Source organism: Oenanthe melanoleuca, chromosome 4 (genome assembly GCF_029582105.1).
Source record: "Oenanthe melanoleuca isolate GR-GAL-2019-014 chromosome 4, OMel1.0, whole genome shotgun sequence".
Lineage (NCBI taxonomy): Eukaryota > Metazoa > Chordata > Aves > Passeriformes > Muscicapidae > Oenanthe > Oenanthe melanoleuca.
The window spans coordinates 64,476,384-64,546,762 of NC_079337.1; the positions used below are offsets into that span (position 1 = coordinate 64,476,384).

Below are 70,379 nucleotides of genomic sequence, written 5' to 3' on the forward strand. Positions count from 1 at the left end.
TTGCAACAGCGTAACAATAAAATACATATCTCGCTCATTCCTTGCCAAAAAGTACTTACAAATAATAAAAGTGAGGCTAGCTGAATGCATAAATCTCCTTTCACAAGCCCCCACCCACTGTGCAATAATTAGTACAAAGTGCAGTGCTAATAGATCATCTTACTTGTGTGGGAAACTTGACATTATGCTTTGTTTATATTATCCCTTTGGCAAGAATCTGCATGGCAAATCCTGGCAGCCAGCAAACAAGAGGCTCTCAAGGAAGGTTTCCAGACTGTCGTGCAGAAAAGCAAGCCCCAGGATTGCGTGCTGGTCAGGATGCTGGAACCAGCTGGGGAGCTGAAGCGTTAGATCCAGCTTTTATGGGGTTGAGCTACCACGTTTCCAGCTGACTAGGAGCAACATCCTGCGACTGATTTGCAAAGGGCTGTTCCCACCCCAGCCACAACAAATCAGTGTGAACCTTGGCTTCAGGATGGTGCCCTTTGCTTAATTATATATTCAGGGCCCAATTTACCGCCTGGGCCTCCTAATGGGAACAGACGGGGTCGCCCAGACTTGAGACAGGCACCGAGCACGGCCCCTGCAGTCTCTGGCTCTGCAAGGAGAGGGTTTTCAGCCAGGGCCCAAACTGCTCCAGCTCCCAAGACCTTTCTCCTCCTCTCAGCCCCCACAGAGACCTTGGCTGAAGTGGGAATTACCTCTGCTGGGACATCTGGCTCTGTCCCATGGACCAGGCTTGCTGCAGTGTGCCTTGCTCAGGGCACGATGGTGTCTCAGGATCCTGTCAGAAGGGCTGTCTTCAGCTCTCTGCTGACTGAAATGAGCTTTGGGTCAATGTGCTGGGTGGAAAGCCAGTCTCCATGCCTGTGACTCTTCACCCCACAGCCCTTTTTTCTCACGTCTCTTCCTTTTGCTTGTTTCTCTATCCCAGTGAGCAATGGAAAAACCAGAGCCCAGTTTTTGGATGTAGAGATGCATTCCTGCCTGGTGAATCACAAACCATTAGCACCACAGGTCTGGGTATATTCACAGGAGGGCAAGTTCTAGAGAGTTTCTTGCCAGATGGGAGAATGGGGGCAGGAAGCTTTCCTTTCTTTCCTTGTGAAATTTGGGAGTCACCTGCAAGCCGGCTATTTCAGCAGTTCAGAGGAGTGCCAGCACACAGGATCATGTCCTAAGGACATATTCCAACACTGGCAATTGTCTTTGCAAAGGCCCTACTGCCCAGTAACCAGCACCTTCCTCTGCTGACAGCCTCCCCAGACTTGTCCCAGCTGAATTTTCCCTGTTTGCTGGGCGCTTGGGCAATGACAAAAAGCCAACAATGCCAAGCTACAGGCTTCCATATGGGATTGTCCTCTGCTGCTTCATGGGCTCTCTGCACAATGTGCTCCACCAGGTCCCTGTGTGTGGCCAGATGTGGTCCTGGGGCATCTCTCCCTGGCTCAAGCTGGGGTGTGCTGACCATGGTGTCCCCAGCACCTTCCCTCCCCTTTCTGCTGAAGGGCTTTGGAAGGACTATCCTGTGAGAAGAGCCCATCTGCTGGACAAGCCCCAGCAGCCTACCCAGCAGCAGGTGTGGCTCAGACTCCACCTCTGAGCAGGCATCAGCCTTGCATGTCCAGATTCACTCCTGCTCCAGGGGAGTTTCTGCATGTGCTTAATTCCCCATTCCCTGCTGGACCCCTTCTCATCATGTCCCACCCACTGCTCCTGCTCCAGGCTGGTCTTTCAAAAGCACTCAGGTTGTCCTGTCTTGTGGCTGGGGAATGGAGACAAGGTGTCTTATCCAGATGGAGAAGTGACTCATCCAGTATGTAGTGGAATTGTCTAGTGAGCTTCCCCTGTGCCCTTCCATCTTTGTGATGAAATCAACAGGAAAGAGAGAAAGTTTTTACTCATGGGCCATATTCACTTGGAAATCTTCACCCTGCTAGTTTTTTCTCTAACTTGGGTGGGCATTCTTCTGATGGAAGAAACCCAATATCAACTCCCTGACTTCATATGGTGTTATTAAAGCTTTAAAAAAAAAAGAGCTGGCAACTGTGGCCCCACATGGGGATGACAAGAAACTTGCTTTGTAAGGTGTTGTTCAGCTAGGAAGAGTATTTCTTCCAGCCAGACCCAGCTGCTGAGAGCACTGCAGAGATATTCCTTCTCTTTGTGCCGTCGGGCTCAGGGAATCCCGGTAACGTGCGAGTAATTCTGAACAAAGTGCTCAGCGCTGGGGCAGCGCTGCCGTGCTGATGAGGCTGGTTCAGGCAGGGGGAACTGGGCAGAGCCCTGACATTTCTGTGACTGGTGAGGTTATCTGAGGGGAAAGCACTGGGAGCCTGGCGCCCAGCAGCCAGCGCCGGCAGCAGCCTCTCCCGCCAACCGCGTTGACTCCGCTGGCTCAGGACAATGGCAAATGGGCTGAAACATTGACAGTTTCCTCACAGACTCTTCCCAGAGTTACTAAAATTAACCTTTTTATTCCCCCCCACTGGAGAAATATAAAGCTCTTACTTTCCTTAACCTCCGTTTCCCACCCAGCGGGCAAAGAGTTTGTCAGTTCTACAGTTAAAATAATATATTAAGGATTTCCAATGGTGCAAGTCAAACTTCACATTTCCTAATGATTCTAGATGTCTTTTTTGTCCTCAGACTTTTCAAGTTAAACCTCTATGAAACTGACCTTTTGGCTTGTCATCCTCTGTAAGGACCCCAGAGATGAAACACTTCTTTCAGTCTGTCACTACTGTCCATAGACCGCCCTCCCCATTTTCCCCCTCCTCTATTTTATCAGCAAGAACCCATAATTGAGCCCCTTGACAATAGCAGGACTGTGCATTTCTTTGTCAACAACAATGGCCCGTCCAAGTTCATTACTGGAGATTGTTTAAAAATTGATTCATGGGCCAGTAGTAGTAGCTTATTATACAGCATAAGTGACAGTGTGATCTGGATGGAGGCCAAGTCATTCTTGACCAGTCATGTCCAATTAGAAAGAACATTGCACACATTCCTGTTGGAGCCACATTAATGAATTAGTCCTACCACAAACTGAGAGAAGCTTGCAGGACCCTAATACCTTTTGTTCCTAAGGATAATTCAGTAATTTATAAAGAGAACAGCGCGAAGCACATTAGCAAAGAACAGTAATCGCGGGACTCAGGCAGTCCTTACACTTGTCCTTCATTTCAGGTTTCTGGGGAGCTCCACTCCCCTGAGCTCTGAGTTTCCCTGGAGAGCACAGACCCATGACAGCCCTCCCAGGGGGTGGTGGCAGTGCTGGTGGTGACCACAGGCCTGTGTGCACCTGAACTTGGGCCAGCACCTGCCATCCAGGCTCTGCTTCCCAGGATAACAGGACAGCCCGGGCACACGGAATGTCATCATCCTGCAAAGGTGACATCCAAGGGCATTATTCTACCCTGGTGCTTCCTATTTTTTCTGCAAATGGCACTGGTGTGACTCCACTGAGCTGTGTCTGCCCCATGCCTTGGGGAATGGGAGAGAAGAGCAGTCAAGGCTCAGTTTTCAAGTTTAGAGGTCTGGAGTTGGTGCTTAAGGTCTTAAATTGCAAAGCCAGTTTTGAGGTGCACTGAAATCAATTCAACTTGCATGAGCAGCTCCCAGGGGCTGGGAGGCTTCAGGGTATTTGGGACCTGAGGCATGCAGTGCTGAGGACAGTCTGTGTGTGAAGTCCTTGCAAGGGCTGTGTTAGGGGGAAAGATAAGGACCAGCTTACCAGGTGCTGACCAAGTCCAAGAGAGGAAGCAAGGGGTGCTGTCAGCTGACATCTGAAGGATGCTGAGGAATTTCTGGTGTAGGTACAAGTGAATGCAATCCATGGATTGAGTTATTTTAGCAGAAAGCACTTGTACTTTGGCATGGCAACTGCAGGAAGAAGGAACTGGAAATAGAATAAATTCCCAAACAAGGTTAGCAATGTTCTCCATTACAAAGCCAACTCCCAAGAGGAATCCCCCTCCCCAGGAATGTTTACAAGTTAACTGTACAAAGCTCAGTGTAGTGTTACCTTCTCAGGGGATATGATCACAAGCAGTTACTGCTGCCACTGTCATCTAATATATAACAATTTTTGACATGGAGCAAATTCTGCCTATTGCTCAGAAAGTGTCCTTCATTAAGGACCACAGAAACCCATTGTTGGTTGGCCCACATGTCCTCAAGTAGCATTAGTGACAATAAATGTAATAGCAGTACACAATGTCAGCTTCCTAATGACATTTTAATACATGGACTTCTAAAATCTACCTGTGCACATGAAAAATAAGTAACTCACAGACAGAAATATCAAGCAACCATTATTTTAATAAAAAATTATCATCAGGTGTGTGTTGTGGCTGTCACTTAGCAGCCTGTGACATTTTAATGTTCACAGCTTCAAAAGAGCTGTGATTTTTTTCCACACTTCCTGTCTATGCAAGATTTTAAAAATATGCAGTTCACCATAAATGCTACATCATACCTGAATAGGTCATGCAGTTTTAACTTTGTATAATCAGAAATGTAGAGACTGTAGACAAGTAAATTGATTGATTACATTTGCCAGTATCTCAAAAATCAGAAGAAATAGCATTTTGTCTCTAATCTTAACATGGTCACAGTTGAAAATGTGTACAGTTAAAAATTCAGGGATGAGCTTTGCTACTAAAATGTGTTTACATATCTGTTCTGAATGGAACCTTCATCAACATAAGGATGGCAAAATAAAAGTTTGCTTTTGAATGAGAACAAATATATTTTGGAAAACAGAGATTCTATTCTGCATTCACTATTACACTATTACCATCAGTAAAATAAGTCTGAAAATTTGAGTGCACAAACATACACATATTCATGTTTGAGTACACACCAAGTGCACACACATGCTGAAGGCTTGCTGAACTGCATAATTACATTCTTGCTTACCAGTCTGATGAGACAAGGACTAAATGGAGGGCTTTGGCTCCTCTTCAGATTCAGTAACTTTTGAGTTCTATCATGATTTATGAATTCTGCCTTTTATATTCTGGTCTGGCAAAGTGTGATGCTCAGGTGGTATCGTTCTTATTTTTTTCCTCATCTGATTACAGTTGTCAATCCAGGGGCATGAATTCTTCCAGCTTCAATTTAAAATTATAGGGGAAAAAGTGCAGAAATATCAGAAATCCACTTATCTAACCAATCAGTTTTTGGCTTCATAACTGGTCTGCAAGTGACTTAAAATATCTCCACACAACAAGTCTGTTCTGTAAACTGGATAGATTTTCTGAGTGTGTCCAGTACTGCAGGCATCCCAATCTGCTTGGCAAAACCACCTCACTGCATCCTGACCTTGCTGCTGGAAATGTTTCCTAACGGTGACAATGAATTCAGACACCATCACTGCTTGTGCTGCTCCATGGACATGGAGAACAGACCATTCCCTTCCTTTCCACTGCAGATTTTTATATATTTAAAGGCCAATATCTCATTTCCACTCTATCCTCTCCTTCTTATGCTAAGCAATCCCAGTTTGTTCTGTCTTTCCTTGTAGGTTGTGACTGATACAGATATTTTTTTAGTATCAGCTACTTATTCCTCTGGGCTTGAACTCAGACTTGTAATCAGAGCAGACAGGAAAGGCATGTGAGTGTCTTCAGATTCCAAATCTTAGAGTTGTGATTTACTACTCTGTTATTTGTAAAAGCTGCAAAAAGCTGCAGGGGACCTGAAGTTGGATCATGTGTTGGGTTGATGTGACCAGAAATGTGAATTCTGTCCCCATCTGCTGCAGCCGGGTGGGGCAGTGACCCTGATCTCCTGGCACACATTATCTGCTCATGGGCATCTTTAAACCAGCTGGGCAATCATCTTTATCTTCCCACAGCCTATCCTACCTCCAGGAGATATCTCCTGTTAATGGCCACTGAGTCCCAGGGCATGACTGATAAAATTCCATCATCCCACTGGGAGATGCTCCAGCCAGGGGAGCAGCCAAGCCTTTCCTACCCAGATAAAAACTGAGATTTTGGACACCAAGGGACCTTCTTTCCACTGGATTGCAGAGGAAAGCCAGACCTTTCCACATCATCCCTGCACCTTCAGAGGAAACTGCACCTTCTCCAGGAGCACTGCTCCAGCTGAACCACATCTGCCCCTGCAGGAGGATGCAGCCACCATTGAATGGGACTGTGCCAACACCCTGACTGACTGACGGGTGTCAGCTTGGATTCTGACTCTGGCAGGGTTTGGGATTGTTCTTTGTAATACTGCATTTCTATTTTAATTTTTCTAGTAAATAACTGGTATTCCTAATTCCCATATCTTTGCCTGAGAGCCCCTTAATTTCAAAATTATAATAATTTGGAGGGAGGGGGTTTACATTCTGCATTTCAAAGAGAAGCTTCTGCCTTTATTGGCAGACACCTGTCCTTCAAACCAGGACTGATCAGCTGAAGAGGGGTAATAATCAGTTATTGAATAGAGTGTGGTGTCTGCAGGTCATTGAACAGTGATCAAACTGGCTCTTCATCCAAGTTAATTGCCACCTGCATTTAGATTCTCCTTTGCCTTCCCTGTTCATTTGCATTGTGCTATGCATGAACATTTTGTACTGAATCATTAACAATATTGTGAGGAACAGGATGGGCAGAGTAACTCAACATATGGCAAGTTGCATGTGAAATAGGGTTTAGAATGTTTAATAAAATTATAGGCTGTCTCAGAGAAGTTTTGAGGAAAAGAAGTTTTTGTGTCTTAAGGTGAGCCATTGACTGCCCTTTGTGTTCATCGAGTATACATGAGTTCCTGCCTTGTACAGAAAAAAACTTCCTCTTTTATGTGTAGGGGCTTTCACACTCTAGATCATCACCATGGCTGACCCTTTATCCATTCCTTGTGCCCAGCACTGAACACATCTTTTCATTTTTAGCAATGCAATATATTTTAATCAACAAATGAAACAGGAGGATATTTCTGGGCTGGTCAGAAGCTCTGTGTTACAGCAGAAGCAGCAACTGTAGGCAGTCACCTCCCAAACCCAAAACCAAAATGCTGACGGGCTTCGGACCTTGTCTTAGGGAATAATTAATTTTTGTCATCAGTTGTACAGGAATTTACCTGCTGGGCTGTGAGGGCTGGTGAAGAGGGAGAGAAGAGGCACAGGGGCTGACCAAATTCAGAGTCCTCCTCTCAATTACTCTACATCCTGACAGAGATCTTCTGGGGTAAGCACAGAAGACAATCAATAGTGTAAGAAGGTATGAATATGTTCATTTTCTAGATGGGGAGCTGGCTCATGGGCATGTAGGTATCTATTCCAAAGCCACAACTTAACTTAATTTTCTGCTTATTAGCCCAGTGCTCTGACCACAAAATTGCTCTGGGTGTGAAAGTTCCCATAATGGTGAACCATCAGAAAAACAGGGTCAAACCCTCATTTGCCTGATAAAAAGAAGTGGCTGCAGGTCAGGAAGGCAGCTGTGGGGCTTGGAGAGCTGCTTTTGCAGTAAAAGGTGTCAATCAGTTGGGTCACTCCCAGTGACACTCGTATCATTCATCACAATTTCATCTTTCTTGTGGCCATCCCTCTCAGTGCCAGCTTCAGTGCCAGCTGTCACTTTGCAGGATCACTCCCACAAGAGGTCCAAGGGATAAAGGGACAGGAATGATGTTCAGTCTGAATGGAGAAGTCCATACTGATGGCATGACAAATATCCTGCACATCTAAAAGTGAAAACATATGTCAGAAATCCTATTCCCCACCATGATGGATTAAATGATTCTGTGGTCCACTTAAAAAAATGTTGGATGCTGCAAGTTGTTAAAATCACAACCATTTGAATTAATTTTGTAGGGCCAGATGTGAAAACTGACCAGGGCTTCCCCCTGGAAGTGAATGATGGAGAGTGCTGGACCTGTATGAAGATCACCACACTACTGCAGAACATTGGCTGTGGGCTCACATTCTCTGAGCAGGTTTCAGAGTCTCTTTTCTAGTTTTTCATGTTCTGCATACTGAATTATCAATTGGAAGATGATGAGTATAAAATACACCAAAGGTATCTAGTCTATTTTTTGCACAATTTAAAATTAAAATTACAGGAAACCATGCTAAGCAATTACCTTTTAATACATGACTCCCATCTTGCTGTCTGATGAAAATTCTGCTAAAGGCACCCTGCTCCATCTGCACAATACAAGGCTTTTTCTGGGTGTGTGCTACATCCCATTGTGGGACGGACAGCCAGATGACAGCATGCTTGGAAAAAGAGGGCAAGAAAACTGAGGTGATCTGGATCTAGGCAGTTCTGAACACCCTAATTTCTGCATGAGTAGATTCCCATATTTAATGTACAGAAGATTTTCCCTCCAGCAACAGCCAAACCCACAGAGGGGGACAGACACCTGCATGAGAAGAAATTTAGATGGGTACACACATTTTGAAACACCTTAGGGTTGCACTGTCTGAAGTGGCAGAGATTGTGGTGATTGCCACAGGTTTGGAATCCAGCTCTGCTACATCTGCACCAGGTGTGAGGCTGCACATGTTGCCTATGTACACCATCTGCAAGCTTTCCCAAATACATTGTATGAGACATTTTAAAGAGGGGATTATAGAGCAATTCCCTGGGAAGGGAGGCAGTGCTCAGAGGCAGGAGGCTCTTTATCCAAACAGGTGAATCCAGGAGAGCTGTTCCCAGCCTCGGAGCAGGGGGTGAATCTCAGGCAAGATCAGGAGCAATGTTATCTAAAGTACCTTGCTGCCAACACCTCCTTTCCCTCTCTGCTCTGAGAATTCCCTCCACACCCTCTGTGCTGGGCACTGGGAGCACTTACTCTCAATGCTGAATTTCCCCTGAGCTGATTGAGGCTTTGCCAAATGGGATTTTGTTCCCTTTTGGCGAGTTTTCTGTTAGCTTTACAGCAAGGGTGTCACATCTTTTCTTTAGCTGGGTGTGTTACACCTCATTGCATTAAAGTGTATCTGATGGCACTGACTTAGAGCAGGATTCAAAGCCTTGCAACGTGTTCCAGCACAGACAGCATTATGAATTTACACACAGAGCTGTTCAGATCTCATATCGAATATCCTCTGGCATCAGATCTGAAATTAATTCTGTATGGCAACCAAAGAAACGCTCTATCTGTCTGAATAGCAAAAAATGAAGAGAGAAAGGGCTTTGCTGTATCACCAGCTCCAATCTGGACAAATGGCAAACGTCCCAGCAGACAGGCAGCCCCACTGCTGCAAGCCCTGTGCTGTTCCCACAGCCCCTCCCTCCCCACAGCTTCTTTTCCTCTCTCCTTCCTGGGCTCCCTTTTTTTTTCCATGAAGGGCTTTCCAGTCATCCTAACACTGGAGTGTCTCTCCACCTTCTTGCTAATGGACAATGGTCTTGTCCATCTCCTTCCACTTGTTTGGATGGTGATGGGATGTCTCAGTGAGAGCATTAGCTTAGGCACAGGCAGCAAATTTGGTAAATCCAAAATCCTCTGTGTGCCCACAGTGTGTGAAATTATTAACTTCCCCCATTAAAAATGTTCCAGCTTTGGAAGGAGAGCAGGATTGTACTTCACCGAGCTGCTGTGTGCCTGTATGGACATTTTACATAATGCCATTAGCCCCCAGAGCTCCCTGAACTCTCTCCAGACCTTCCCAATGGGATTCTCTGGTGTGGAAGGTGACGTGTAGATGTAAAACATCATTGTTGGCCTGTCTGTAAGGATACAATGGAGCATTAAAATGTAGTGCTCTAGTTTCTGCACACGATTTCAGACAGCGTGTTAAAGGAGCTGGGTCATTGCTTTGATAGCTCTGACTGTGAATTGCTCAGCTCTGCTCAAGCATGCGACCCCTCCGTGAGCCACTCTGTGCCTGACAGTGCCAGGGGTCCAGCACAGCTCCTCCACCCAGCTACACCTCTCACCATGCAGCTCCACGTGGCCTTTCCCATGGAGCAGACCCAGCTGCCTGCTGCTTGCTGAGACCTTGTGTCCCCCAGCTCTCCTGTGAGGGTCCCAGCTCTCTGCTGGTCTCCCCTCCATCCCAGCAAACCCTGCAACTTCGGGACCAGCCGAAGGCAGCTGAGCACTGAGGGTTTATTGGCATCCAGCTCCAGCTGAGTGGGGATCATTTCTCCCTCCACCCTCACCAAGGGCTGTGCAGAGGCCAAAAGGGGAGAGGAATGCACAGCCAGAGCTTTCTGGCTGCCACTTTTAGTGCAGATTAACTCAGTGCTTACCCCTTTGCTAACTCCAAGCACCTCCATGCTGCCCAAAAAGGCTTTCTCTTGTCCTGGGGCTATTTGGAGATGCTCTCCACATCTTCATGGCCCCACTGAGGGAGGAATTACAGCCGTGGGTCAGGCTGTGCCAGCACCTCCACCCAGCCTGTCCAGGCATCGCTGAGGGCAGTGCTGTGTATCAGAGCTGGATAGACCAGAAAGTTTGGAGAACCCCAAGAGGAGGTAAAAGAAAGCCCTGTTAAATCATTGCTTTTCAAAGAACCTACCCTGGAGCTAGCTAACTGATCCTGTCAGATCTTTCCTAAGTCAGATAAGAAAAATAATCTGGCAGTAGTCATCAAAGGCAGAATGATGCATTAAAAAGTCCATTGTGAGGAGACCTTGGAATCAAAGGTAGAGAGGGCTTGCAGGCAAGACTGGTGGGACCCACAAGCACCAGCCCCATGGAAATTTCCAGTCCCTTCCTGATTGCAGGAAGCAGGTTTGCCCTGCTGCCTTTGACTGAGAGCTGCTTTTCCAATTGACAGCAGACACCTCCTGACTTCCCTGTCTCACATGGTGACTCATTTCCAGGGAAAGAGGGATAAGGAAAGGAAAGGCAATTAAAGCAATAGCCAGTCCTTTGCTATTATTTCTTCTTAGAGTGAAACAAGTGAAGGCTACATAAAGGTGAAGAGAAGGGTCTTGATTTATCCTGATAACCCTTTCCCAAACTCCTGCTCTTGAATCTGTTGGAGACATGACTGAGCCAGCAGAGCTGTGGTCTGAGCCAGACTGCCTGCTCTTATATTCTGGCTTTTCATGGCAATAGAAAAAATAACCAACAACTACATTGTGTTTTAAACACTAACTTGCCCTCATACTCTCTTCTGAGATAGATAAATGGGCTATCAACACCTGCATTTGTAGTCTGTGAAAATGGGATAAAAATGTTCCCTGAGATGCTTTATCCCTTGAAGCTGTGTGGTTCTCACCCATGAACGTGTCTAAGCAGTGCCTGAGTCAGAACTGGCCAAGGAAGGTTGGGATGCTCTCACTGAAGACTTGAAGATGGAATGGAAAAGAAACCAGGACAGAGGAGCAGAACTGGGAGCTCTGCAAACACAAGGCATTGCCACAGGATGCACCTCGTGTCTTGCCAGAGTCCCATAAGCCAGAGATCTTGTCTCATGTTGCCATATGTCACACACTACACATAAATCAGTTTGGTTTTGGCTGCCTGCTACTCCTCTTATAATCTCTTGTGTATCTTTCCATGTATAATTATGAGTCAAGCCCTTGGAGGAGAGGGAAAGTCATTAAATGTCCTGCTGGCATTTCCTTTGAGAAGAAACTGCATCTGCCACTGGACATGCTGCAGAAAGATGTGGAAAAAGGAGAAATAAGAAGAGGTGGAGAAGATACACCTCCAGGTTAAAATCCAAAAGTAAGCAAACAGCTTTTAATTCCATTCACTACCTGTTTGGAACTCAGTTTCAACAAAGAAAAAACAAACAAAACAAACCACATGTCATGAAAAACCACCACCAGTGAGGAAAGAGGTTACAGATAACCTCCATCCTCTCCTCCCTTCTGATATGTTGGTGTTACCTTGGCTGCTGAACAATCTAAGATGACAATAACACCTCATTCCTGCTTTGCACTTGTGTCAGCATGCCAGTTTCCTATTCCCAGACTAAGGACAGGGTTTGTGGACATCACCTGTGGAGTGATGCTGGACCTTCAGGGCCAGGCTGTGAGGGGTCCCTGCTGTTCCCCAAGGCTGTGATGTGAACCTGGGGGTGAGTAATTCAGGGCACACATGCCAAAGCCATAAAAAGGTCTATGAGGGGCCCCTATAGAATTTAGCTGGAGTTACATACATCCTGCAGCTCCTGTATCTGTGCTGTTACAGGTTTTGAATCCTCACCTCGCTTCCACACTGAAAGACAAAGGTTGAGGAAAATCAGCTCATGGTGCTGATGTCCCAGATGTCACAGTGGGTGAATGTCATGGGCAGTGCCTGAGGAGTTCTGCTCCTAGACTGGTTGTCATGTGTTCCAGTGGTTTTCCAAGGAAAAGGAACAGGAATAGCCAAATCAGCTGTGGATAGATAGCCAGTACTCACCTCACCTTATTGCAGATGTCTGTATGGAAGAGTCTGCTCCTGAGCTGCCAAGTAGGGCTTGTTCCATCACTCAGATGCAGATACTGAATTAAAGAGGCTGTGAGAAATCCAGTTTCTCTCCCCTGATGAGCAGAGGAGCCTGGGGCTGGCTCAGATGGAGCAAGGGGCTGGGCTGACACCAGATCAGTGTCACTATTTGGCCCCTGAGCATGCTGCACCTTGGTTGGTACTCCAGGAGCAGAAATAATCTTGAGGAAAAGATGAGTGGGTGCAGCAGGGACTGCTCAAGAAGCCTTGCTGGCCATGCTGCACTGGTGTCCACACCAGCCCACAGTTTCACAGTGCCTGGAGCTGGCAGAATCCCACCTGCAGGAGAGCCTGCAGGCACAGAAGCTGCAGAGGCTGCCAAGCTCCAGCAGGGCATTAGCAGCTGCTCTCAGCCACAGGAGGGGATTGCTTGTAAATGCCACGTCCTGGAAACAGAAACTTTTCTTTAGACAATGTTTACATTTTTCCACAAATATTTAAGTTCCTTTAAAAGCTGGTTTGGTCTTATCTTCCTGTTTCCTCACCACAAAATTGTGATGAGAAGTTATTAGTTTAAAAAGCATTTAATTTTTTTTTTTCCTAAGGGGAAAAAATCAAAATCGAGCATTTTGGCTTACAATATCATTTAGTGCATTAAAACACTAAGATTTTGGAAAAAAATATATTGAAAATATGTCCACATGCTGACACTTTCAATTTATAACATTTTGCAGGGTATAATTTCCAGGAAAATGATGATATTTTAGCTTTTCATTAAAGCTTTAGGAATAAATAATTGAAACCAGAGAATATCCTGCAAGTGGGAAATTCTGGTTTCTAAAGAGGTGTATTCATGATTGAACCAACTATTGTGCAGAAAGCCATAGTCTGATTTGTGTAATGACCCTCACAAATACTATTGAGAGATCTAGTGTATTGCTACATAATTACAATCAAATAGTGACTATTCTCCATCATTTATAATGTCTTTATTGTGCTCTCATAAGAGCTCATAGCATTTGTTAAACTAAAGTGCTCTCACCCTCTTATCCTTTTAAATATTTGGAGCTATTTAAAACTCCTGAGGGAAGGGATTTAAAATATCAAAAGAAAAAAAGAAGGATTTTTAAATAAAACAATTATTCCAGCAACCGCTGTTCATATTAATCAAGAATAGTTTCTTAGCTGAGTTTTTGTTTACCAAACTCACTTTTCCTTGCTCCATGCTAATTATGAGGATTGCTAGATTATGTATTTGGAGGTTTTGTTTGATTGTTTGTTTCCAAACAAGGTTAAAGTATCTTTGAGAACACTTGATAAGGAAAAAATTACTTCCTCACCTTCTTACCTAAGTCACTGACACCTCTTTTTTGCTTTCTTTCTAATTTCCAGTTACCAGTTATGACCCAGACACAAGGCTAGAGCCCAACCAAATAGCATTTAGCCAATGCTTTTTATAGCATTTCAGCTTTAAAGAAAGACTCCAAAACCCAACATGAAGTTGTGAAAATATGCAAGTTTTAGAGGTTTATTGTGTAATTACTTTTGCTCCATAATCAGGGTAGAGTTATTTCAACATTATTTTACATGAGCATACATGGGAAAATCATTCTGGAAGTGTCTTAATACCCACAAGAGGAATATTTACTTAGCCATCATGCAATGAATCAGGGAAAACTTCAAACTTGATAAGAGTCAGGTGGAGATTTTCCTTAATCTGGTTTTATATTATGTGATGCTTAGCAGGGCATTTCTAGATCTCCCCTCAGGAGCATGAATTAGAACAAATGCAACTAGTCTATGGCATCCTTATTAAGGCAGAATTCTTACATTAATCAGTAGAAGTTTTGCTGAATTAAAGGATTGTCCCAGGTCTTGCCATAAGACAATACTGAGTTGGCACAGGAGCCAGAAAGGATTTAGGGGACAGAGCCAGGAAAATCTGCTGAACCACAGGAGGGATGAACAGAAACTTGAATTTTCAGTACCATTCTTATCCTGGGGTGGATCTTGTGTGCTGTGGTTGACTTCAGATGGCTTCAGATGGCTTCAGAGGAGTTTATCATAGAGATCATCTGCTCATGGAGGGCTCATCTCTGCCAGCCAACAGGAGGAGCTGAAAATTCCCACACAGGTGGGACAGTGACCTTTTGGGAGCTCAAAAAAAAAAAAAAAAAAAAAACAACAGGATTTTTGGCCAGATATCAGGATTCTGAATGTTGAGCTCTTTCCTGCACAATTTCTGGGGTGTTGCAGGAAAATGCCAGGTGAATGCACCCACTTTGCCTTTTGAGCTTGCACTATGACCTGCCAGGGTTCACCAGAGTTGGTCAGGGAGGCCACACTTGCTCTAAATCTGTTTTCTTCAGCATTGCCACCCAAATGAGAAAAGGGAGAGCAGATACAAAGTGGAGAGAGATGCTGGCACTCTGCTCTGTCCCATCTTTCCCCACAGAGCAGCACATGCAAGGCTGCCCCATGAGAATTCATCAGGACACAGCTCTGCCCATCACAGCATCACCTGTGGGTTGGTGGGGACCACAGGACAACTCTGGTCCAACCTCCTGCTCAGCCAGGCTCAGTGCTGAATTCAGACCATCTTATCCAGCAGTAGTATAACCAACAGGGCTGCAAGAAAATGGGGTAACTAAAAAAAAATGGGGTATGATAACTGGCCTGCAGTTGGGATGCAGTTCAGCTTTCCCTGAGAGCACACCTCTCTCTCTTCCTGCCTTCCAGGCAGATTCATTTTTTATTAAGGAGGTGGCCTGACTCCAGCAGTGTGATCCTTGTGATAGGCACTTTCCCTGAGGGTGCCAGGATTGCCCTGAATAGAACTTTTGGGACTGGGGGCTGAGCTTGCACTGCTTTCCTGCTCTTTCAGCACAGACAGCTCTTCTCTGCAGCTTCCCTTGGAGCTCAGCAAAGAGCAGGAGGAAATTCATCAATCTGATGGTTCCATCCAGCTTAGAAAAGCCAATGCGTAGAAAAACTTAGGTGAGAAAGACTGGTTTTGCTCCTGGAGTAATGTTCTTGGGATCCCCTCGAGGGATTAAGCAAAGCAATTTTGTGCATGTGTGTGAATCCTGCAGCAGAGGATCCCTCTCCCAAAAGGGTTAATGCAACCTCTCTTTTCCCCCAGTAGCTTCATGGTCCTAACAACTTTCATTGTGAAATGGGTGCAGGTGTGGGCTATGCTTTGTTGATCACAATCCCTTTTGCAGAGGAAGCTTTGAATATGTTTGACATAATCAGCTCACAGCCTTTGCCCGCACTCTTTCATAAACAGGCCATTTTCACATCCTTTTCATGGGATCCGACAAGCGGAAAAATAATTAATGTTACCTCAGCCTAACAGTGACCCAGCTTTGATTCAAAAAGACGGCATGTTGCATAAACTAACCATTTAATTGAGTGATAGAAAAAGCCCACATGTATCAATTCTGCCTCCACGTATTATGATTACTGGGGCTTTGCAAGGATTGTGCTCCCTCGGTCATAAAGCAGAGCTTAAATTCAAGCCCATGAAGTGGTTTCAGAAGGACTGATTGAGCATGAGCTGGGGATTATCTGTGTTTATGGTGGCAGGACATGGGAGCAGGGGAAGATGTGGGTACCCAGCCACCATGGCGCACGTCCAGGTTACGTCCAGGTTATGTCACATGTCCTTGTGGGAACTGACAGTGGCCAGGTGTCATCCAGCCACAGGACATTTGGGATGCTGATGGCACTGCACTGCCACCTTGCCATGACCCACAGCTGAGATATTCCACAATTAGGACTATGTCTGATATGGATAGGACAGAGTCACTGTCGAGGTAACCCACCAAAAAGAAATGTTCAAGATGGATTTCAGTTAAACTGAGATAGAGTCTAGAGGTAGCAGTGACTCCTCTGGCAGTCTTGTGAAAGGCAGGTCCTGCTTGAATAACCTGATGTCCTTCTCTGACAAGGTGACATGCTAAGCAGAAGAGGAAAAAACTGTGAATGTTGTCTGCCTGGACTTTAGGAAATATTTTGACAGCCCTTCCCAACATGTTCTCCTGGAGAAACTGGCTGCTCATGGCTTGGGTGGGTTCACAGCTTGCTGGGTGGAAACTGGCTGGATGGCCAGGCCAGGGAGCCTGGGGAGTGGGGATGGAGCCACATCCAGCTGGGGAGTGTCACAGCTGGTGTTCTCCAGGGGAAGAGCTCTGGGGCCAGCTCTGCTTGATCTCTATTGATGATCTGGGTGAGGGGAGGGAGGTACCCTCAGTCAGTCTGGAGATGACACCAAGCTGGGTGAGTGTCCATCTGCTGGAGGGGTCTGCAGGGATCTGGACAGGATGGATGGATGGATGGATGGATGGATGGATGGATGGATGGATGGATGATGGATGATGGATGGATGGATGGATGGATGGATGGATGGATGGATGGATGGACCAAGGCCAATGGTCTGAGGTTTAACAAGCCAGGTGCTGGGTCTGCACTTTGGCCACAACAAGCTCCTGCAGAGCTCCAGGCCAAGGGCTGAGAGGCTGGAAAGTGACCCAGTGGAAAAGGACCTGGGCTGGTCAACAGTGGCCAGTCAGGCCAATGGCCCTGGCCTGTGTCAGCAGTAGTGTGGCCAGCAGGACCAGAGCAGTGATAGTCCCCCTGTGCTGGGCACTGGTGAGGCCAAACTCTGAGTGCTGTGTCCGTGTCCAGCTCTGGGCTCCTCAACTCAGGAAGGTGCTGGAGCCACTCCAGTTGGTGAAGACACCACCCCGCATGACCCCTGCCAGTAATTTCAATGCAAGTCCTTCTTGCTTCCACAAGAATTTACCCCTTTAGTGTAGAGGGGAAATATTGTCCTTCCCCATAGTCTGAAGTGACCTGATAAAGCAGCTGGTGAGACAAATGGATCGATGATCATAAAGCACATCACCAGGCTTTACCAGACATCCCAATTTGCTGGAGAAAGGACTCCTGTGCTCAGAATGGGTGCAGCAGAGCAGAGTAAAACAGCCACAGACCTTCAGAAAGCTGGAGATATACAGCAGGCTGTTTTTCACTGAGGTGATTTCAAATGCCAAATGATTCGAAGAGGTAGGAGCAGGTACACAAACCACTCTTCCTTGGAAACCTTCAGTGTTCTCCCAGTGGGCCATTTTGTGTCTCTAGCAAATATTGTCATTAAATTTGCCACAAATAGCAGAAAAGGAGGAGCTAGGGAGCAACCACTCTACTTCAGCTGATTGTATTTAGTTTTGTAGCTACAAACACTATCCTCTGTATCTCATCCCTGTCTTTGTCTCTTCACACCTCTAGGAATTGGTCATGTTTCTGGCTTGTCTGCCATGCTATTACACTGAATCAATCTCTGAATGTCTCACTCACTCCCTGATATTTTTAAAAGGTGTTTGGTGATTTTTTTTTCTCACAACTGTCCATGTCTTTTCCATGTCCAAATACCCCAGTATAACCTGCTGGTGAAAGAGGGACTGAAGAAGCATTGGTCTCTGGGTGTTCACCAGGGGTGATGGTGGTACCTGTGGCCACAGGAGCCAAAATTTGGTTCCTCCACTGGCCAGTGAGCAGCCCATGAAACACCACAGAGGAGGCCTCCACTGGGAACCTTCAGAGGGAAGCTCAAAGGCACTAGAGGGACCAGGCCTAGGACTGGCTGCTCCAGCTACACTCCTGTGGTCAGATGGGGCTGGGTGACCTCTGCATGCCTTGGGAACAGACATGACCTTTCCTGCTTTCCCTGCTATGGATACTGCCCATTAAGTGACTCTCCACAGGCAGAGAATTTTATTTCTCTTCCACTTAAATCTGAAATTCTTTACTGTGAGTGTGGTGAGACACACATGGAATGGGTTGCCCAGGGAAGCTGTGGCTGCCCCATCCCTGGAAGTGTTCCAGGCCAGGCTGGATGGGGCCCTGATCAACCTGGTCTGGGGGAAGGTGTCCCTGTCTATGGCAGGGGCTGGAACTGGGTGATCTTTAAGGTCCCTTTCAACCCAAACCGTTCTGTGATTCCACTATCTGCCCCCAGCACAGACATGCCACGTAAAGAGCATCCCAAGGTTTGCTGCTCCCAGCTTTCTCCTTTGAGCTGCTGGCTCCTCCATCATGGGACAAGTGCCCAGAAGTCCTGTGGGAGAGGAGACCTGACTGAGAGAGGGTTGTGCTTTCCCTGGAGAGGTCTGCAGTGGGCAGCTTGCCTGGCTGGACTGGGTGTCCCTGTGAGCTCCTGGAGATGAGACCTGAGCTAATAAATGACCAGTCACAGAGATGGGCAGCAGAAAAGGGGTCTGAAGTGCTGTTTCCATCTAGTGACATTCAAAACACTTTGTGAGGAAACTCTTCAGTGTTTGTAACACTACAGTGACTCAGAGGAAGGATCTGCTTAGATCCCAGTGAGTGCATCAGTGACAATCCTGCAGCCTGCCTGCCAGCTCAGGGAGTGCAGGCTCCTCACACCTGAGTCATCTTTGTTAGTCCCTAACACACAGCAAGTGCCTCTCTGCTTTATATAAACACTCACTGCATAACTCCCATTAATTTGCATTTGGGAAGACAAAAGGCTGCAGATTAAGGTGCTCTTTGGTGCCTAATTCTGCCCTCCTAGGAACAGAGACAACACAGGCTCCTCAGAGGGAGTATCCTGTGTAGTTTTTCCAGGAAAAATCCTGCCTCTGGTGAGGTTTCATCCCCAGCTGGAACCAGAATATGCTTTGAGGCATGAACTGTCTACAGGCAGTGCCATCACGTTCACCTTTATTTCGGAGGAGGCTGCAGATTTCATGCCCTGTGGGGATGGCAGCCTGCTCCAGGACTGATCCTGCCAGCCCCACTTACAGCATTACCCTCCCCTGCCTCTTGGCTCCTGCAGAGCACTGGCAGAGTGGGATGCTCTTCAAGGTGAAGGAGTGCGTGGGGGGGATCAGCCCTGGATGGGAGAGTTTTAATGTGAAATAAGATCAAACATCACTGCCACACCTCTACCTCCAGCAGTTTCAGCCTACACAAGAAAGGGGAACGTGCAGAGGAGCAGAGTCCAGGTACTGTGTAACTGCTGTAAAGGATCAGAGAGGGAAGGGAAGGAAAGGAATATGAAGAAGAAAAAAGAAAAACTACCAAAAAAACCCAAAGAAGGTAGAAAGGAAAAAAATTAAAATATAAAAATAAAGGAAAGAAAAATAAGGAAAAGAATGTCTGGAGTTGAAAATTAAATTTGGCTCTCTACTAACATGCATGGACCTAATTGGATTTATTGCCTGAGCAGGAAAACTTGAAAAAGATTATGGCAAAAGAAAATAATTTGGAATTAACACATACAGTACATTTCAATGTAAGAATATTGAAGAATACTGTACATTAATACATTAATACAATACATACAATACTAAAGAATACTAAAGAATACAGTACATTTCAATGTAAGAATACTAAGAATAACAAAGATTTTTGAAGTTAACACATTTCAATGCAGGTATTAGGATTAGAAATACAATTAATATTTGGAAAAACTTTTTAAACCCAGAAGTGTTTTAAGTCCAAATGTGATTTGGTGTGCCCAGTCCTGATTTTTCTACCCCAGGTTTTGAAAACATAATGTGAAAGGATAGTCTGGGAGGATCTTCTTGAAGATTGAAAACCTTGAGGAGAGTGGAGGAAGACACAGAGTTCCCCCACTGGCCCTGGCAAGGAAGAGGGAGATTTTCCCTTCACTTCTTTGGGCTGGTGTTGACAGGCTCCAAGCAGCAATGCCAGTGGAAAACCTGCACTGGGCAGATTTGCCTGCATCCTTCCAGTGAGAGACAACTGGAGCAGCTCCCGGGTCAGGAGGGTCCATGTGGGCTGTTCCTCTTCACTGCTTGGGCAGCATTTCACAATCAGAGCCATTGCATCCCATTTCTCGGTGTCACTCAGCCACCCTGGGCACAGCGTGGCTCCCTGTGCTGCTTTCAGAGAAAATGAAGTTGTCCATACTGTGAATGGCAGGGTGCATCCAAAGGAATTTGCATCAGAACAGGGACTTGGCCTCATTCCTTCAGCAATTGGAGAAACACAGTGGCTCCTGTAGGTGTCAGAGCAAAAGAAAAAAGGAACTCATCCATGGGCAGTGCAAGGAATGAATGGCTCCTGATGAGTTTGTCTTACCCTGTTTAATCCCTCCTTCCCTCCACATCCCACCTTGCAGCAGCATGCTCTGAAGGCCAGGCCTGGTGAAGTACAATTATTTCCCTGCTCTTCATACCCTTGATTACTTTAATCATATTTATTTTACAATGGAGAGGGAACTGAGCCACAACTACAGCAAATCTCTCCATTGGCAGTAGGGATCTAGGGACAAGTTAATCCATTCCTAAAGAAAACCTAAAAAGTTAAAAAAGAAAAGTGCACCACCCCAATTTCTCTATCAGTTCAAAGGGTGATTAGCTCAGATGTAGACATCTGACATTCTGTGCCGGAGACACCTGAAGCTGGTGAAACCAATCCCACTGTTAGAAAAGTTGGGGAGTTTTGGTGAGGATGTGAGAGCCAGGCATGTGGGAGGGCAGGGAGGGAGGGCAGGATGCAGCTTGCAGGTAAAACACTGGGTCACAGGTGTCTGCAGGTGGGGTCTGTACGTGAGTGAGGTGGCCAGGTCCTGTCAGCAGCAGGGGAATGGGCTGTGCACAGCCAGGAGAGCCCAGGGAGAGAGCCACACCTGGATGTCTGACATGAAGGGAGCTGGGGCAGCAAATTGAAATCTTTTCCTAGATTTATTGAGCCAACACCTCCTAGCAGCTGAGGATCCAGTCATGGTGACTTGGCCAGGAAAAGAGTTCAGAAGTCATCCTTCCTTCTTCTTCCAGCACCCTCCTCACAGAAACCCTGGGCATCCTTTTACTTCTAGTGAAACAGATTGCTAGTGGCAAGGAGGAATGCAGCATTCCTGCATCCAAAGCATTTCACAAGATTCCAGGAGCTCATCTGTCCACCAAAAACTGGGGGGAAAATATCCCTCCACCCCCAGCACCAGGAAGAATGGATGTTCTTAGAGCGTTGCAGTGCCTTCATGGAGCTGCACAAGTGCAAGCAAGGCTGCTGCTTGGAGAGAGCTCAAACTGGGTGGAATCAGATTGGTATCACTCCTGGATGCAAAGAGGTTTGCACTGGGGGTAGAGAAGGGACCTGAACTGCTGTAATTAGATTATCAGATCTCCAGAGCAGGATTCAGCTCATAAGGCATTTTAACCCTTTCCTCTAACATTGTGGTGTGCAAACTAAATGTTCTCACTGCAAAACCTGGGCAGATTTGTAATGAAAGGGATCACAAGTTTCTGGCTACTGCAGTTCTCAGCTGCTGGTATTATTTATGGCAGGTTTAGCTGCTGTCCTGTGGTAAGACCAGGTCTTACATCCTACAAGGATCCCTTGGGAGAGAACCAGTGTCTGGATGTGCAGGTCAGTGGTGGGGTTTGGAGGGAGGAAGATTAAATGCTGCAGGATTTCCTGGATTTCCCCAGCAGCACCCATGCCTCTGTGTAAAGCCACTACAGATAAGATTTAGGCAAGAAATGTTGGGATTCTTTGCTTTCCTGTAACAGCATGAAGGAAGGATGAGTTTGGAGCCATGCCAGAGTGTTTCAGGCTGACTCAGCAGGGACAGTGCAGTGATGGAGACAGTGCAAAGCGTGGATTTGACACCTAACTCTGCCATAGCACTGTGTGACCTTTAACAAATCACTTTCCCATGATGTTCCTTGACCCCTTGCAGTAAAACAGGGCCTGTAACACTTCCCCAGTCATACTTGTCTCTTCAGATTGTCACCTTTCAGGGTAGGGAATGAGGTTTCACACTGTGACCAGCAGCTGCTGTCTGGAATAAAACAGCATTCAGAGTTATGCTAAGTGACCTTAACATTCATGACATGCTCATTGCTGTGGTTTTCCCACTGCTCACATATTCCCTGCCTGGGATGGTGAAAATAAATACTGCTCCTTGTTCCACTACAATAAACACATTCCCTGATTCCTTCAAGGGTCTCCTTGGTTTCTTGTCAGGTCTGCTTCCCCACCTGCTGCCAAGGATAAGGAGCAAATGTTAGAGAGGAGGAAGACACTAATTTTTCTTTGCCAATGTATGACAGCTTTTATTATCTTTTGACAAACCCTGCCCATGTTTAGTCACAGACTGCCTGAGCTACAGAGTCCAGCTGCTCCCCACCAGCTCTCATGGGTTTACATGCCAGCAGGGACAAATTCCCCCCTACCCTTCTCATGAGCTGACAGCTCTGTCTGAAGAGACTGTGGTTTATTTTCACTTTGCTTCTGAAAGCCACAAATTCACATTTCCTAACCAGGATGTAAATCTGTTTCCCTGAACTTGAAGATGATTTCTGGTCCAAAGGAGGGTCCCAATGAAGCTTCAGCAAGGCCAGGGCATCTCACCACAGCTGTCTCAGGAGTGCTGCTCTCCTGCTGCCCAGCAAAGATTGTTCAATATTCTGCCACTGAGACACCTGATGGTTTGATGCTATTGACCAAATAATGATTTGAGTTCAGTTTCAAAACTGCTGCCCCAGGCACTGGGGACAGTGGAGCTGAAAATTTCAGCTCTCACCTCCTGCCATCTCCAGCAAGGCTGCCCTTCACAAACAACTTGTTCAGGAAGAATAGGAGAGCAGACTGGATAAATAAGAAACAGTATTTCCCTGAAATCAGAATCACAGAAACAGGTTGGAAAATCACAGAATTAGGTTGGAAAAGACCCTGAGGTCATAAAATCCATCCTATAACTGAACACCACCGTGTCAACCAGACCATGGCACTGAGTGCCACATCCAATCTTCCCCTAAACACCTCCAGGGACAGTGACTGTGCCAAGCCCTGGGCTGCCAGGTTTCCCAGGAATGTGCTGTGGAGATTGTGCCAAAGGCTTTTCTCAAGTCCAGGTAGACACATCCACAACCTTCCCCTCATCCACCAGGCAGGACACCTGGTCATAAAAGGAGATCAGGTTGGTCAGGCAGGACCTGTCTTTCCAAACCCTTTGCTGGCTGGGTCTGATCCCTTGCCTGTCCTGTATGTGCTGTGTGATCCCATTCAAGATGATCTGTTCCATCACCTTGCTGAGCATTAAAGTCAGGCTGACAAGCCTGTACTTCCCTGGATCCTCCTTCCAGCCCTTCTGCTGGATTGGTGTCACATTGGCACGTCCAGCTGGGACCTCCCAGGACTGATGGTTAATGATGGAGAGAAGCTTGGTGAGCTCTTCTGCCAGCTCCTTCAGCATCCTTGGATGAATCCCTTCCCATTGATTTGTGAACCTCTAAGTGGCTCAGCAGGTCACTAAATCCAAAAGCTTTACACTTCATGAGCAGTTCTAGCAGCAGGCAAGAGAGAATACCCTGATCATGTTGCATTGTTGGAAGGTGCATGCACAGATGCAGCAGTGTATGAATAGGAATAAAATAAGTAGAGTAAAAAAGCTCATCAAAACTTCCTATTCCACCTCAAAGAAATTCCCTAGCAGGAGCTTTCCTCTCCCATGACAGAAGATGCTCACCTATGGATTAGGGCTGTGTCTTGCTTTGAAACATCCATCTGTACTGTTTGTAACCAGATACACAGCCCCACATGACAGGTGTCCCATACTTGCAGATATCCATGAATTACTGCCCTGGGGGAATCTAAAAGCTTGCCCTAAATCAGCTCTTTAGGCAGCTGCAGAGAGCAACTTATCTGCCCTGCCTTAGCCAAGTTTTTTTTTTAGGTTGATACCCAGTCTCCTGAATCAAGGAGAGGAGATCCCAGGGTATCTCCATCACCTGTAAGGCACCTCCTCCTCCTCCTCTGGTCTGCTGTGAACCTGTTGTCTGACAGCTTCATCAGATGTCCATTGTCTAGACCAGAGGAACACTTACATGAGTGTAAATGTCATTTCCACACACAGGGAATGTAATTTATCCCTGTTTGAGTACCATTCACCCTGCTGAAGGAAGCCCAAACTTGGCTCTGCTCTGTGCTCACTCTGACTCCCTCCACTGTTTTGGAGTTGAGGCACAGCCCCTGTGTCTTCCAGGATCCCTCCTTGTGCAGAACCTGAAGTGCTGGGGCGTGGTGGGGGTTCTGCCACCCTCCAAACTGGCCTGGGAGGGAAATGGCCCAGCTCAGCTCAGCTCTGCTATTTACTTTAATTAGACATAAAACCAGCACCCCTTCAAGGGTCTGAAGGCAGATTCCCCACCAGTCCTGACCTGATTTGTCACTGCTGTGGCACACGTGGATGGGCTGTGTAGTGAGAGCTTTTCTTTGTCAATAAATCTCAGACACAAGAGGTGGCAGGAAAAGGGAAATGATCTGAGGAGCTGGGGTGGACAGGGAGACAATTCCAAGCTTTTACTCTCCTGGGGCTGCCAAGTGCCTACAACTCTCATTTCACAAATGTGCAATCTTTAGCTCCTTTTACGTGTCCCCAGGCAGTCTCACAGACACCACCTGAAGTGTGTGAGAGGCTGGCTGATTATGGGGCTGCTCCAAAGCCCTCTGAAGTCAGTGGGAGTCTTTTCCCTGACTTCACTGTGTTTGAGGCAGGCCCTGGATGACTATCCCTCAGGTTAGACAGTTTAATCATCCATTCAGCAGCACACAAAGCAGATCACATACACTTTTAGCCTGCATTGTATGGTGTTATGAAACGAGAAGATTATTTGATATGATTCAGAGATAGCTCAGGTATAAGGTAAAAAAAAAAAAAAAATCACACCTTTGATGTTTTACATTACACTTCAGTTATTCCTTGAGGGGCAAATTCTCGTCACCTTACCCAGGTGAATATTGCATTCAGTAATTTGGTCAAAAACATTCCATCAACCTTCTTTTTAATAGAAAATGTTGTGGGGGAGGAACAGGGTCTGAAATTCAGCTTGATGGATATTTCTGCCAAACAGGACAAAAAAGAAAAGGCAAATTCATGGTTTCCTTCTTTCAGCAATCAGAAAAAAAAAATAGGAACAAAAATTAATTTTGAAGGGATTGTCTAACAGGGAAATAAAATTAGTCTTTTTACTCTCCAAAAACTGAAGAGAAACAACAATTTCCCAATGATTGCAGTCTCCATCTGGCACAGTTCTTTCTAGCTGAGGTGTCAGCCACCCATGGACTATCAGCCAGGCCTGATTCTCATCTTGACTCTCTTTGGTCAAGCTACAACATGAGTCTTTGTCCCTCTCATTTTGTGTGCTATCAGAACAAGACTGACAGGACCAGCTCCCACTTTTGAGCTGGGCAGAATTTTGGTATATCACAGTCACAGTCAGGTGAGAGCTGCTGGGTTTGTAGGGCTTTATCTCAAGAAGTCTGATGAGGATTTTTTTTTTTTTTAATCTCTAGAAATACAGAGAGGGCAAGGGCAGGGATACTTGTAGTTTCCTAGAACACTGTTGTACCATTTGAATTATTTCTAAAAAATTTTAGGAAAAATCAGCATTTAAAAAAAAAAAAAAAAAAAAGAAAAGTACATTAAAGCCTTCTGCACAGGCACGGCACACAGCAGGTACCGCAGGTGGGGAGGCATATCCCTGGATGCCTAAAAAGAGTGGAGAAAACAAGCAAAGATGAGATTTCGTGTGATGCTTAACTTTAGTGACTAGCAGCTGGGATCCTGGGCTAGCAGCTAATCGGCACGAAATCACTGCTCCCCTAAAGCCAGGGGACATATTGTAATATGTAAAGGACATATTTTACTGGGTGATCCCCACAGCTGCCAGAGCAGACAGGATGAAAGCCTGAGGTTTGAGCCGTTCTCCTAAGGAAGGACAATTGTCGCAGCCTTGCCTGGGAGCGGGCAATGCCCCGGGCTTCTGAGCCATCGCCGGAGCCGGGCTGGGAGAGGCTCATTGTCATGGAGAACTGCCCAATCCAGGCATGGCCTTGGCATTTATAGGGGAGTGCGGACTCTCAGGGTGGGACAGCAGGCTAATTGCCTTTGTCTTCCCCCTCCTTCAATCGGGGTGTCTCAGTAAATCCCTAAACCCATGACAAAAGCCCTGCTGCTTTTAAGTGCCTTTCATTAAACTCAATCCTCTTGCCCTCCCGCTCCCAAGATTTGCTAAAAAAGTCTCTTTCAACGGCAAAAGGAAATCTAAAAGGCTGCCATTAGCTCATTCCCTGTCTCCTCTGCAGACTGGGTGCCTATCTGCTGAAATCTCCTCTCAAATGTCCCTTGAGCACACCGGGGTAGCTTCTCTGTAGAAGGAGCTGGAACATTCCCTGGTTCCAGCTAAGGACATGCTTTCCCTGGAACAATTGGGGTTTGGTGCTTGTAGCTGGATAGGTGCACTGGGGACAGTCAGACCTGCCAAAGCCTCCTTTGAGCCCACCACTGTCCCTCAAGACAGGGCTGGAGAACTTACCTGCTTCTGCTCTGGCAGGTTCTGGCTATGCCCCTGCCAACTGAAGTGGCACAAACCCTGTTGAGCCACGGGATATATTGCTGAGGACGTGCTGCCAGGTGCAGACCACCCTGCTATACAAATTTGTCAGATTTGAGATCATCAGGAGCAAAAGTTTATGGGTGCTGTGCAGAAACATACAGCTGAAGTGGCAACGTGAACTTGCCATTGGTTCTGCATCCTCGAACATTTATGGGTAATGCCTGCAGAGATACTGCTGATGGATGAAGGTAAATTTAAAAAAACACACGAGTGTCCTGCATTGGCTCAAAGCTTCCTAAGGTCTGAGAGCAGGCTGGCAACGTGGAGAAGGGGGGCAGTGGTCACTTAGATACACAAGTATGCAGTTCCTGGCTTACTTAGGGACTGTATCTTTATCTTTCAGAAGTGTTGGGAATCCCTCAACTGCTCTTAGATCAAACTCAGCAAATCAAACTCCAAATAAAGCTATTCCACACCTGGTGGGATTGAAGCAGGACAAGACTGACCACCTCGTCCTTCTCCTATGTTAGTCTGCCCTTTCCCTCCCATTATCGCGGCCACTGCATCACCTGAGACGGAATTAAAAAGGGGAGGAATTACCCCTAAAGCCAGGAAGATGGTATCTGCGCTGGGAAGGGGCGCGGGGGAGGGGGAGAGGCGGGAGTTGCCACCCGCCCACTGGTCCCAGCGATTGCACAAAGGGCGGCCGGCCAGTGCCGGGGCAAGTCCTTGCTCCCTATCCCGAGCACATGGAAGTCATCTGATGTTTCGTCATGCCTTCATTATATTTTGGATCAGGCCAGCGGTTTGTCTTGCATCACTGCCCTGTACGTTCTGCAGGTAGCCAGTGCAGAGGCGCTGCCAACACTTTTGTTTCTGAATAGCCTGCAGGGATGGCCTTAAATCACTGTACGTTAAACAGCTGCAATTTCATGCTTAACTTCGTTGTGGATGCTACATTCCTCATGAAGACACTTACATTTATGCTCTGGCTGCACACAGCCCCCAGCAAACAGCTCGTGAAAACGGCAGGAATGAGGGGTTGATAGTTTAGCATCATGGGTGATGGATTCCCCTTTCCCAGCAGCAGGAAATCAGGAAGGATTCCCAGAAGCGCTGCCTGGCCCTCTGGCCGACTGCTCTCACCTCTTCACTGGCCGGCAGTGTAAGCAGGTGCAATCCCAACACAGAAACTGATTTGCAAAAGGGACCGAGCCTCCTGCTAGCTGGCATCGCGCGGGAACCAGTCCCGCCTCTTTTACTGTTTTTATTTTTTTTACCAAATCGGGCTGAAAAAGGACAGTTCAGACCGTTGAGAAAAACAAACAAACAAAAACGAAAGAGTGCCCACACTGCACAGTGAGACTCCAAGAAACTGCACACCAGCTCAGATGTGTCTCTTATGGGAGCAAAGCGAGTTTTTTTCTGCTCTACTGCGCAGATGAAGCTTTTCATAAATTTTTACACCTTTTATCTCAAACGATATGAAAAAGAACCCTGCCTCCCACAGAGTTTTAAAATACTTCAAACATATTGATGAACAAGCAGGCCAATATCTAACAATTGTTAATATTTTATTCCCAACAGCTGTTCAGCCTGAAAAGTTTCAGTAATACACTAAAAACAAAAACAAAACCAACAAAAAATTCAAAACAAATAAAACAACAAAAAGAGGGGAAACAAAGTAAAATAAACTTTAACAAAGTTTAAAACACATTATAAATAAGTACAGCTCCAGAGCATAATTTACAAATATAAAACCACATAGAAACGTATGTACAGAAGAGTTACATTACGTACAAATATGTATAAAAATACCCCAGTGTTTATTCTTGTGCTAAAGCTGCGTGGCTAGAGTTATCTTTGGTACTAAGCTCAGAAGAAGAAGATTGTTTTACAAGACATTGCCCTGCTGTACAATATGCCAGACACAGGAAGACCCTCCATGTGTTTGAGGAGGTTTTGGGTGGGTGTTTATACAGGATATTCCCCCGTGCATTGCATATTGCAGGATCAGGGCACAAGCAAGGGCTTACAGAGGCAATGGCTGGTAGAAGAGTTTTTTTAACACATTGTACAAGGCACTTCATAAGAAATCTCTTCATTTTCTTTTTCCTGCTCTCTTCTAAGACTCACTGCATGTCTACGCTTGGCTCTTGCCAATACCACTTTATGGCTATGGTTTTTTAACTTCTTGTTCTACATTCAGGATTAGAAACCTCTGAAAACAATTCAGTTCACGCTTGCAGAATTTAGATGGCAAACAATCTACACCACCTAACGTTTTCCCGGATGGGGAAAAAACTTCACATCTGCCTTCTGCTGGTGCTCAAGGGGTGTTCTTATTCAGAAAGGTGAGAAGATCAGTAGTCCTGGAAGAACTCCTGGGAAGTGTCCACGTTGAAATGCTGTTTGCAAAAGCGCACGGTCCAACTGCCATTCCCTTTGCAGCGCTGCCCCAGCACCCTACACCTCTGTCCCATCCCGTGTGTAGATGAGGCTGTTGACTGTGAAGTTGTAGTAGTGGTTGTACTGGGCTCCCTGGCTGCTGCTGCTGGGGTGGAAGGAGCTGTAGTAGGCAGGGGAAGGTCCCGCCACCCGCTGCAGCTGGTCTGGGGAAGGCACCTCCTGAGAAGAGCTGCTGGAAGGGGTGAAAGTGCCACTGCTCAGCTGTCCAGCAGAGAAGTTCCTGTGGTGCAGGTCGCTGCTGAGACCCCCCGTCAGCCGGCTGCCCCCGCCACTCAGGGAGCTCATGCCGCTGAAGAAGGTGCTGAGGCAGCTGGGGGTGGATGAAATGATGCTGGAGGGAGAGGAGCTTTTGGGATGGTCCCTGGCAGAGGGTGAGGGGTCCAGCTCTGGGGGTGGGCTGTTTCCACACGGTTTGCCTGTGGCTGGGATGGGTCGCTCCTCCTCGGCCTTCAGGCCCCCCAGGGAGGAGGCGGCAGAGGCGGCCGCGGGGGCGTTGGGCTCAGAGCGCCGCTTGCGTTTGCGGCGGAAGTTCCCGTTGTCAAACATCTTCTCACAGTTGGGATCCAAGGTCCAGTAGTTTCCTTTCCCTGATGGTAAACAGGAGACACAAGAGAGAAAGTCAACTTCTGTGACAGTGAGCTCTGCTGCTGGCAGATAGCAGCATCCATGTCTTGCCCAACTGGCACAGAACCCACACCTCTCCTGCACCTGTTCCTCCTCCCTCTGCTGTCCAGCACATGGATCCAAAACCTGTCTCCAGGACATTTCCACCTCCATCCCTCCAATGCCCAAGTGAATCTTAAGGCCACACAGAAGAGGAGAACCTCCCCATACCAGAGTATAATCAGATCAGCACCTCTAGCTAAAGAGAATTTGAAGAGGGGCTCCCCTTGCTCTGGCTGCCTCACAGGAGCTGGGGCACTCGCAGCCGTCTCAGCAGTGGGTGGCAAGGCAGTGCCTGGGCCGTGGCTCACAGACACGCTGATGGAGAGCGGGCTGGCACACTCAGGCACTCCACGGCAAGCCAGCAGCACCGAGCTGCGGGGGCTGCAGAGAAGCTGCCCCTCGCACAAGCCTCGGTGCGAGATGCTGAGGTGGCATCAGCTGTCCCCACTCGCCTCCTGCCCGCAGGCGGGACGGGCGCAGTGACCCCGCACGGTCCCGAGCGGCTCCAGCCCGGCGCTCCCAGCCCCGCCGGGCCGGACCGGCGCTGTCCGGGCGCGCCTCCGCCCACTGCCGGCACCGGCTGCGCCCCGGGGCCGGCCCGGACAGCGGCGGGCAGGGAGGGCAGCCGTGAATCACGGGCCCAAGGAGCCGGACCTTGCACAACCGGCGCTCCCGGGCTGCTGGGGACGGGGCGAGGGCTGGGCAGGCCGGCCCCCGCCTACACCTGCCGCGGGGCAGCGCCGGGCCGGGCTGGGCGAGCGGGGACGGGCACATCACAGCGGCCGGGTCAGGGGATGGGGAGCCCCGACGAGGCGGGGAGCGCGGTCTCATCACAGCATCCTACCAGAAGGGATGGAGAAACGCGGTCTCATCCCTGCGCTGGCCCCGAGGGGACGGGAGCGCGATGTCGGGACAGAGCCCGACTAGCAGGGGACAGGGGACGCTGCCGCCCCTCTCTCCCGGCGGTGCCGGTGTCCCCCCGCCGCTCCCCGCCGCCCAGCCATCCCTCCCGCCCGGCGCGGCACCTCACCGGGGTCGTCCTCGTCGCGGGGCACCTTGCGGAAGCAGTCATTGAGGCTGAGGTTGTGGCGGATGCTGTTCTGCCACCCGGCCTTGCTGCGCTTGTAGAAGGGGAAGTTCTCGGCCACGTACTGGTAGATGTGGCTGAGGGTGAGCTTCCTCTCGGGCGCGCTCTGGATGGCCATGGCGATCAGAGCCGAGTACGAGTAGGGCGGCCGCACCAGCTTCAGCAGCTCCTCCTGGCTGGCCAGGCTGAGCCAGCTCAGCTCCGCGCCGCCCGCCGACGGCGAGCCGGGGGCCGGGGGCGAGCCCACGAGCTGCCCGCCCCGCGAGCAGCCGTACGAGGCGGGCGGCAGGAAGGGCGCGGCGGCGGCGGCGGCGCCGGGCGGGCCCTGCAGGTAGGGAGCGGGGCTGTTCATGCCCCACAGGTAGCCGGCGTTGGCGGGAGCCCCGTAGTCCCCCAGCGCGTAGCCGCCCGCCCGCTGCCCCGAGGAGGCGGCGGCGGCGGCAGCGGCGGCGGCGGCCGCGGCGGCGGCGGCGGCGGCGCCGGGCGGGTGCAGGCTGGGCTGGGGGTAGACGCTGAAGTTCTCGCTGCAGTACACGGCCATGTCGGGGGCTTCCTGCGCGCTGCGGGGCTGCGGGGGCGCGGGGGCGGCCGCCGGCGCCGAGGCTCTGGGCTGCGCCTGCTGCAACTCACCGGCGCTCATAATCCCTGGCCATGCAGGGCGGCCGGCGCTCCCCCCCGCTCCAGTTCTCTCCCGGCGACACCCCCCGCCCCGCGGCCCCGGTGGCCCTGGACCAAAATCTCCCGGGGGGCTGCGGCGCGGCGCCCTTATAGGCGCAGCCGTGCGCCCCGACTCCCCGCCCGCGGCCGGGGCCGGGGCTGGGCGGGCGGCTCGGCGCGCTGCGAGCAGCCAGTAGCGCGGCTCGGCGGCGGCCGGGGAGGCGGAGGGGGGCAAGGCCGGGCCCCGGGAGCGGCGATGGGGGAGGGACCGGCGGGGGAGCTGCGGGAGGCGCCAGGGATTTGGCTCCCGGCAGCGCGGGGGCAGCATCCCCCATCGGACCCACCCCCCGAGCTGTGCCAGTCCCCCCTCTCTCCCCCATCTGGGGGTCTCTCCCGGTCGCCCCCCAGCGCTGCCCCCTCCCCGGAGCTGTCCGCGCTGCCCCGGTGATGCCGTGCTGCTTTCCCACGGGTGCCATCGCCCCCGATCCCTTCGGCCCCGGCGCTGAGGTCGGAGGGGGATGAGCATCGCTGCGGCTCCCCCGACGGAGCGCCAAGGGAGGAATTCGCTTAAACTCTGTTCTTGAAGCGTAGTTTTGCCGCCCGTGTCCCAGCAGCCAGAGCTGAGATCGCAGTCCATTAACTTTGGATAAGGAATTGCTTTGGATAAGGAATTACCCGAAATTAAACAAACAAACAAACAAACAGCAACACCTTGTTCGCTCGTACCGCAGCGGAATGGGCTGGAGGGCGCGGGGCGAAATCTGGTGAATAAAAGTTATTTTCGCCATAGTGCTCCGGGGCAGCCTGACAGAAAGCACATCCTTTTGCAGAGAAAAGCTCTCGGTGCTCATAACGATCCCGACACCCGGGATCTGCACAGGGGCCAGCTCCGGCAAATCTTCTGGTCCGGGGCAAAGCACACGTGTAACAACAAAAATACGGTCAGTGGTGCGGGAGGGTTTAGAGACTTTGTCTAAATACCAGGTACATGAGATGTACATTTCATCCCCCGTTCTTAAATGGAGTTTTTATTCAGTGTTCTGCTGGTAAAAATGCCAGAAAATGCCCTTTCCTGGTGTATACACGAAGTGCTCTCTGCAAGCGCCGGGTGTCTTGGTCTGACAGCAGAATTTGGGGCAGAGAGGAAGTCTTTGGGACTTTCGGGAAAAGTCTTCGCATTTTACGTCTTCCGTAAAATAGTTATAACAGCACGCATAAACCAGCGAAGCTTTCCCGAGCTGACTCCAATCCCAAATGGTCATCCCCTGTGTGGTTTGAGAAGGGATATAACAGCCGAAGGATTTTCAACTTTGTATTTCGTTTTAAAACAAATTAGCAAACGTTTCTTGAGACAGAGAATAATTTAAAAGTGATTGGATTAAAGAATTAGGATTTGGGGTTTTCTCCTTTAATCATAAAGAGAGGCGTTTGGGAGGGGGGTTGTTGGAGTTTTTTTGTTTTCTTGGGTTTTTGTGTGTGTGCGTGTGTGCGTGTGTGTTTTTTTCTTTTTCTGTTGTTATTTTGTTGCTGTCACTGTTGCTGTTGCTGATTTTATTTTGCATCCCTTGGGGAAAAAGCTTTCGGTGTGTACTGGATACCCAGAACAGCAGGAGAAAAGTTTTCATTACGTTTCACAAGATGCCTTTTCCCTTCTCAACTTCCTTCTGTTTAAGATTTATAACAGCTCCTCATCTTTTTTAGAGCAGGGTCGCGCTGGAAAATGCAGTTTGAAGACGGGACAACAGGCATCCAAACCAAGCAGTTTATGGGAAAATCACATCTAGAAAGGATATTTAAACAACAAGAAACAGGTAGACTTTTGGAAAGCATTTCCCTCTGAGTCTGAAGAGCTAAACCGAAAATGTTATTCTCTAAAATTACAAAAAATCTCTGTTTATCCGTTTGGCCAAAAGCTCCTCGATCGTTGCAGGAGGGAGAGGAGCAGTCAGTGGTATCGCCGTATCGCTCGAAATTGAGGTTTTTGCTCGAGGGATTTGATGTTTTTGGGCAAAGGCAGAGCCATCTAGAGGAACAGCCCGGCTATGGCGAGTTTCCCTCACAGGCACGGGCTGCTGCCTTCGAGCTTCCCTTAGCTGATTCCTCTGCCTCCAACAAAGGAAACGGGTTAGAAAATAATGCTGAATTAGCTCTAATAAAAATGCGTGTCCTCAGAAAACTCCAGCTTGCTTTACCAAATAGTAAGGAATGTGAAACAAAAATAGCTTTAGAGAGGTTATTACATAGCTGGAATGGCATGGATATGCAAACCAACACTTAATTTAAAGAGTGGAGAGAATAAAGCTTTGATGGTGTGACGGCTGTAAAAACATTTAATTTTCTTAATGCATTTATCCTGCAAGCAGCGTGCAGTGTTGCCTCGAAACATCAGCAGCTCTCAGTACAGACCTGTTGCTGCTCCCTTCTGCCAAGGCATGAGGGGAGCATGAGGAGATCCAGCACTCTGCTTTCTCTGCCTCTCTGCTTTCTAAACGCTGCTGTTTTCCAGAGAGCTCTGGGAGACATTTGCCTTGGAGGAGCACTGGGGAGCAGGCAAGAGGTGGCGAAACACAAAACTGAAATCAGTTTCCAGGTAAGAGTCCGAGGCTACTGTCCATCACTGGGAGCAGATCTGGGGCTGGCTTTCAGCAGCTTAGTTGGCTCTGTGAGTGGGCAGTGAGGTGTGCTGGGTAGAGGAGCCCGTGGCAGCTCCAGTTGGGTTGAGCTGGGATTAAGTGCAAACCTCTCCACCCAGCTGCCTTGGAAAGTGTTTCACGGCTTCCCAAGTGCTGCAGGAGAGCAAGATCCTCCCCATCCTTGCCTGGTGCTGTCCCCAGTGTTGGCTTAGGGCTGTGCCTGCCCTTGTCGTGCACACAGCAGGCACTTTTACCCCTGCAGGAGGACACTGGCTGTGCCTCTGAGCCCTGCTCCTCTGAACATGTAGGTACAGGCTCCACTTCCCTGTGTGGATCTCAGGTGTGTGTGCTTCAGAGCTGAGCACCCAGCCCAGCAGTGGGAACAGATACCTGCACCCACCTGCATCTCTCTCTGTTTTCCAAGGATGCTGAGCTCTAGTCACAGGGTATGTTTTGGGGGAACAGAACACAACAGCCCATATTGGCTTCTATTGGCTTTACCAGGAGGATAGAGAAACCAGGATCCCTTCAATGGCTCCAGATTTCTGCAGGTTTGCTTTGTTTTGGCTGCATTTGCAGTCTTGTTTTTTCCCCAGGGCTGGCAAGGAGCAAGGTGGAAACTCCATGGTCCACATAAAATCTGCTCAGTAAAAATTCTTTTATTTCTTTCTCCAGAGCGATCAGTGAAATTGGGAATGAGTTCTTCATCCTCAGAGGCAAGATGGAAAAATTATTTTTTCTCTTGAAGTACTCCTGTGTCTTCACCCTCAAGAACAATAAGAAATTGACTAAGAGCAGCTCAAATTAAATTTAAGATCTAGTATCCCTCCCTTCCTTAGAGCCTAGCATATTCCTCCCTATTCCTCCCTATTAAAATGCTGTAAGAACACTTCTTTTTTTTCACTCAACCCCTGATTTGTCCTGCAAAGGGCTAACAGGGAATATCTGATGGTGTCAAATAGATATTTCACTGCTGTGAATTTATGAAGGGTGTTCTGTGTATGTAATTTTTATCCCTTACCTAAGGAGAATTTCCTCTCTGTATCTAGTCATCTACTGGGCTGGAGTTCTGGCCATCTAATTTTGCCAGCTTGCCTTATGATAAGATCAGAGGTTTTCAAACCTTTTTTTGATTTTTCAGACTGCAGTGTTTCCTGGGGAGGTGCCCTCATCCCAGGATGTTCAGGCTACCAACAGCAGGCTTGGTTTGGTTTGGAGTTCACGGTCTCTGTTAAACTCTGCAGGCTGCAAACTGAGGGTTAGCATTTTGGATTGTTTATATTAATATTTTCTCAGTGCAGATCTATGAAGCCCCTGGACCCGGCCACAAAGCAAGGAGCAAATCATAGTTCATCACAAGCTGTAGTTTCTGCAGCACTTTGGGCTGCTGGGAGCAAACCCCCTGGCTGAGAGGAGCAGTGTCTGCTCTGTGTCCACTTCTCACTGTTTTTTTTTGGCTGCTGTGCTCACACAAGTGTTTCTGTGGCTGGCTGGGGCACTAATCCGGTTTGAGAAGAACACCCTCTTCCCAATCCTTTTTTCCCCCTTTTTTTCTTATCCCCTCAGGTTAGCTTTAGGCTGGACCTGCCTAGCCCCTTCCTGAGTGAGAGCTTGTTAGTGACTGATTAGCCCAAGTTTTGATGAAAGCTTCATTGTTTGTAACCCCTGTAAACCACCCGGAGCTGTGCTCCTAATAAAAGTGGGATTAAATAGACACCTTGGGAGTGAGACAGTTGCAAGTGGGAATTTCAAAGTTTTGAGGGACTGAGGGATGTGGCCAGGCTTCAGTAACTCTGTGTATCAGAAGTGATTTTACCATAACTGGGAAAGAAGCCTGACTTTTGTGTTTTTTGGGCAAAAGGAACCTGGTGGGAGACAGAAGGAAGTCACCTGTTTGTGGCTGGATTAAGCACACGCTCCAGGGGTTTGGAAACACGTTTGCAGAAGTTCTCAGCACCCTGCATTCCTCCAGCCTCTCCTTGGGCTTAAGATTCATAAAAAGTATTTAAAAATCCTTCTCTGATCACATTAATTTAATCCTTCCTCGTTTGGTTTTTTTTTTTGTTTTTTTGTTTTTTTTTTTTTGGCAACAGTAAAAGTGTCCACTTTGCAATGATGTGTGCCTGACTTGGTGCTATTGGGTCATGTCTTTTCTGGGAGGAATGTCAAGCAAGGGGCTTCTTCCCTCCTTCCTAAAGCAAGAAATTGACCTGGGCTGAAATAAAGCATCTCTGTGCTTTTTAAATGGATTTTTTGTGTGTAATGGGATATTTGAAGTAGAGATTGGTGCTCTGGGCTGGTGATCACTCCTACAGGGTAAGGTAAAGCCCAAAATCTTTTGGTCCTAATTCATCTGAATAAGCCAATTCCACTCTGGAACAGAAACAGAAAAACATAAATTTATGGTCAGCTAAGGTAAAAATAATCAAAACTATTAGTAGATAAAGGCAGTGGCTGCCATCAGCACCACCACAAGGAAACGGAGGAGTATTAAATTAGTATTTCTTTTCCATATTTGTCTGGGGCAGAAAAAAATCAGATAGTGTGTTAGTTTCAGGTGCTGGCAAAAGAGTGTTTTGGGCTCCATTAAAAACTAGAGCTTATGCTAAATAGCAACCACATAAATGAAATGTTTTATGATCAGCCAGTCCTGGTAATTCACAGCCAAGGATTTCAGAACACTCTGAACCAGGAACATATTGTGTGGGACATTAGTGCTGGCTTTTCATTTTGGGACACTGGGAGGATTTTAGAGCACTAAGAAAGCTGATACTGGCTCATTATTTAAAAGCTTTGGGCAAATGGTTTAGTGATGCTTGGACTTTCAGCCCTTCACTGTTAAAGACAAGAAATGTATGGGTGCATCTCCAAATTATTAATTTTCTTCTTAAGGGAGGCAATGAAACTGATGCCAATGAGTGTGTGTAGATGGAAAATAGACCTTGTGAAACTAATTTGCTGTTTTTCTCCAGCAAGAGAGAGCAATTCTTGATGTAACTGATTTCTGGAAGTGTTTGATTAGTTCCATCTTGGAGGTGGATTTTGTGAACTGGTATAAAATCACCATGGTGCAAATTAAGTGGATCCAACTGGTTAAACCAAGATCTCAGAATTTCACTATGAAAAACGAATCCTTGAGTCTCTTGTCAGGGAAATTTGGTGGAAATTGGTTCATGATTCTGTTTGTCATTGATTTAGGGGGAAAATAAAGGATTATTGTTTACCAGTTGTGAAGGAGTCCAAAATTGAGGCTGTGGAGTGTTCAATAAGGAAGAGAACAGTTCACTGACACAGACATACTTCTGCTTGGGAACAGGGACAAATGGGCAGGTGTCTTTTGATATGGAAAAGCAAAAGGACACATTTAGGAAAAAATGTGATATTGAAGAGGTAATGGAGTCTGTATCAAAAATTAATAGTTTTTAAAAGGTTATTATGGTTCTTAAGAACAATCAGCTGTTCCTTGTTGTGCTTTTGGGGTGAATGAGGCACACGGATAAGAAATTACAATAACTCCATAATGATGCTGTATGAAATTGTGATGTCACCTATAAAATCATGAGTGTCAAAGTAAAATAACAGGGATGAAGTTGTTTATTATCCAGTTAAATGCAATACAATTACCCTGTGAGATTTAAACTAAAACTGTGACCATTTGTGAGCAGATACCACCACACAATGTGCAGTTATGCCTTGAAGCTTCTCAAGGAACTCTCTAATTACTTACAGGAGGGGAATATTATGGGTGACTTGTTTGTAGTCTACAAACATCTGTGCAAGAGCTGGAGGACAAGGGACAAAGCCAGAGCAAGAATCAGGGGCCAGAACTGAGGCAGGACAGAGAGAAGGGGCTCAATTCAGCTGGTTACACAGAGATAGCTGACCACAGTGACACTGTAAAGGCCACTGTAAAGAAACTTTTTGAAGTCTGTTCACTCTTCTTGGCTATCTGATTGGTCAGTGTCTGATGAGGGAAAGTGGTCCAACCAAAGGATTACTGCTAATGGAAGCTTTGGCCAGCAGAAACAGGAGTCTGAAATCAGTTTGGGTAAAATCTTGCTGCTACTGGGCCAGTTAAAAATGTTCCAGCATAATCCTGTGTGCCTTTGAAGATCAGGTGGACAGACAAGGGAGTGACATTGCATGGAAATACCTTGTTTTAAGGCAGTGATGTAAAACACATGAGAGGCATCAGCAGGAATCACTCATAAAAAACCAAACCTGCTAAACTCAAGATTTGTCACCTTACAGCAATCAGCCTTTCTGTCCAGGGCTGTGGACCAGTGGTGCTCACAGCTCCATGGGCTCCTGTGACTGATGGCAATGAAGAACTTCCTTGATTTCTTTGAGGAATTTCAGGTGATTTTGCTGCCAGTCAAGGCTTGGCTAAGCCTGACCTCGGGAGTGAAGCACTCTGTGCCCAGTGACTGACATTTGTGACTGGCACATGTCACACACTGCCAAAGGCAATCCCAACCAGGACAGAAAAGGCAAGCCTATCATGAGGCTCTATAGACTCAACATAAGCAAAAAGAAGTGCAAGTGCACAAAACAGTCAACAGAGCTGAAAAGCTCTAGTTAGCATTTGGGAAGACCAAAATTAGCAAGGAAAGGAAGAGCAAGACCTGGGTTTCCCCAGGGGTTTTCTTCATTAATGAGAAATTTCCCTGCTTTCAGAGAAGGACAGGCTGAAAAGATAGGGGAGATATAACCAGACTTTTTAAAGATGACCCATCAAGAGATTTAGAGATTCTCAGTGTTTGGGAGATTATAATGCTTCAGAAGCAGGCTGACAACAAGATGTTGATAGCAAAGGTGCAAAGAAGACTGAGAGAATTGGAATTGTTCATCCTGGAGAAGGCTCTGAGGTGACCTTATTGCAGCCTTTCAGTACCTGAAGGGAGCCTACAAGAAAGCTGGGGAGGGACTTTTTCCAAGGGCATGGCATGACAGGACAAGGGGGAATGGCTTTAAACTGACAGAAGGCAGGTTTGGATTGGGTATTAGGAAGAAATCCTTTGTGAGGGTGGTGAGGCTCTGGCACAGGTTGACTGGAGAACCTGCCTCATCCTTGGAAGTGTTCAGGTCCAGGTTGGATGGGACTGAGAACAATCAGGTCTAATAGAAAATGTCCTTGCCCATGCTAGGGGTGTTGAAAATGGATCATCTTTAGGATTTCTTCCAACCCAAACCATTCTATAATTCTATGTAGCCATTTAATAATTCTATTAAAGGTAAGGAGATGGAAGAATTCTGAGGGGCTGAGAATGGATTGATGTGGCTGTGGCATGGGTCACTGTCCCAACCAGCCACCTGTATGTCATCAGGATAGAAAAGATCCCTTAAACAAGGAAAAGGGTTCTTAGGAGTTCCCACAAGGGACCTTCCAAATGTTGTGTTTCCTGGTACCCAAGCAAATTCCTCACTGTGCTCCTTGCTGTCAAGTCAGAAGGTAGATTCATTTCCACAAAGCAAGAGGGACAGTACAGCAAAACCAGTGCAAGAGGCTGATCCCTGGCAAGTTCAGAGATCAAGAAGCACTTCATCTCTTCACTTGCACAATTTCAAAAAGTCATTTGACCTGGTGTGTTGCAATAGGTGTGTGGAGTGCCCTAGGGCTATATGATATGTGCAAGAAGCTGCTGAAGAACATTATGAAGAGGTGAGGTCAGCAGTGCTGGTCAAGAACAAGCTGAACAACTGGTTCAGCACAATGACTGGTAGCAGACAGGGTGACTTGATAATTCACAGCAACTTTCTGGAGCTGCCTGCAGAAAGAGAAGGATGGAGTTCCAGTCCCCAAAGACTTTGGGCAAAGGCAGAAGATCAAACCCTGAGGATGATCACATCTGCAGCGGTGCTGCTGGTTCATCAGACCTGCAGGGTCAGGTTGCTGTGTCCCGTGATGGATGGTGCAGATCAAACATTGGCATGAGCCAGCACTAGGAGAGGAAAGGGAGAAAGGATGAGAGCTACAGGGACAGGCAGGAGCAGGGTGGACAAGATGGACAGCCCTGTTTGTCTGAGACATTGTACCACACAGGGCAGCAGCAGGTCCCTCACCGAGATCTGAGGGAGGATGTAGCTGGAACCTGTGGGTGCAGATGAACTGGAACAGCCATGAAAAGACAGAAAAATCATGGAAGTGAAAAACTGGCTGCTCAGTCCGTCCCTGTCCTTGCTTTGTGTGCAAAGAAATGAATGGTGGGGAAGGTGAAACAAAAAAAGGCAGCTGGTGTTTGCAGTGAAGTGTCACCGATTTTGGGAGTGTGCCAGCACTGGGACAGTCAGCAGAAAGATGTGCAAAAGTCATCTCTGTGAGGAAACTCTGACTGCAGCATGGATGGATGATCTCTTTGAACATACCCTGTTCTTTATTTTTGTCAAGGGGAGAGGATTAAGATTCAGATGTTAACAGAAATGAGTATATTGCTTTTCATTTGGATTTTTTGTTGTTTACAATTTTCTCTACAGGGTTGTGGACCCTTATGCCCTGCACTTGCACCTGCCTCAAGATTCCCCCACAGACCCTTTGGGCCCACAGTCTGTGGATGGAAGGGGTGGAGGACATTAAAAGAAGGAACCCATACTTGCTGAGCACAGAGGAGCACTTGAGAATGACTTGTAACTGCCCTCTGTGGTTATTAGTCTGTGGGACAAAAAATAAAGGGCAAACATCTCTGAAAATGGAGATGGCAAAGACAGGGGACCTGGGAAGGAAAAGGGACAAAGAGCAGATTTTTGCATGCAGCAGTGAATCCACTTTGAGTTTCCAAACGTGGGACCTGTGTCCCCAGGTCACTCTGAAGAGCCAGGCAGACAGAGCCCTGACACACACCAAGCGTGTGCAAGAGGCAAAATCAAATTTCCACGCTCTCCTCTCAACAAGGAGAGTGTAGTCTGGCTCCTTACAAGTCAGGAGATTCCTGCAGAGCAGTGAATTCACATCACATAGTCCCAAAGTTTTGGATGGGATCCCTTAGGGAAAAAAAAAAGAGTTCAGGATGGAGAGAACCAGATGATTTAATCTGGGTTGTAGGAAGGGTGAGTGAGATAGAGGTGATTGAGCAGCATCAAAGGGTGACAATCAATTTGAATTTCCCCAGAAGTGATGTTGATGCCTGTGTTGCTTCTCCCCGTGCTTTTTCTTTAATTAAATACCGAATGTTCCATTAGTAGTTGGAATAACATGCTGTTCTTGGGGAAAAGAAAACCCAAGTAATCCCTTTATCTGCTAAAATAGATGATTTCTAGTAGATTAAACAATGGCCTTTCAGCTAGCAGAGCATAGTTCAGGCCATAATTGAAGTCCTCTCCTTGGCCTCTCCTGGGTCCCTGGCAGCCAGCAGCCCGTGGAGCCCCATCATCAGAGATAACCTCAGTGACTCTTGTCTGCACTGAGTGTTTCTCCAGATGAGGAGATTAGTTGGAGATAAAGCATATTACCTGAAAATAATAAGTGATTACAGTCCCTGACTGTCTCTCCACATTCATTTCATGCTGGTTAACCCTTGCAAAACTGGCTGCTGGTTGGGTTTAGGTCTTTAAAGAGGAGGGAGGGTGAAGGAAGGCTTTCAGTGCCTGAGTGGAAAAGGAGAAATTTTACCCTTTGTTGTCTGTTTCATTTTCTGGGTGGGGATTTCTGGGCCTGACTGCAGCCCAGAGTCCATGGAGGAATGGGAGCTGTGCCTTGTGGGGTTTTTGTGTGATGCCATCACCCCCTCCTCCCCATGCTGGTCACCTGGAAGCTGTGAGGACTTAAAACTCCCTTGAAAATCATCTTCCACTTACCTGGCAGCAGCACAGGAGAGCACTGGATGCCCAGGACATACTCAGTGGCTGTGTTTCCACTGCTGCATTGAGCAGGATTGTGCCATGGGCCAGGCAGGGACCTGCTGTAGTCCATGCTATCCAGTTATTAGCAGGGACCAGGCATGTTTTGGGATTTACAGCACTCTCCCATCCCCAGGCATGGCTACAAACTTCTCCAGTGGGCAGTTTCTATGGGACCAGTCTGTTACTGGGAGTGCTGGCTGGGCTGTGTGGATGTGAGCTCAGAACACAGAACAGTCCCTGGTATTTTTTCGAGCATGGATGTAGCTACTCTGACTTGACAGCACAAAACCATTTATAGCTTCTCTATTCATTCAGCAGCAAGAGATCCAGAGAAATACAAAAAACCTTGCAAGGTTTTTATAGCAAATTTTCAAAAGGTCTAGAAGGAAAAAGTATAATATAGCAGTTTTCTAGGAATTCAGGTTGGTTGCCTAGGGAGGATGGAGAGAAGAAATGCAAAAGGAAAAAGTTTTAAAAATGCCTTGAAATCTGCTTATGGAGCTCTGTGTCATTAGCAATGCTGGGAGTGAGCTCCTGTGCTACAGAGAGTGTCCTGGTGGGAAGATAATTTCCTTGGGCTCCCTGCAAATATTACAGATGAAACCCTGGCCCCGTTTGAGTCACTGGGAGTTTTGTGAGTCACTTCATTAGCACCACTTCCATTTCATTCATAAAAGGCCCCTTCCCAGCTCCTGTGCCATTACAGCATCCCCTGTCTGTCATCAGGCTGAGTGAGGGGAGAGCAGGTTCATCCTTCTTCCTCTAAATGCTTCATCAGCCGCTCCCTTGAAAACTGTAAATAAAGGCCGCTGGGGATAGCTTTTCTGCTTGACCCCTCACCTGAAATGAAAATAAAGGTGGCTGAATTTCATCCTGACGTGGAGCTCCTTCCCAGGCTGGCTCTTTCCCGTGGCTGTTGACAGTTACCTGCCAAGCCCCACGGTTACCTTTGATTTTGCCGTAATGACATCTCCGTGCTCAGGATGGCTCTGGGACTGTAATCCCCTCTGCAGCCTTAACCGATCTATGGGGTAACCTGAGACCAGGCTCTCTCTTCCCCGTGATTTTTCCACTTGTTAACACTCACTGAAGGCATCAACAAACTAAAGCAGAGGGTTTATTTTGTTGCATGCCCAGGGTTGGTGAATATCTGCGTTCACACCTGATATGAATCTTGGCCTTCAGAAAGATGCTGCATGTTCTTGCCACGTGAAAATGGCACAGTGTTTTATTTCTCCAAAGCATGCTGCTAAAACAAATGCTTTGTTAGCAAAACCCAGGCAATGCTCCAAGGGGCTGTTAAGAGCAGAATGAGGATTCAGCAAAGTGGGATTTATCCACAGTTTTGCCACAGATTTTCTGTGTGATCTGTAACTTGGTTTGTCTCAAAGTACTTCGTCTTTAGAATCCGTCAAAGTCTTTGATGTGTCTCATGTGTTCAGACTATAAGCTTTTCAGGGACAGGGCTTTTTTATTTGCACAGCAGCTTTTATAATAAGTCCCTGATCTCCAGGGAACCTACATGTATAATACAGTTTTAAATGAGAAGCCTCAGCTTCATCACAGTGAATGATCCTGGCATTAGGGGAGCACACCAGTCCTGCTTCCTGCTTCCTAACCTGTGTTTTTCTGCTTTTCTAAAGGAAATCTTAGGGCAGATGATTTACACAGCAGCGGAAGTAGAAGGAGGATCCCTGGGGAAAGCAAACACTTGAGACTTCAAGGTGAGATGACTTTGGTGGCACACTTTGCACTGGCCATCTGATCCAGGAGGTGCCCACTTCCTAAGCACAGATCAAAGACAAAAGGTGACTTCTGAAATGACATGCATCCACCTCTTGCATTGCTTAAATTCTCTCCTCCTGCTTCTGTTTGATCTCACTTTACTTTTGCTGTCACTGGAAGCAGGTGGTTTCTTTATTCTCCCCGACAAGTTTAGATCAGATGAACAGCTCTAAGAATCTCCCAGTGGCACAGCCAGCCTAAAGCTTGGGGCAGTCAATGGAAAAGCTCTTCTTCACTGCAGTCAAGTGTGGATGGGTCTGGATGAGCAGATTCAGAGTGGTCATTACCCTTAAAGGCCAGACTTGCCTTTAAGAAGCAGATGTGGGTGTAGTGACACTCATGGAAAGCCCAGGAGCTCCTCCAGGCCAGTGGGCACACAGCTGGAGGGTTTTCATGATGTGCTAAAGATGAACAGTTCCTCTTTATGTCTTGTTAGCAAAGGCTGGTGCTTGTTAGTCTGGGCTCTTAGCCCCATAGGGTGACTGCTGGTGAAAATGTCCAGACCACGAGATCTGTGATGAATGTGATCACAAGTGACAGGCAAAAGTCAAGACAGAGTCATATTGTAACCAGAGTCACATTAGATCAAGAGACTCCCCAGACTTGGGTCACTTGTGTGTGCTGCTCTGAATTTTGTCTGTTTTTCCTATTTCTCTGTAATGCTGCTCTGTTAATGCTTCTCTGTAATGCTTTACTCGTGTGAGCCTGTCTCTAATTTTAACCTGCTTCTTCCAAGGAGAAAGAGGAGCAGAATTTACCTAACAGGCAAGCTCTTAACAAAGCCTCGGATACCTGATACACATAATGGTCCCAGAGGCATGTTTACTTTGGACTGAGTGAGTGAGTGAAAACCATTTTGGAAGGACTTTTTCACCTCCAGCAACTTAACCTAACGAGGAGAAAAGTGATGTGGTTAAAGGGCTGTTTAAACAACGGCATTAGGGAGCAGATTTAGGCTCTCCAACAATACTCATATGTATTTGCCTTACACAGGTGCATAAATATGCCATGATTTATATCACAGGACACATCACATGGGCAGTGATGAGATTTCAGCCATTCTCTGCTGATGGATGATTTTTGGGGGATTATCAGAGGCAAACAATTGATTGTTTTAGCAGGTTACAGCAGAATTGCCCAAAGATTTGGAGCACCAGCTGCCCTTGTCTTCTGCACAGAGCAGTGTCTGTGCAACAAGGAGTTTGACTGTGAGGGCTCAGTCCTGTAAATGCTTTAGGTGGCTGGAAGAGAGCAACAGGGGCCTCAGATTTAGGCTGAAAGATGCTGCTGGTTTCTGCTCACAAGAAGTCATAAATACCCCACCAGTTTATCAAGCAAGCAGGAGAGAAGGATGAAATAAATAAGTCCATGGGAAATATGCCCATGCTGGACAGCTGCACTGCCATGAAAGTTCATGTTTTTACACCCAAATGGGTGGCTGACCTCCTGCTGACAGAACAGGCTGTCAACACTCATCCCTTGAAGAAGAGTCTCCTCTTTGCACTTTGGAGAATGAATGGAGATCCCCAGATTACACCCTGCCTCTTCCACACACTGGGGGTCCTGCTTACCCATCACTTCCCTCTTTCAACATCCTCATGGGGGCAATGAATCTTATTCCTGGCCCAAGGAGCACTTGTCAGGGGCTGGGTTGACAGGGGGATGTGTCCCCCTTGGCCATGTTTTTGTGCATGGAATTGTTAATAGCTGAGATGGTGACTAGCACAAGGGCAGAACAGACCTAGAGAGAACTCTTGTGTTTCACAGGTGGAAAAAGACAGCAAAAATGGTAAGTTAGGGCCAAACAGAGGTGAAATTTCTCTCTGCATCATGTCCTATATGCAACAGCAGTCTTACTGAGACTACAGGATCCACTTTCCAGAGGTACATAGGTGCTCTAAGCACAGGGGGAATGACCAGCAGGATGCCAGGAAGGATCTGCACAGGATTTCACACAAATCTCATTGTTTTACATTATAGTTGAGGTCCTTGACTCTAACTTAAACTCTTCCTATGTGATTTTAAAGGATCTGAGCTCAGCTATCACACATTTGGGCCCACTGGCAAATTTTCCCAAGGTGCTACTCAAACCCATAAATGTCTGCCTTCGACTTTCTGGTGCTGGCTGACGTGTACTTTGCTTTTATGCATGCATGTAGCACAATGTGGAGAGGCCAAAGGCACCAGCACCCTCTGAATACCTTCCTGGGTATCTGGAGCTGTCACTGTCCTGAGAAACAGGGGCACTGCCATCCAGGTGAATGGTTGGAACTCCTCGTTCTGGGAATCTGAGCCATCATTTCCATGGAGTATTGTGAAAATAAATGAATTATTTAAAAGTAATTTCCTCCTGCAGATGTTTGTTTGGTCTTCAGAACTATCTTCTGTCTCAGGGATGTGCTACACATAGAGCAGCCATGCAGGGCACAGCTTTCTCCATATCTGCATTAACAAATAACTTCTCTTGGAGGCAAAGTGAGGGCTGCAAGTTTGGTTCCTATCCACTTCTAATTGGGATTATGCTGGCAACTATCAGCCCCATCTTTTGATATTTGGGAGGAAGAAATGGGAAACTGAACAGCAATAGTGGGCTGCTCTTGCATAAACTATTCTGGCAAAATGCCTTTTAATTTCATGTGAGCTGTGCCTGCGAGAAGACGGAAGGATCAAGCTATCATCAAGAAAGATTAGGATTTGGAGCCAGGTTTTGAAAATTGTCTCCTATCTCAGTAATGAATCAGACACCTTAGGTTAAATTCAGCTCCTACTGAATAAGCATTTTCCTTTTTTGTGTTTACCAGGGCCAGGATTTCATCCCCAACTTCAAATATTCCAAAACACTGCTGTGCCTGCAGCTTGGAGCTGGTTACCAATGTTAGATCCTAAAATTGTATCTCATTTATATTATCCTTGGAGGACCTGATTTTGCTCCCCACTATGGGGCTTCCAATGCTGAATTCAAGATGATGGGACTATCCTTTTTTCACTCTGTTGTGTTACAGAATAGTGATATTTTAAAAGTGATTTTTCTTAATTTTTTTTATTTTTGGTAATTCTAGGTTGCAGGCTTGGTTTCATCAACATCAGAAATAGGATCCATTTTCTCTGCCCTGGAAGGAAGATACTCTCAAGGGCTTACTGATATTTGTGTGTTTGACTTTAAGGCAGAAGTTTGTTCCTAATTAATTGAATAAGTGCTTTAATCCCTGGCCTGAGGGCTTCCCATAGAGCATTAGCTGTATTAAGAAGGAAATGGAGTGTAATCCCTTTAATATAAGCACAGGAGAACATGAGAGTTTCACATTTCTGGAAATAGTTTCTTTCCTTGTTCCCTTATTTATTCTAATATTAATTTGCATAAAATGCAGTGAGGACAAAAGGCTTCTCCTCTTTCCTGACACCAGTGCAGAGCTGTCAGCAGCACACAGTCCTTGCCAGAGCATCACTGGGCTCTATTTGCACACTGGTAGTAACAATGTGCTGAGAGAAATAACTCGTGGAATTCAGCTCATTCCAACAGTGCCTGTGAGCACAGATCTGTGACTGGCTCTCCTCCTGGAGCTGAGATCTCATCTCCCTGCCTCATCACCAGCTTTCACTACTATTTGCATCACTGTAGTGGCAGAGAATCTCGTTTCTGAACCAATGGTTGCACTAGGCTCATGTGCAGCTACAGAAATTAGACTCTTAGATGAGATTCAGCTCACCAAACCTGGGTTTCTGGATTTATTTCAGCCCTGACTATGTGCCTGCATTGGTCACATGAATTGTCCTAAATGAGCCAGGAAGTCAGGAAGGATGAGCTCAGAGGGAGATGTCCTCCTTGTGCACACCCAAAATTAGGTAAGATTAGTTTTTTGGTGAAACGCATCCAAACCTGGTCAAAGGCTGGTGATTTTTAAAGACTAAATACTGGTCTGTGTCCCTGGTGTGGTGTTCCTCTCTATTCATGGGGCAGAGGACTCCATTTGGGCATCCCCTGCTGCCTCACCAGAGGAAGAGAATGGCAGCATCTGGAGGGGACAGTTCAGTGTCACCCTCTGAGTCCAAGTGGAGATCCCTGCCTGCCCTAATTCTGCAGTGCTCACCACCCTTCCATGCAGGGAGCTAAGGATGCTGTTTTCCTCTGCTCAGCACACTCACAAATGTCCTTTTCTCCTCAGTTTCCCCACCTTTTGCTCACCTCTTTAGCAGGATTTGGTGGAGGGGAGTTGGGAGAGATCTTAAAGAGCTCACAAAGGGCAGGCTTTGTGCCTCTCCTGGCTGTGTGTCCCCAGCAGGGCTGGCTGTAGCTGAAAACGTGGGTAACAGCTCCCCAGCATGATTGTTGGGTGCCTTTGCCTCCAAGAAACACCACCAACCCCCTGAGGCTCCCCTTCCTCCTCCAGGGTTCTGAAGTTCAGTGGTGTCACAATGGAGTTTTCCCTTGACCCTGGAAACACAGTGACCACACAGGCATTGTTGGATCCCAGCACTGATGTTCCCTGACCCCAGGAGGAGTCACACCTGTTCCTCCTCTGGGTGACTTGGGGGTTGCTGGTGCTGGGATGTCTCCATCTCATCCCTCCTGGGTTCCAACAGGCTGCACCCCCTGACCTGTACGTCCTGCTTGGGTGTATTTTACTTTGCTGAAGCTGGCTGAAATCAGTCACACTCTGCCAATTTGAGTATGTTTGCCCCATCTGAACACCCCTCCTCCTGCCAGTAGCCAGATTCAGGTCTCCATTTCCCTTATCCCTTGAGGTGGGGTGGAGGAGGAGACCTGGGATGCTGGTTTTTAACTGAGTGATTTTTCTGGTCCAGGCTCCCGGCTCAGCATGGAGATAATGAGGGATGCAAAGCCATGGAAGGTGAAGTACACACAGGGCTCTCACCCTCACTGGTGTTTCAGTAGTGGGTTTGCCTGGATCTGCTGGTCTGAGAAGATAATAGGAAGTGATGACTATGGAATTCTGCATCCTGGCCAAAGGCAAACACTGGTCTGGGAAGCCCAGAGGGGAAAAAAGTGAAATGTTAGGGAAAAAAAGGACTGGGAATATAAAATATGTCCTTGCCCAAGGTGGGTGACTGTTAGCAAGGCACACAAAGCCCTCCCTAAGGTGCTGTGTGCTGCTGCAGTGTCCCAAACCACAGGGACAGGGCAGTGCAGCCCTGCCAAGCCATCCTTGTGTGGTGGATGTGTTTGTGTAACCGTGCAGATCACACACCTGCAATCAGAGCTCACCTCCCCCAGCCCTTGCCATGCACTGATGAGTTATCACGTTTAGTGCTTCAGCACAGAAGCAGCTCTGGAGCCAGCCTGAAGGCTCATCTCAGCAGCTTTCCTGGCTCCAGCAGTGCTCCTGGGGCATGCTGAGGGACAAAACACACAGATAGAGCTCTCTGCCTAAAATCCTCCCCCTGCCTCCAGGAATTTGCACTGCAGGGATCTCTGGTGTTAGTGCAGGTGTCACTGGCTTTGTATCCCCTGGCAGAGTTTTCTTCCATAGTTTCTCCAATGGCTTTGCAGAATGAATATTGACATTAGGCAGCTCTTTAAATATGTGATAAGCACATAGCAAATGTTACTGAAATAGAAGATGGAAGCATGTGCTGATTTAACCTGAGTGACACTGGACCTCAGCAGCTGATCAAAGTATTTCGGCAGCTCTGTATTAGTGCTCTGCCTGGGGCCATTTGGGCACTCAGAGGAGGTTTTAGGAAAGCAGGAGGAAGGTGTTTGTTGCAAGAGAAATCCTGGGACAAGAAGAGCCCAAGAAACCATTGCCAAAAGAGTGTAGGACCTTCCCAGCCACCCTGCTTGGGGCTTAACTGAGCAAGGAATCGCGCTGCTGGACTGGCCCTGGGTGGCCCAGAGGAGCAGCTCATCCTCTCCTGAGCTGTGAGGGAGCATTTTGGGTTTGTATATTTGAAGGATTCCCCCGAGGCTTAGTGGCTCCTGTGTTTGCCTCCTGTCCCTCGCAGCTGCCCCCCGCCCTGGACCAGTACAAGAGCACGTATCGGAAGGATTTCGGCTGGCACGAAGATTACCACTCCCCCATCCAGGCACACGTCCCGGTACCGTGCTCTTCTCCTGCCTTATATCCCCATCCCCATCACATCCCATCCCCATCCCCATCCCCATCCCCATGCCAGCCCCATCCCCATCCCCATGCCCGTCCCCATGCCTGTCCCCATCCCCGTCCCCATCCCATCCCATCCCATCCCATCCCATCCCATCCCCATCCCATCCCATCCCATCCCATCCCATCCCATCCCATCCCATCCCATCCCATCCCCATCCCCATCCCCTCGGCCCGGCTGGGGGCACAGGGGTGGGTTCTGCTGTCCTGCCCGGTCGCCACCAGCAGCTCCCAGCTCGCCCGCACGCCCCCGGCTTGTGCCCCCATCCCTCCTGCAGAAATCCCCGCGAGGCTGCAGGTGGGGAGCGATGCTAATTACGCTCATTAAGTCAGGGCACTAACGAGTGCTCGCTGAAGCCGTGCCAGAGCCTTGGTCCCCGCTGCCGTGGGGCTGGTGGGCGATCAGGATCGGACCCATCCCGGGACTGTGCTCGGGGTGGAGACGGCTCCGTGCCCTGACACGGGCTTGGGAAGACTTCTGCGGGGAAGCTGGGGTTGTTGGTTTTTTTTCTTTTTTTTTTTTTTTTTTTTTTTTTCCTAATCTCCTTGCAGTGCGAGCGACCCCCTGAGCTATTTAATCTGATTTGCCTCGCTCCGGCTGCCCTGGTTTAATTGCTTGTGGCAGCGCGGTGGGGACAGCTGCGGTTTGCGCTGGGCCACTGCGGAGAGGTGGCGGGGGCAAGCTCGGAGTGCTTGGGGCTCGCTCGCTCCCGGGAGAGGGGAAAAAGCTGGGGCTGGGGAGGAAAAGGGGAGGGCAACAGCAGAGAAATCATCGTGTGAGGGTGCCAGGCAGAGCAGAGAGGCTGCCTGGGGACAGCTCTGCCGGATGAGGAGAGAGTGGCCTCCTCTCCTCTCCCTCTCCCTCTCCCTCTCCCTCTCCCTCTCCCTCTCCCTCTCCTCATCGCTGCTCTCCTCATCGCTGCTCTCCTGCTGTTCTCCAGGGCTTCCCAGGCAGCCCCAGCCTTAGGTGGCTGCTCTGCTTCCAGGAGCCAGGCTGGTAGGACAGGGTTCAACCCCTGCCTGCTGGAGAGCAGTTTCTGAGCAGTGCATCTCAGTTTCTTTTTCTTTCCTCCTTTTCCTTTATTTATTTCATTAAAATTTTACTTTTGGAAGGCTGCACGCTTCCTGTGGGGATGCTGGTGTTGCTTGGGAGATAGGAAGGAAGGAGGCTGTGTCTGATTCTCTTGGGTTGCAGCTGCCTTTGGCTCTTTATTAATTCCCAAAGCCTGCCAAAGAAAACTGTCCCACTGTGTAGAGTGGTGATGAGGTACTTGGGAGGCCCAGGTTTCCCTCTTGGCCTTGATAGGATTTGTCCTTGTTTAAGAGGTTAAACCAACTGTGATGTTTTCATCTATGAAATTTTGGGCACTATCCCACTCCCAAGGGGAAGAGGAACTCCTTGGGTTAAGGAAGAAAGCACTGGCTGGCAAATCATCACCACCAGGGTCTCCTGGAAGCCCTTGTCCCTCTGGAGATGCCTCAGGAGAAGCTCTGACCATCCTCAGAGGGGGAAGCCCCCAGACACTGGAAATTCCTGTAGTTCTGCAGCCTCCACCTGCCCTGCTGTCAGCCTGGCAAAGGAAAAATGTTAGAGGGTTGCCCTGGGAGTTCGAGGGACAAACAGAAACTCTCAGAGATCCAAAACAACAACAGACAAACCAAGAGGATGGTCCTTGCTGGCTCAGCAGCCTGGAGGAGCTCACAGCAGGAGAATCCCTTTCTGAGCCCCTAAAAAGCATCTGGAGCTGCAGTGTGCAGCTGGAGAGGCCGGAGGCAGCAGCCACAGCAGAATCCTCTTTCCCTGGCATGAACCCTGGAGCCATTCCCTCTCCCAGTGCTTTGGCCACGGCTCCCTCCCTCCCTCCCACTGCCCACCCAGGGCCCTGCAGAGTCCCAGGCTGTGAGAGGGGCAGACAGAGAGAGCTGGGATGGTTGCTGTACTTCAGTGAAAGCCACAGAGCTGCTCTGTGGCTGCTGCATCCCCAGGGATGCTGACCCCAGCCAAGCCCAGGCTTTGCTGTGGGTGGGTGTTTGACGATGCTTTAGCAGCTGCCCTCCTCAGCTGCAGCCTCTCCATTCACAGGGGACTTTTTCCTGCAGAAACCTTCGTACCCTGCTGTGGCCCAGCTGCCCAGGTGCTACCTGCCAGGCTGCTGGCCCTCCGGCCTGGCATCGGGACGGGCGGGGAAACTGGAGATCCTGGCGGAGCCCGTGCACGACCTGTCCTGCTGCCCGCCCCTTCCAGCTCCTGCTCTGCCACCTGAGACCGAGGGTAACCCCTGGTGCTGCCTGCAGGGCCTTTGCCAGCCCAGCCCCTGCTCGGTGCTGCTGGACACTCGTGGGTGGCAGCGGCCTGATGGTGCTGGGCTGGGCCTGGCGAGGGCTCACACAGGGACACAGCAGCTGTCACCACCAACACGCAGCCCCAGGCCAGCTCAGGGCACGGGTGTAGGGAGCTGGGGTTTTAGAAACGTCTTGGTGCATTAAGAGCCACTTCTAGAGAGGGTTTTATCTTCACAGCTCTGTTGGGATAGAGGGGGATGCAGACAGCCCCATGTTGCAGAAGTGCAGGGAGAGAAGAGGGCTCTGGTTGGGTGTGAGGGGTTTGGGTGGTTCAAATGCCTTCTGCTAAGGTACCTGACTGACAACAAATGCAGCAAGAGGGATGGCAGCCAGCCCTCAGCCACACCATGTAACAGCTGCTTGCATGGATTAAGGTGCTCATGGAAGTCAGGAATACAAAAGGATTGGTCACCAATCACTCAGCCATGCTCAACCATCCTAAAGCAGTGGGGATTTTTTCTCTGAGCTGCTGCTTGAGAGTGAAGAGGGTGTCCTTGCTCAGCAGTGCTCCAGAAGCAAACAGCAGACACAGCCAGGGATGTCCTCTCTGTTCCCTGAGCTGATCTCTCCCAGTGTGGGATGCCTGTGTCTGGATCCTTTCATGATCAGAGGGAAGCAGAGACACAGCCTTCTCCTGTAGCTTAGTGCCACCTGACAATGAGGTGGAGTGAGCCCTGGCAGGGTTTGTCTCTCCACTCAACAGAAGGAGACTCTGGACAAGCAGCTCAGACAGACATGTCTCCATGTGGGCTCCACTTACATCTGAGGGATTCAAAAATCACCTGAAGCAGTCTCATGCTAATGACAAAAGTCCTGTGGGCTTTTCCCTTGCTGCTCTGCCCCTGTGTATCCCAGCAGTGCAGTTTTTCTCCCTCTCACACACAGACCTGCTGCAGAGGGTCTCCCTTTAGCACTGCAGGGCAATGTGGAGACAGCAGGCTCCTTCCACCTGCTTTGCACCAACATAAACCCTTCCCCTGCTTGTGTCATGAACCACCAAAGCTGATGCAGCTCAGCAAAGCTCTGCTGAAGTGACTGGGTCTGCCCTGAAATTTGCTAACTGGCACTCCAACTTACCCTATCCAAAGGGCAGGATTTGGGTGAGTAATTGAGGGTGATTCCTGACTAATTCACCTTCTTCTCCTCCCATGTCTCAGGGATGTTGGCACTGAGGGAACTGCCAACTTCAGACTTGCTCACCTACCAGCAATATGCCCAGGATTTGTACCGTGAAAGGATGTACACTGCTGAACAAAACAAAGACCACAACCTGAGATCATCTGTTTTAACGCCAGGTCAGTGGATGAAAGCTGTGGCAGCTGCCCCATGAGAATGACTGGTGGCCTTCAGCCTGGTTTTGTTTTTGATATAATTCCAGAAGAGACTGAGGAGGGGGGAGTGAGAGTGACACAGGAAGGGTCCACAGATCCCCTGTAACCATCTGCCCATCAGTGGGGAGAAGCAGGGCAGAGAAAAACAGTTATGTTCTAGAAGAGGTTGGAGTGTTGTAAATTCTGTTTCTTTCACCCCCATTTCCAGACAGCTCATGCCATGGACCACTGCCCTGCTTGATGTGGTTTCCCTAGAAATAATGTCATAAGACAGGAGCTGTTGCTGGGTGCCATTAACAGCCTGACAAGGCCATGCATGTGAGACACCTGTAGCCTCAGCCTCAGTGAAAACAACAGAAATACTTTACCAATGACCCATTATAGGAATGTGTCATTTTTAAAATACCCAGAAAATCTGTCTACAATGGGCAGCTCTTCTTTGTGTGTCCTCCCTTCATGCTAATGCCCAGTGAGATCTGCTTGATCAGAAGGACACAGACCAAGCTGTTAACACACAGATAAGACATCTCTGGAGAGTCAGATGGGAGATGGTACCTCTTCAAACCAGCTCCCACAGGGATTTTTGGGGAAGATATCACAGCAGATGTGATGGTCCTCAATTAGGGGTTAAGTGAGCCATGAACCTCTTCCTTGGTTTGGTCTCTGATGAGTGGCAGGATGGAAAAGAAAGTAGTGTGGGAAAACTTATACCAGGTGACAAGTCAGTATCCTGACAGGAAGATCACAAGATACCATTTCCAGGTTTGCTTTGTGTGGCTTCCCTCACACAGGCTATAGAAAATAAGGGCTGAATAATCTCATCTGAGTGACCTTATCTACACCAGGGAAGCAATTCCTGCATTTTGCCTTGGTTAATCCCTTCATCATGGGAACTCCCACAGGAGTGCTGGAGGCACAAACAGCTGATGGAGCTCAGGGGAAGGGGGAATACTCAGGAATATAGGAAATAGAGATTAAAAAAAATCTTTAAATTATTTGGACTCTCTTTCACTAGACTCCTCTGACCTTGAGTGGAAAAGTATCTACAAGCAAGATTACCAGCGCCAGAAAATAATGCCTGTTGAGCTCTACACAGAGGCGTTAAGGCCTTCTCCCGTTTTCCCAGAGGAAAATCGCTTCAATGAGTAAGGGAGGAGTGGGATGGGGAGGAGAGGGTGGCTGCTGGCAGTGGGGCACAGGGTAGGAGTGGGTCAGGGAGGCTCTGGAGCTGCTTGGAATTGGAAGGTGTTTCTAAAGTATATTTCTCCTTGTCCATGCTGTGCAATGAGCCCAAAGAAATTCCCTTGGGGACAAATCCACTCCCAAAACCTGATCAGCCTTTCCTTGAAAAGTTTTGCAGAGGGGTTGATAGGAGTGGGGAGACAGCTTCTGGGACAGCCTCATCCCTGTGGAGAGAAGATCCCCATGGGGCTGGGCAGGAGGCATGTCTCATCATTTCCATGCCCAGGCTTCCCCTGGGACAGGGCTCTCTCCAATCAAACAGGGCAGGGGCTGTTTGCAACGTGACTCATCTGCACACTATGAACCAAACAGGCATAAACTGCTCCTGAGCCCTCATTTCTCTCTGGAAAGCTGATTCCTCTCTGCTGCCTCATGCCCCCCACCTTCCCCTAACACACATATTTCAGCTCTGCACTGCAGATTTTAATCTGTGATCCTGGAGATATGTGTGGGGTGGAGACTGTGCCTGTGTAATGGTTGGTCCAGGTGGGAGATGGATCCTGATGGCAGCTCTGTGTTGCAGCATCTGCCCTGCTCCTGATGGAGACAGGCTGCTCCCCCTCTGCCCCATCCCATCTGGAGGTGCTTTTGTTTGCTCTGTGCAGATTCCTGGCTGGGTGGTTGAGCTCTGCAGAATGGAAGCAGGTGCTGGTGCACGGAGGACGGGGTGGAGGTGCTCTCCTCATCCCCTTCTGTGTGCTGTGTGCAGGAGCCGCTGGGTTACTGAGTATGCAGACAGCTACAGCATGCTCCTGAAGAGGCTGGACTGGTCCTCTCCCATCTCTGGCCAGTGGCTGCCCTTTGGGAAGGATGCACGATGGACGCCGCGCTGGAGAGTGTCCGCTCGCTGAGTGCTGCTGAAACGGTCAGCATCATCCTTTTTGGCTCTGGGAGATGGGATTTCAGGGAAATCCCAGTAGGAAAAAGTATAAACAGTTGTGGGAGCTGGTACAAACTACCATGAGACCTGAGAGTTTGGCTGCTGGAATGAGTAGCAGCATTTGTCCCAGCTCAGGGCAGGAGGGTTGGGCAGGATGACCTTCACAGGTCCCTTCCAACCAAAACCATTCTATGATTCTGTGATTTCTGGGCCCCTAGAAAGGGATTTTCCAACCAGATCTAATTAGGAGAATATTTTTTACTGTGTGTGTGGTCAGACACTGTCTGGAGACTGGCAGGGTGGGGGAGTGGCACGGGGATGTTCACTGGGTGGCAATGCTGGGTCTGAGGAGCCTCATCTGGGCTCCAGGACACCTACATTACTCCACATTTTTCTGATTTCTTTTAGGATATGTCACCTATGTTGTTCTACAATTACAGCTCTTTGGCCCTCCAAGCTGCCTGTGTGATATTGATCACCTGAGACAATAAAAAAAGCCTTGGAAACCTCATCTCTACCAAACTCATCACCATGTCTGTAGATGTGAAATGTTTGGCAAAGACCTCTTTAAGTGCAAATTATGATTAAAATCTCCCAGGAGATTTTGGGGGGACAGTGGAGGCTACAGAGCTAAAATCACTGGGGCAGTTTCAATTTATGTACTTTAAAGAAAACTTGCTGATAAAACTGTGGCTCTCAGCAAGAAGTAGTGTGTGTTAAACAGTATTGTTTGTGTTAATTTACTCTCTAAAACCTGGTGCACTTACAGGGAGGGAAATATCCATGTGATCCAGGACAGCTGAGTACCAGCCTTGCAGAGATCCTTCCCCTCTTTTACATTTAGTAACTTATTCCAGGTTTTCAATTGCAGCTAATGCTGGGTAAATGGGAATTGAGTTTTCTGTTTCTGGAAGGATCAAGGCTGCTCCCAGCCTGAAGATGGCAATGGAGAGCTGCTGAACCCAGACTGGAAAGGGCTGGCAGCTCTTCTGCTGTGGCTTTAGTGATCTGAATGGATCTTCTAAACTGATGCCAAAATGATCCCAGAGTAGGTGGTGTAGAGAAACCTCTCCCTGAGTCCTAGAAGGTATTCCTTTCAAAGGACATCCTTGCAGTATTGAGGGATAAGCAAGACATCTTTATCAGCTAAAGTGTCAAAAATAATGAGAACAAATAACTTATTTTACAGTGATATCAGCTATCCCCAGACCTGTTGCTGACAGCAGCACACTGGTCCCTGCCCCAAGGAGTTCATCATCTGAGCTCTGCAGGATTTAGCAGAATGATGTCTGGCAGGCCAAGCTCCAAGAGGATGATACAGGGAATTAGGATGGGCTAGAGTCTCTCAAAGCTGCTCTGGTGTGGCACTGCTGACCACAGCTCATGCAATATTTGGGATTCCCACTGTAACTGAATGTAGCAGACCAGTGGCAATTTTGGAGAGCAGAAACAATGAAACTACTTTTAACTTAAAAAATAGGGAAAAATACTTGCTTACATCAGAGAGGAGACAGAGTTTGGCTTCTTTGAGGAAAGAAGAGACCATGAAAATTGAGATGTTCTTAAGGGAAATATGTGCTTTTACACCCCTTAAAATTAACCCCATGGCCTTACTGATAATTTTCTCTTATGGAAAAAGCATCATTTTCCTGTCTCCCCATGCTGGAGTTGGGCTCCCCAAACTGATTTCCACATTGCTCTGCTGTGCCTTGCTGCACTGCGTCTAGGTGAGTTCTCAGAGTGCATATACAATGTAATATCACTAGGAAAAAACATATTGCTAAATTCTAATCACAACCACAGTGGAAAAACATGCCTGGCTAAGAATCTTGGGTTTGTGCTACACCCTGTCAGGACCACTAATGAGGGTATTCAATCAGGTAGATGGATGCTGGGTTTGCTAAAGGGGTCCTTAAGTTTGTGCCAGGGAGAAGGAAGGAAGCTGCTGATGTTGGGGATAAATGTCTTTACTGGTTTTTCTGGCAGCATCCTTGCTCAGGTTCTTCCCAGATTTGGAGACCAGGCTTAGAGATGCAGCTTTTGAAACCTGCACTCACAGTTCAGCCCCCACCCAGGATCCAGCCTGTTGCATCCCCACCTCCTACCATTTCTCCTCCCAAAATTTCCTTCCAAACTTTTGTTTCTCCATCCCTCTTTGCCCCTTCCAAATACAGGACTGTGTGTGATGGCAGTGATTGCTGTTAGGGATTTTCCCCCATCCCAACACCCTGGGAATGGGAATTGTGATACTCCCAAGGCAGATCAAACACACCAAAAGGCTCTGACACCTCCCCAGGAGTCACTGCTGTGTGCAGAGGACATTCAGGCTGTGTGCAAATACATCCAGATGGCACAAGGGAGCAGACACAGAATCAGGTTTTCATTTTCAAATTGCACCCAGCAATGCTCTGGCTTTTCAGTGGATGGATCCTGTTCATGTGAGCGACACACTGAAGAGCACTGGGGTCAAAAAGAGGTGAGAATCTCTAGATAATGCTGGCTTTACCTCAACACCATCCATTTTCAGTCCTTGTTCTGCAACACCAAGGTGACACCAGCCATCAGCTCAACAGGGTTCAAGAAGGGATGCAACCAGGTTTTACTGCAGTAACAAAGCCCAAGAGAAAACCCCTGAAACAACACAGAGAAACAAGCCTGGCATGAGTCAGGGAGTGGCTGGTAGAGACTGGGAGATGTTTTCCAGGATCCTGATGGCTGTTTACTGCTATGGTGGAGCCATAGGCATGTTTCTTCAGAGTGTTTGGTGCTTCCCTGTGTCCAGAACAGAGGAACATCCCTGGATGGAGGCTGCTCTGATCTGGTGAGAATTCACTGGAGCCATGAGGACAGCCAGAAACATGTTCCCCCTCAGGACACAGTTGGTCCCATCACAAGCACAACCCAGTGAATGCAAAATTTGCAGCTTTCCTCCCCAACGTACAACTTCAGAAAAAGCAGGTTTTTAGTAAGGCTGAAGTGATGCTTTTTGCCTTAGTGCCACCTCCTGGGTAGAATGGGAAATTCTCATTTTGGAGGTGGAACACTTGGCCTGAACTCCTTTGGCTGTTCAGTCATTAGAATACTGATTCTAATCAGGATCCCACACTCTGCCTGGTCCTGCTAAAAAGAATTGTCTTCCTTGGGATTGGAGATATCTGTTCAGGGAAAAGGGTGCTCTGGGTTCATCTTGAATTTTGAATTAGCATTTTCCATCTTTAATTTTGTCTTTTTCCCAGCATGGAAGCACTGACTGAACTCTAATTTACTTTGTGCATCCTTTATGCAAAAACTAATAGAAAATTTTCATGGGTTAATCCATTGATGGCTTTTTCTAATTTGAGTCTTTCCAGAACTCTCCACAAATTATCTCATTGTACATCAGAGTTGCAAAACATCCTCATTGAATGGCTAGATGAATTTCACAGTGCTGAAAGACAGGCTGAAATATGTCTGTGGTCATTCTGGCCACCACTACAGAGCATCTGCTTCACCAAGGAATGACTGAGCCCTCAGATGTGTTTGATGCTGCCTGCACCTTGCATGGGAACAGGCAGAAATCCCACAGCAGCTTCCTTGGAAGAGCAAGCTTGGGAAGAACTGGTGATTTGTGTTGTAACAGGCACAAATTTTCAGAGGTGTTTTTACAAATGTAATTAGAGGATTAATTTAGCCCAGCAGAACAAAACATTGGTGGTTGGGGTTTCAGTGGTATGATGTGACATTTATGAAAGAGAAGCACCTGCAGTAAATGTTTGTACACCTTCTCTACTCTGCAAACAGCTCTGCCAAATGATGCCACCACATCTTTGGGGCTGGTCCTCAGCCCCATCACTGAGCAATCAACTTCTATTCCTGTTCTGGACAAAACTCTTCCCGTGGCCACCACCCAACTCACAATTGTGCAATAAATCATTTAGCATGTGCTTAATGTTAGCAGAGCAAGAGTTAATGATGCAAATCCACCATGTCTGCAGCCAGGTCAGCCCTGCCCTTGGCTCGGCCACCAACCTGAGCAGGAATTATAAGCAAAGAACTTGCCAATTAACATATTTTGCCAAATTGATTTTTCTCAGAGGATGGTGGTCTCTTTTTGAGTGGTACAGTTCCAATGGCACTTTCTTGGGCAAATGGTGGAGTTCAAAAGAGATGGAGACAAACAGTGAGAAGTGTGAAAGGTTTATTGTGATGGCTTGGCAGGCCAGAACAAAAGCAATGTCAGCCACTCCTCCCAATTTCCCTAAAATCAGGTTTTTTGCTTTCCAACCAGACTCAGCTGGCCTCATGCCTGTTTCCATGCTGTTTCTGTGGCAGCTCAGGTGCTGTTAGTGCTTGGGAGCAGTCAGCTGGGCTTGAAGGTGGGACATAACCTTCATAAAAGTTCATAGACACTAAAAAGTTCTTCACTGCCTTTATCTGAGCTTGCTTAGATGAAGAGGATTTCTTTGGTTTGATTAAAAAGCTACATGAATCATCCAATAGAAAATGAAAGGGGGTGTATTGCTGAGATGTGATGACTCCATTTATGGTGTACAGATCCATCTGATGCTGCTGTAAGGTAAAAGTGAGTTTGCAGCTATAAATGACTGCAGCTATAAATGACTATGTGATGATGACAGGTCCTCTGCATGCACCTGCCTGGCCTGTGCTCAGCTCAGAGGTGGGCTCCAAGTGCTTTGCCTCAGATCTCCTCCCCTGGAAGGAAACACATCTGTCAGGATTGAGGGAATGGCCTGGAGCTGTGCCAGGCAGGTTTAGGTTGGATATCAGGAAAAGGTTCTTCCCCCAGAGGGTGTTTGGCACTGCCCAGGCTCCCCAGGGCAGTGGGCACAGCACAGGCTGACAGAGCTCCAGGAGGGTTTGGACAATGCTCTGGGCACAGGGTGGGACTCTGGGGATGGGGCTGGGCAGGGCCAGGAGCTGCACTGGATGGTCCTTGTGGGTCCCTTCCAACTCTGCTTATTCTGTGATTCTGTGGTCAACTTGAAAGCTGCTCAATGGATTTGCCTCCATCAAATATAAACCATGCTGGTAAAACTGTTAGAATTTTCCACTGATACTACTTTATTTTTAAATTACAAGCAACATATTCTGTAATATATTTTGATTTTGTCCATTTTTTCAGTTCTTCTTCCATGAGTTCAAAACAAAATGTTTTGACCCAGGGTCATGCTGACCCAACATGTTTTACTTTCCTCTTCATCTCCTTGGTCACTGGACCTTGAAAAAACCTGTCTTTTGGGTGGACAGAGCCCTTTCTTTATCTTGCAGGTCATTCTTGGTGCAGTGGACACATCTCAGGTGTTCTGGATGGTGTGGCCTTTGTAGACCTGAGCATTGCTGCTTTCCCTTGAAAAGTGGTGATATCCAACCAGGCCTATCCCCCTTAGGAGGAGCCACTCTTACATCAAATTAAGCCTATATAAAAAAATTCCCTTTAAAAAAAATTTGTTAAATGGATCATGCAGTAATATTTGCAAATAGGGTTCTCATCCTTCCATGGCCAGCTGGAAACAGGAAAATGATAATGCCAGAGAAATATGAAAAATAAGTAGATTTTATTTCTCTATGAGATGGATACTAAGGGAAAATATTCTCATGGGTGATGTTTGATGGCTCCCGGTGGGTTGCTGATAATGAGTCAATTAATTAATCAGGTCAGCAGGGCAAACAGTCCCATCAGGAAGCTCCTGCTCTAATCAACATGTGAGGGTCTCCCAGCCCCTGCCCACTGCTCCTGCTTTCCACCACAGTCCACACTGTGAGATTTCACTGTATTTATCCAAGGAATGTGCATATGAAAGACATAAATAATGACAAAAAGTGAAAACAAGCACTTCAGTGTTTTATTTCAATTAAACTGCCTCAAAAGCAGTCTGTGATTGATGGGACACCTTTACAACCACCTACATCCTCTTCAATTCAGCTGTCACAAGAAGATACCTTACCTGGTGTGCCAGAGCAGCTGTATTGCACTGCAGGAGAAATCCCATTGCATTTCTCACTGTGCTGCTGGCTCCACAGACCCTGAAAACTGCATTCAAAGGCCATTGCATTCCCTGGAAAATTTTCCACTTATTTCAAGAGGCTCAGACTTTGTAAAAAATAAATAAGGGGAAAAAAATTAGAAGTAAATATAATAAAAATCTGAGTGAGGAGCCCCCTGATGTGACTCTGCAGTCCCACAGCTGCAAGTGCTCCCTTTCCCCATTGCCTCCCCTGCACTGCTTCCAGCAGTGGTCACAGCTTCACAAGAAACCCAGTCAAATACCAGCCTGCAGATTTAAACTCTGCCTTACCCTGGCTTTGTAAGGTGCTGGTGATGCTGCTGCCCAGACTGGTGCTGAATGCCAAGTGTGACAGGGCAGTAAAGATGGCACAGAATCCTCAAAAATTGGGGCACTGGCTCAAAACAGAGCCCCAAAACTTTTCACATCCCACTGAGGCTTTTGGAGGAGTGGGAATCTTGAGAGGTGGGAAAAATTGCTTCTAGACTAGCAAAGAAATCAAGAAGTGGTGCAAAGCAGGAGGAGAAGAGTTGAGCAGCAGCTGATGAGCTTGGGTAATTAGATACCCTCTGAGCCTGTGCCTGTCCACTTCTGCCTTGAAATCCAGCCAGTGCACATAAAAGAAGTGGTTGGTACCCAGTGTTGCTTTGTACCATTTTCCTGTTTGCCCAATACAAAATAAATGGGCTTTTTAAAATTCTAAATGGAGCTGTGCAAGCCAGGAGGAGAAATGCCAGCTCTAATTCATTGGTTTTTCATACAATTCTTTCTGATCCAAATATTGTGTTTGCAGGGAAAGCATCCAAGGAAGGTTTCTGCAATCCTTGGGGGTTGTTTAACTCCAGTCCCCCCTGGAGGTCACCCTGGTGAGGCAGGGAGACCACGGGTGCTGTGGCTCTGAGGGTGGAGAACAGCCTGGAGCTGCCCAGGCAGAGGGGAAGGACAGCAGGGTGTGGGAACCAGCCCATCCTGGCTGGGAGGGAGGTGTGAGGTGTCAGGTGAGGGCAAGGTTGGGGTGTTCTGTGGTTTCAGCAGCAAGTTGCTCTAGGTTAAAAGAAGTGTGGGAATAGTCTTTGAACAGGAGTCAGGCCTTTTCCTTTCACTGGCACATTTCTGTCTTTTGAAGAAGAGGATTGAAAAACAGAGGAAGTGGAGAAAAGACAATACTTGGGCTTTTAGAAAATTGTAACCCTCCTTTTCCATTAATTTTAGACTCAATTGGATTATCCACCTTTTCCAGGGCAGAATCACCTGTCCTTTTAATCAACACAATCCTAACCACTCTAGCAGGGAGTGTTTGGTGAAACCCACCTGACTTTTCAAATAGTTTTGTGGCCAAAAGTTTTTCATCCTGAATGAAAACTGCATTGAAGGGGACCCTCTCTTTCCCCCAAAACTGCACCTCTGGGAAGGAAGGGAAAAGTTCCTGCATGTGAGCCCCAAACTCCCAGGCCTGCAGCTGGCAGGGAAAGACAGACTGGATGGATTTGGGATGCTCCTGGGCATGGGACTTGCACGACAGGACAGAAATCTGAGGCTGGAGATGAAACTCAGCTGAGTCACAGCAGCTCTGCAATGCAGGTGCTTTCCTGCCACTCCATTCCTCCCTGTTTGACCACTCTTCTGGGGATGACCAATGTCTGAGTCACCCTCATAAAGCTGTTCCTGGATTCACATTTTCCAGTCACTGCACATCCTGTAATAGATGTTTTCCTATTCTAACACCATTTTTTGGGGTGTTTTCCCCTCAGAGAAGGCAGCAACCCACTCCTTCATCCCCTGATCACTCAAAACTTTGACCAATATAAATAATAAATAGTCTTGTCTGGGGGGGTAGTATTGAAAACTGTTTTTTGGGGGCTTGCTTCATTTGGTGTTGGTTTTTTGGGGGTTTTTAAAATTATCTTTATTTAATGTATTATTTCCACATCTAACCAGATCATGGAGAATGGTTTGAAAGGAATCTTGAAGACACTTCTATGATGCTAAATCAGAGGGCCAGGGAAATCAGACGAAGCACTAGAACAGGGATGAACTGTTCAGGATGGAACTGGATTTGTGCTTAGCCCATGACTCATGGAGACAAAGCTGCTGTAGAGGATTAGTGACAATTCTTGTGGATAAAAACCAGATCTGGTTGCCCAGGCTTGTGGCCAGGGTTTGGGGTTGAGCATTTTTTTATTTGCACCTCTTTCAATGTACATGTGTGTGTCTCAGCCTGATTACAGGCACAACCCTGTGTTTGCAGGAAAAACAGCAGCCCAGGGGACAGCTCCTCCTAAAAAATCCCATCCTGCACCCTGTCACCATCAGCCATTCTTCTACCACAAATAATTCATGACTTCAACTTTTTAATCTTGCTTAACACCCAAGCAAGCTCCTGGAAGTGCTCTGCTTTGGGAGTTCAGGTTTTAATAGCTGGCACCTTCTGGCTGCACACCTTACTCTCTACAGTACCTCTTACTGTGAGCCAGCCTCTGCTATCTTATGATGCTCTCCAGGCATTTATTCAGAGGTGTTTAACAATAATTAACACCCATCTCTCCGGCCTGCACCGTCATCGTGGTGTTTTTCTGCAGAGAGTGAGACAGGATGATCATGTGTGACACAGCATGGGATGGAGCACAGTTAACAGTGGTGAGATCCATCAATGCCAGCAGCATCCCAGCAGTGCCTGCACTGCTCTGCCTACATTGCTCTGCCAGCCTTGGCCACACAGCACAGCATGCTGTGACAAGGAGCAGCACTTTTCTGGTCAGGAAAGCTCAGGGGTTTATCCAGCTGAACACAAATCTCCACTGGCAGCTGGTGAAATCTGCATTTTCCCTCCCTTTACATGTCCAGGGATGCAGCACCTGGATGCTGCAGAAACCTCTTACAGGTCACTGGGCACTCTGCAGTTATAAATAACTTCCTTCAGTCAGTCCATTTATTGTGCCAAGGGCAAGATGAAGCTTCAGCTTTCCATACTGAGCAAAAATATTAAACTTTAATATTTATTGAGCATAAAATATTAAACAGGTTTTGGGTTATTTTGTGAGGCTGCCATGTGTCAGTGGTTTTGTCTAACGCTGAGCTGGGAACTTCAGTTCAGCTCAACTTTATTCTCAGGGTTTTTCTGGCCTTCAGGCCAATTTTTTACTGCAGAAGTGCTTGCTCCCAGGTGTGGAGCAGTGATGGTCACCAACACAGGTGTGTTTCACTGCTGGAAGGGTTTTGGCTTCTCAGGATTGTGTTGTACAATTGACAGAATTTGGCACAGTGAAGTCTCAGGGGCACGGTGTAAGGACCAGGAGGGTCAGGGGTATCACTGGGGACTTTGGCTCCTGCCAGGAGTTTCAAGAACACCCTGCAGGACAGGTGAGAGCATGTCCTGGTTTGAAGGACAGGTGTCTGCCAATAAAGGCAGAAGCTTCTCTTTGAAATGGAGAATGTAAACTCCCTCCCTCCAAATTATTATTATTATAATTTTGGAATTAAGGGGCACTCAAGCAAAGATATGGGAATTAGGAATAACAGTTCTTTACTAGGAAAATTAAAATAGAAATGCAGTATTACACAGAACAATCCCAAACCCTGCCAGAGTCAGAATCCAAGCTGACACCCGTCAGTCAGTCAGGGTGTTGGCACAGTCCCATTCAATGGTGGCTGCATCCTCCTGCAGTGGCAGATGTGGTTCAGCTGGAGCAGTGCTCCTGGAGAAGGTGCAGTTTCCTCTGAAGGTGCAGGGATGATGTGGAAAGGTCAGATGTTCCTCTGGAATCCAGTGGAAAGAAGGTACCTTGGTGTCCCAAATCTCAGTTTTTTTATCTGGGTAGGAAAGGCTTGGCTCCTCCCCTGGCTGGAGCATCTCCCAGTGGGATGATGGAATTTTATCAGTCATGTACTGGGACTCAATGGGCCAGCAGCAGATGATATCTCCTGGAGGGAGGATGGGCTGTGGAAAGATAAAGATGATTGCCCAGCTGGTCTAAAGATGGCCCATGAGCAGATAATGTGTGCCAGGAGATCAGGGTCACTGCCCCACCTGGTTGCAGCAGATGGGGACAGAATTCACATTTCTGGCCACATCAACCCAACACAGAGCAGTGTAGAAGGTTTTAAATGTTTGGTCCATCATGGCTTGCTTCCTCTGGGTATTTCCAAGATGCAGTGGGTGCTTCAGCCATTGCCTCTGTGGCTGGGAAAAAACAAAAAAAACACAACCAAGCAAAAACATATAAATATAAATATAAATATAAATATAAATATAAATATAAATATAAATATAAATATAAATATAAATATAAATATAAATAAATATAAATATAAATATAAATATAAATATAAATATAAATATAAATATAAATATAAATATAAATATAAATATAAATAAATAGAAATAGAAATAGAAATAGAAATAGAAATAGAAATAGAAATAGAAATAGAAATATTGTGTAAAATATGTATATAAGGGTGTGCCAATTATCCAGGCAGACCCTGAGTGCCACAGAGGAGTGGGATCAGAGATCTGTATGTCAGTCCTGCTGTACAGTTCCTGTTGTTTTCCTGAGCAGTTCTCTGAGTGCCTACAGGAGCCCTGCAGGCTCCAGCAGTTTTTTTCCCCATGTTTGTTCATCCCTGGATGACCACACTTGGCAGGCACTGTCAGATGTATTTGCTAAAGGATTTCTTCAGGCAAAGAAAAAAAAACAAAACAACCAAGCAAACAAAAACTTTTTTTTTTTTTAATCATTGAAAATGTGTTTTTTCAATGTGGGTCTCTTTCCAAAGTGTCCCTGTGACTTACAGGCCCCTGGCTATGCCATAAAGGGATTTAAGTCACAAGTCCAAATTATGGCTCAGAAATCCACGTGATCCCTGTGGTTTTGGTAGGAAGGGGCTTTAGGGAGCTGATCATCTCACAAAGAGGATTCTGATTATTCTTCAGAGATAACTAATTCTATAATTCACATTTGGGACTGATGACCTTCCAAACAGGACCTGGCCTTGACCAGAGGCTGGGATGGGGGATCCAAACCCTTCTGCTCCTCTTCACCCTGAGCTCCCACCACAGTCCAGGGGCTGGTGGGGTCAGGAGCTTCCAAAGCACTGGAAAACTGCTGAGTGTGGCAGCAAGGTGCTCTTTGGGAAAGATGGGCAGAAATGCTCAGAGAATCCATTTTCCATTATTTCCATTATTGCCTTTTAGGCACTCATCTGCATGATGCTGGGATCTGGTGGTGAGGGAGGTGTCATCTGGGAGGAGATGACACTTGGGTAGCTGTGGAAGAGCATCTGAAAAGTTAACTCTGTTCATTTGTTCACCAAAACCAAGTTTCTAGCTGTTATCAGATTTAAATAAATTAAAACATTATTTTCTCAGTTTATAAAAAAAATTTTGAGTTTTCTATTTCCCAGTGTTCTTGCCAACTTGAAAAAAATACTAATGAGCCCCCATCTAGAGGGACAGAGGATGGTGAACAACAGGAAACTAAACACTTAAAAAGCAAACAGACTTTTTTTTTTTTTTTTTTTTTTTTTCCTTAAACACAGCGCTGGAAGGGTAAAACAGTCTCTGTTTCATGTGTTGAAGCATGAAATGAAAAATATAGATTGCCTCTCACCACAGTTTATCCCTGACAGGGATGATGGTGAGTCATGGGAGAAGGATGTCACTTCAGAAGGAACAGCCAGGGGTGACACTATAAAATTATACACAAATTATGCACGGAGAATTGCTGCCTGTTTAATCCTAGACTCAAAGCCAGTCAACACATTTCCTATTCTGATGGAAGCTCACAGGCTCTCTGGGCCCCTTGGGGTGGTGTTTTGGGTGGCCATTGGCCATATTTTCATTTTTTACCTTACACCATGAGCCAGTGAAGAGATGCTGCCAGCTGTCTCCACCTGAGGAGTCTATAAAATGTTCAAATACAGATATATTTCGCCTTTGAGAAGATATGAGCCCTGAATTTCTCCTTTATTTTTGTTCTTACAGTTTTGGTCTTACAGAAAAGCAATTTCACCTGAGATTAATTCATCTTTATAAAATATTCCTGTCTTTACTTGTTGTTTTTCACTGTACACAATTTATTTTCCAACCAAACTAAAAGTATCTTTGTGTTTTAGTGTCATTTTTCACTTTCTATCAAAATGCATCAGCAGCCCTACATGAAATCAAGTTTATAAAGACTGCAAATAAGTTTTCCTACCTCTAAAAACCAGCATGAAAAACTAGATTTCAGACTCATCCCACTAATGGCAGTTTTCTGTATCCTGCTGTCCCAGTGGTGTGGGATTTTTTGTGTTTTGGGTAAGCACAAAACAGTAAGACTGAAGATTCATTTTTTTTTAAACCAACATCATCAGTCACCTCTTCTAGACACCCCACACCTAAATCCCCTCCAAGATATTGCACAGAGAAGGCTCTGTAACAGATTATTTTATCATATCTTTCCTTATTGGCTCTCTCCAGTGTTTTTTTTGGTTTTTTTTTCCCTTTTTGCCAGGCTCACTGTAGATTTTAAACCAGTTTGTTTAAAACACGGATTTATTATTCAAGTGGTGCTGGCACAGATCAATTTACTGCAGCAGCTCCTACATTAACAGAATTGCAGATATTTGCCTTGCAATGCACAGAACCATGATGCCCACAGATGAAAAGCTGCTTGTTTTTAAAATGACAGCATTTCTGTCACAGGAAGCTGGGGAATATGGTCAGTGCATAAATCAGCACGTTGGGGAAAGGAAATGGAATTGTGAGGTTCTGCTCCGTGAACTTCAATTCTGAGTCATGCAATTCAAAAGAGAAGGTTAAAAATGTTTTTGGGCTTCAACTGGTTGTAATGCAGGGGCTGCCAAACTCTGCTGATTGCTGTGTGTCTTCAAAAAAAAAAAAAAAAAAAGAGACAAATTTAATATGCAAGATTCTCCCTCTAATGCATTTAATTAAAAACTTAATTGGTTTGTGCTAAGTATTTCTGAACTCTGGTAAAGTAATGAATATTCAAAGCTCCCTTGGGGCCATCATGACAAGCACAAGCCAGAAAAACAGGATTTCTTTTACCAAAAAATAAAGGCTTTCTACAGAGCACCATGTAGCACCAACAGGCAAAAGTCTCACCTGGGCAGTGGTGAGGAATCTGATCTTGCATGGGGGTCTTTTCTCTTGCCAGAAACCCTTTTGTCTTCTATTCCCCAACACCTGTTTTGGTATTCTGTTTGGGTTTTTTGGGGGGTGGGTGGGGTTCTGTGTGATTTTTTTTTTGTTCTATTTTATGGAGTAGCATTTCCCAAGCAGCAACCTCAATGGAAAGCACTAAAATTGCTCTAATTAGAGCAGCCTTTTGGCACACCCTGGGTGTCCATTAAAAAAAGACATTAAAAAAGGATACAGTGCTCTTCATCAATGCTCTGTGCAACATGAGCAATGTGAGCTATACATTAAAAAAAAAAAGTAAAAAACTAAATTAAAAGAAAAAAGCATCTTCATGTGCATCTTGATCTTCTGCAATAATCTACATAAAACCTGATGAATTTACATAAGATCTGATGGCCCATCAAAGGGACCTGTTGCTAGGACAATGCTTTTTTTTCAGAGCTGTGGCTGCCCAAACCCCAGGAGTGTCCAAGGACAGGTTGGATGGGGCTTGGAGCAACCTGGGATGGTGCAAGGTGTCCCTGCCCTCACACATCACCCATCACCTGTCTGACTCATCCCCAAGCTGCAGGAAGGTGTCTATCTCTCAGAGTTAATGTAGCAGAGAATGTAAAATGCTTTAAATTCAGTGTCACAGGAGCAGAGCTCAGACCCTCCCCAGGACGTGCCCATCACTGGGGGCACCACACCTGGAACTGGCAGCACCCTGGTTGTGCTGCTTGGAACTCTTTGCTATCTGTGGTGATGGCTTCAGGTTCTTCTCCTCATTTTATTCCTGGAATAATGTGGGGTTCAGCCTCCAGAACCAAAGGACTCTGCTTCAGCCACAGTTTTAACAGATAAGCACTAATTTTTGATTATGAATTTCTGTAAAATGCAGCCACTTCCAGCTCACTGCCCAAAGACCCCTGGAGATCCTCTGCCAGCTGTGATTTCTTTGGGCTGCCTCTCCTGATTTTGGAAGGGGAGAGCTGCACAGCCTGAGTGATCAAAAGCAGAGAGCAAAGCTTTGCTCCAGGTACTGCTCCTCCTGGTTTGGAGGACAGGTGTCTGCCAATAAAGGCAGAAGCTTCTCTTTGAAATGGAGAATGTAAAATCCCTCCCTTCAAATTACTAAGGAGCTCTCAGGCAAAGATATGGGAATTAGGAATAACAGTTCTTTACTAGGAAAATTAAAGTAGGAATACAGTATTACAAAGAACAATCCCAAACCCTGCCAGAGTCAGAATCCAAGCTGACACCCGTCAGTCAGTCAGGGTGTTGGCACAGTCCCATTCAATGGTGGCTGCATCCTCCTGCAGTGGCAGATGTGGTTCAGCTGGAGCAGTGCTCCTGGAGAAGGTGCAGTTTCCTCTGAAGGCCCAGGGATGATGTGGAAAGGTCCAGTTTTCCTCTGGAATCCAGTGGGAAAGGCTGCTCTGGTGTTCCA

At 47.3% G+C, this 70,379-nt stretch overlaps 2 protein-coding genes and 1 long non-coding RNA gene across 6 annotated transcripts; 2 read left to right on the forward strand and 1 right to left on the reverse strand.

Annotated features, from left to right (window-relative positions):
• Window positions 1–28,433: 28,433 nt before the first annotated feature.
• Window positions 28,434–31,615, reverse strand: FOXI3 (forkhead box I3). Its single transcript, XM_056489809.1, has 2 exons — window positions 30,919–31,615; window positions 28,434–29,809 (listed from the first exon to the last, which is right to left on the reverse strand). Exons 1-2 carry the CDS (start codon window positions 31,613–31,615, stop codon window positions 29,220–29,222), a joined length of 1,287 nt encoding a protein of 428 aa, XP_056345784.1. The 3' UTR covers window positions 28,434–29,219.
• Window positions 31,230–34,612, forward strand: LOC130252344 (uncharacterized). Its single transcript, XR_008840336.1, has 4 exons — window positions 31,230–31,306; window positions 33,334–33,443; window positions 34,139–34,222; window positions 34,528–34,612. It is a non-coding gene; the product is annotated as an uncharacterized LOC130252344 (long non-coding RNA).
• A 13,716-nt stretch (window positions 34,613–48,328) lies between these two features.
• LOC130252212 (uncharacterized) lies at window positions 48,329–56,505 on the forward strand. 4 transcript variants are annotated; one of them, XM_056489566.1, is made up of 8 exons: window positions 48,329–48,553; window positions 48,690–48,736; window positions 49,851–49,943; window positions 52,109–52,280; window positions 53,509–53,646; window positions 54,698–54,827; window positions 55,634–55,789; window positions 56,213–56,505. In XM_056489566.1, the coding sequence occupies exons 2-7, from the start codon at window positions 48,704–48,706 to the stop codon at window positions 55,773–55,775; spliced, it is 708 nt and encodes a 235-aa protein (XP_056345541.1). In that variant the 5' UTR covers window positions 48,329–48,553; window positions 48,690–48,703; the 3' UTR covers window positions 55,776–55,789; window positions 56,213–56,505. The 4 variants fall into 4 exon arrangements, with proteins under 4 accessions (XP_056345541.1, XP_056345542.1, XP_056345544.1 ...); XM_056489567.1 differs by having other exon boundaries at window positions 48,340–48,484; XM_056489569.1 differs by having other exon boundaries at window positions 48,357–48,484; window positions 56,245–56,505.
• The last annotated feature ends 13,874 nt before the right edge of the window (window positions 56,506–70,379 follow it).

Excerpts from the sequence above, each read along its gene's own strand:
- FOXI3 (XM_056489809.1), bottom strand. The coding sequence starts at position 31,615 with ATGAGCGCCGGTGAGTTGCAGCAGGCGCAGCCCAGAGCCTCGGCGCCG. Across the intron at positions 29,810-30,918 it reads CCGCGACGAGGACGACCCCG|GGAAAGGAAACTACTGGACC; the intron begins GTGAGGTGCCGC and ends GTTTACCATCAG.
- LOC130252212 (XM_056489566.1), top strand. The coding sequence starts at position 48,704 with ATGGAGATAATGAGGGATGCAAAGCCATGGAAG. Across the intron at positions 52,281-53,508 it reads TCTGCCACCTGAGACCGAGG|GGATGTTGGCACTGAGGGAA; the intron begins GTAACCCCTGGT and ends CCCATGTCTCAG. Across the intron at positions 53,647-54,697 it reads ATCATCTGTTTTAACGCCAG|ACTCCTCTGACCTTGAGTGG; the intron begins GTCAGTGGATGA and ends CTCTTTCACTAG.